Source organism: Meles meles, chromosome 13 (genome assembly GCF_922984935.1).
Source record: "Meles meles chromosome 13, mMelMel3.1 paternal haplotype, whole genome shotgun sequence".
In the NCBI taxonomy this organism is placed as follows: Eukaryota; Metazoa; Chordata; class Mammalia; order Carnivora; family Mustelidae; genus Meles; species Meles meles.
The window spans coordinates 48,470,664-48,542,752 of NC_060078.1; the positions used below are offsets into that span (position 1 = coordinate 48,470,664).

Sequence of the window (72,089 nt, forward strand, 5' to 3'; positions counted from 1 at the left end):
CCATCATTTCCTTCTGAATCACAGCATAATATACAACCTTCTATTATTTTAATTATCTAAATGCTTTTTGTCAAATCATTATTAATTCTGTCCAGTCATATCATTGGTTTGAAAGAAGTGAAATAAAAAGTATATAAATAACTAAATTTTGGAAATTAAGTGTACATGGTTTAATCAGAGGGAAGAATACCAACAGTAAAGGATTTTGCAATGAATCATTGTCATCCAAAAGTGGAAAATTTACGGAGAAGACAACTATGCAGACCAAACTAAAATGAGACCTTGAGAAACAGATGTCCATTTTGCTAAAATGTGTTGATCAAGTGTGACTGTCAGAGACACTGATTAACTCTTTGGACTGCTATATTGTCCAGAATGAAGACAAATGTTTTTCTGAAGACTTCCACACCAAGGTCATGTGTTTTTTTTTTTTTATTATTTTAATTCTTTTTGCACATCGTCTCCCTCAGAGCCCGGTGGACCTGCTTGTTCCACAGAGTGTAGATGACAGGGTTCAGCCGTGGGGTCACCACCATGTTCACAAGGGCTGCCTCCCTGTTGGAGTCCAGCCTGTTTGTTTGCTTTGGTTTCACATATATGAACACACAGCTGCCATACATCGAGAGAGGACAAGGAGGTGAGAGGAGCAGGTGGAGAAAACTTTCTGTTTCTCCTTGGCTGAGGGAAGTTGCAGGATTTTGACTACTATGTTGCTGTATGCAATGACAGTTATGATAAGGGATATCAACAAGATAAAGGAAGTGAGAACAAAGGCCAAAATTTCAACAGACCTGGTGTCAGAACAGGAGAGGTGAATCAGGGAGCCAATGTCACAGAAAAAGTGGGGGATGACATGGGGTCCACAGAAGGATAACTGGGAGACTTTTACTAGCAGACCAGTGATGAGAGGGAAGGCCAAAGCGAAGCAGGCAGTGACCAGAAGGAAGCAAGTCTTCAGGTTCATGATGGTCGGGTAATGCAGAGGCTTGCAAATGGCCACATACCGATCCAGAGACATCACTGCTATGAGAAGGAATCCTGCTGCTCCCAGAAATAAAGAGACAAATGCTTGTATGAAACAGGCAGGAAAGGAAATGGTTTGCTTGCCTGAGAGAAAGATGACAAGCAACTTAGGAATAATAGTACTTATGAAACAACACTCCAAGAAGGAGAAAATGCTGAGGAACAAGTACATAGGTGTGTGGAGCCGGGAGTCAGCACAGGTGATGGTGACTATGACCGCATTGCCTGCAATGGACGCCAGGTACACCAGCAGGTGCACCAGGAAGAAGACCTTTCCCAGGTGCTAGATGGCAGGAAACCCCTCCAAGGTGAATTCTTGGACAGCTGTCCCATTCCCCATTTCCATGGACATCTCTTTCCAGAATCATCAATGCTGGTCTAACCTACAATAAAGACATCAACAAGCACAATGGTTTAAGAGGAGCAGGATTAAGCTATTTGTCCATGAAGCTGACTAGCCCAATAGCTAATTGGTTTAGTCAGCGGATTCTTGAATCAGTAGGACCTGAGCTCAGTACTAGTTAAATACTGAGTTCTAACTCCTGAGAGATGGGTCATCTTTAGAAAGGTAGTTAATCTTTGTGAACTTCGCTTTCACTCTCTGTAGAATGTAGATGATAGGATCTTTCCGTTCATGTTCTTGTGAGAAGTAAGATAAAGCAGGAAACTCACTTGTTATATGATGCCAATGTTTCTTTGTTTCTCAAATTCTAAGTATAATATTATGATCATTAATATAGTGTAAATAGAGCATCAATAGGCAGAGTTATTGACATTTCATAGTTATAATGCATTGTAATTATTTATTCATTTTATTAGTTTTTAATAAAATTTTTATTTATTTATTTATTGAAGAGAGAGAGTGAGAGAGAGAAAACACAAGAACAGGGAGGGTCAAAGGGATAAACAGATGCCCCACTGAGCAAGGAACCCAATGGAGGACTCCATCCCAGGACCCTGGGATCATGACCTGAGCTGAACGTAGACACTTAAACAACTGAGCCACCCAGATGCCCAACATTTTTTAAATAATATTAATTTGTAAGTAAACATAATAATATTAGTGATACTGCCCTTGAATGTTTAAAAATATGCAACATATTTTGTGGTCCAAGTTTTTATCATCATCATCATCATATGTTCAAGATTTATGTTTTCTATGCTGGTCACTGAAACTGTTAGCTCTATTCCTCTTCACAATAACCATGAACCCCCGGGCGCCTGGGTGGCTCAGTGGGTTAAGCCTCTGCCTTCGGCTCAGGCCATGATCCCAGGGTCCTAGGATCAAGCCCTGCATCGGGCTCTCTGCTCAGCGGGGAGCCTGCTTCCTTCTCTCTCTCTGCCTGCCTCTCTGCCTACTTGTGATCTCGGTCTGTCAAATAAATAAATAAAATCTTTTTTAAAAAAATGAAAAAAAAATAACCATGAACCCCTTCTTTTACAGAGGCAGAAACTGAGGCTTAGAGAGTTCCAGAGAGCTTAGGTCACATAGTTGGGACTTTCGCCAGAATGCCAGAATCTGGAGTATCTGCTATTTCCAAATACAGTGACAGAATGTTTTAAAACATGAACAAATCTATTGTTGATGCTCTCTCAACCTTAAGTGAAAGATTAGCTTTATTATCTTAATTGTATCTCTCCTTAGATAGTATCTCCGATGTGTTATTGACCTATGAAATAACATGGTGCATAGAGAAGATCTGTTTAAGCAGAAGAGACTGGAGACCAGAAAAATTAGGGGTTTGCTCAACAATATGAGGTAAATTGTAAAATTAGGTTCCACCCACCCCCACCCTGAGGGTTCCTGCTGTCCTGTGATGGAGGTGGGAATGACAGAAGTTCAGAGAGGTATGCTGGGCACCTAACACTCATGTACTCACCCTTCCATCCAAGCTCAGTGAACATTCTTCCTTCTCCAGTCCTCTCAATCAGTAATTTGTCTCAGGATGGTGTTTGACTCTAGCATATCAATACAGGCTAAAGGTTGGCAGTGTGAAAGTATCACTCTCACTAATGCACTGTGAGCAAAGTCCTCTGAAGTTCAGATCATGAAATCAAACTGCTCAGCCCAGTGACACAGCCTAAAGGAGCCTCTCCTTCTGTTCCTGTTGACCCCAGTAAATTCACTAAGTCACCAGGGTCCCTGAGACCAGGCATAAACAGAGGTCACCTCATGAGGGGGCAGGGCTGCCTCCTCTTGCAGCTATTGTCTTCCAAAAAATCAAGAGTTTGCTGTGGGCTGAGGGGAAAGGAGAGGAGAAGGAAACTCAGTTGTCATAGTCTGTTGTCCCACAGTGGGGTGAATATGCATCCCACGCTGTCGGTGTTCTGAATGACAAAGCCGTGTATCCATAGCCCAGAACATTTCACAGCACAAGTCTACATGGTAGCCTGGACCACTGAAACTTCACAAAGGAGCAGACAGACTAAACCAACAATTCACTGCCCTCAATTCTGGGCTAGAGCTGGACTCCCAGACTACTTATGGTTCTGATGAAAGGTCTGGCTCTGCCTCCCCCAGTGTGTAGAAGTCCACCTCCCATGCAACTTTGCTGTCACTTCCTATGTTGTCACCTCCTACGGCAGCTACTGGGAGCAGCACCTTCTAAGTTTTTCCCTGGGTGCTGCTGAGACAAGGACCCTTCTGCGGCAGTGCTCCATGTTATGGGTGCACCTGCTCCAAGACCTTCTCTTCCACTATGCTCCTCCATCATATCCTCACCTTTCCTTGTGGAGAAGCATCCTTGCTTTATTCTGTCGACACTGAGGTGCTGACAGGAAAGCTTGAAGCCTGTGATATTTTTGCCACAGCATTGCTTGTTCTCCAAGAAGAATGGACCCAGTTAGTGAGCAGAGAGTGCAGGCCCTCATAACTTATTAGATGCTGAAGAGAGTCAGGGGCAGAAAGTAAAGGCATGGCTGGTGCCTGGGGACACCTAATAAATTAGACAATGTTGAGAACAAGAATTACTGGGGCAATCCTGATATTTGTCCTCCCATCGTTGTTGGTGAAGCTGAATCCCAGAATCTGCACTGTTCTCTGCCAAGAATTTTGAAGGAAATTATGTGACAATTTCCCAGGGGTTTTTAAAATCCCAAGGTGAATATTGCTACTACTTTGTGGTAGAAGTCCAGACTACAGTTTTCTACTGTAATGTATGCCCTGAAACCAGAGCATAGGTGTTAAAAGAACAGACTTTATGGTGAGAAACAGTGGGATCACACCCTGCCTTTCATGAGGTTTTTGGGAAGATACTGGGGAATGCCACCTTTCTTAGTCAATCATTCTTCATGTTTCTACCAGTGTTATGATTCTTTTCATTGCATATTCTCATCTGAAGAATACTTTCATTGTGGTCCTTATATCCTTGAAAAATGAAAGCACGCATTTTTTCCTCTTCAGGGAAGAAAAGTGTATACTGGGTGATTCCTGTAACATCTCTAATTTGGCAGGCCCTCTCTCTTTTTTTTTTTTTTAAGATTTTATTTATTTTGACAGAGAGAGATCACAGGTAGATAGAGAGGCAGGCAGAGAGAGAGAGAGGGAAGCAGGCTCCCTGCCGAGCAGAGAGCCCGATGCGGGACTCGATCCCAGGACCTGAGATCATGACCTGAGCCGAAGGCAGTGGCTTAACCCACTGAGCCACCCAGGTGCCCAGGCCCTCTCTTTTTAAACGTATCTGGGATGTGGTGGAGGTATCAGTTAAGTGTCTAACTCTTGGTTTTGGCTCAGGTCATAATCTCATGGGTAAAGGATTCAAGCCCTGCATCTAGCTCCACGCTCAGTAGGGAGTCTGAAGATTCTCTTCCTCTGCCCCTCCCCCTAGTGGTGTGCTTTTTCTCTTTCTCTCAAAATAAATAAATAAATCTTTAAAAAAAAGTATCTGGGATGTGGATCCCCAGATTCTTTCTAGATGCAGAACAGGAAGAGATATAAGCCTGAGGGTGGAGAAGGTGTATCCATATCAGTTCTGGATTGGATATCTGCTTCTTCTCCTGGGTATCTCAGCTAGACAGTTGCAAAAGTGACCCATTTTCTGGAGCCTCTGGTTTCCCATCCCAAGCCAGATAAGGGGACTGACCTTACAAAGTGTATTTGCTGGCAACCCTGGGGCATATGGTAGCTGTTTGGAAATTTGTTCTGCCTGAATCTGCCCTCATCATAATTGCTCTTACAAGGTCAAGGCAACTGTTATAGAAACTTTCATGAGTATTCATGTGAGTCTCACCTTCCCACAAACAGACAAAATCATTTTTATAGCATCTGTCCATCTACACACTTCTACTTTCCCTTCAGGCTAAACTTGGACCCCATGGTTATTTTCTCAGTTGGAAGTGAAGGAAAATAAAGAATAATGGGAAAAGAGTTACAGAAGTGAGGGCAAAGTGAGACTATATATTTTAATGCTAAGGTAAATTCTTATTTATATGGGATTCTAATTTCATTCAGTGCCAGCTTCATGGTGCAGAAATACCTGTCACACCTGAGCAAGTCCCATTGTCAACATGATGGTGGGAAGGGAGTAGGAGAGCGCCTGGTATGTAGTTTGATTGAAAGGCTTACAAAGTGGACAGTCAAAGAAATGGGGTGAACTAACTCTACATTGCATCTAGCATAAGAGGTGGTGAACTGGTACCAAGAAATGTTTCAAATTGTCCTTAGTGTAGTTTCTCTTTTCTGAGTAGTGTGTTCATAGCAGTCCAACACCCAACATATTTTAATGTTTTAAATGCTAACCTTGTGATCTCACTTCTCTGGGCTATTTTTCAGCATTTCTTGTGCTTTGAGTGTTTATCCAGTTAGAGTAAGTGAAGGAATAGTTCTTAAGATTGTATTTCTGGTTATCAAACGGTGGAGGGATAAAGCAAATATCAGCTTGTGGATTCTCCTTAGCAAAATATTGTTATGTTTACCATTCTGTCCCTTGGCTACTCTTGAAAAATCAGGCTACACCTCTACCCAGGATGTGGACAGTAGGAATATTTTGGCTTATAGTGTATCTGGTTAATATGGTCTATTCCTAGAATGGCTCCAATTTCTAATATTGTATCCCTAAGGAAGAAAGCTAAGTTAAGGCCTGAGGAAAGGTAAATCCTTTCAGAGATCAAACGTATCCTAAATATCATCTATAATATTGTGGGAGAGGGTGTAGGGGATGCTAATTTGAAGAGGAAGTGGGGGATGGAGAGTAGCACTCAGGCATTGGGTGGAGCTGTTGGGTAACTAATAATACTTTGAGAACCATTGTCCCTCATGGAATTTCCATAAAAATAAGGCTACAATGGCATCTGAGATCCAGAACACATCAATTCTGATCTAGAAGTTCAGTAATATCACATCAATACCCATCTGTCCATGTAAGGAAAAGCATGGTAGTGTTAAACTTCCAACTTTGGACAAGAAGAAGCTGAAGGCATAGGGTAATTTATTTTTTGGGGTGTCTTTGTATCTTTTTTATTCTTGCATTGGAAAAAGAAACCTTTTCTGTGTATATATACAAACACACACACATGTTTTATATATATTATAATATAAATGTGATATATATCACATTTAATATAATATATTATATATTAATATATATTATATATAATATATAATAATATAATATATTATATATTAATATTAATATATATCACATTTAATATAATATAATATAAATGTGATATATATCACACCTTATATATTGACCCATTGATGGACAGTTGAACTCTTTCCATAATTTGGATATTGTAGATAATACTGCATGTACCATTTGAATTAGTAGTTTTGTATTCTTTTTGTAGATACTTAGTAGTGCAATTGCTGGATAATAGGGTAGTCTATTTTTCACTTTTTGAGGAAATTCCATACTGTTTTCCCGAGTGGCTGAACCAGTTTGTATTCCCTCAAACAGTGTAAGAAGGTTCTCTTTTCTCCGAACTTCCTCACCAACACCTGTAGTTTCCTGTGTTGTTGATTTTAGCTATTCTGACTGGCATGAGGGGATATGCCATTGTAGTTTTGATTTTTATTTGATGATGAGGAATGTTGAACATCTGTTCTTGTGTCTCTTGATCGTCTGTGTGTTTTCTTTGGAGAAATGGTTATTCATGTCTTCTGCCCATTCTTTAACTGGATTTTTTATTTTTTGAGTGTTTAGTTTTACATTTTGTATATTTTGGATAGTAACCCATTATCATATATATGACCATATAGTTGTGGGCTCATTTCTGGGTTTTCTATTCTGTTCCATTCATCTATGTGTTTGTTTTTGTGTCATTACCATGCTGCTTTGATCACTATAGCTTTGTAATATAACTTGAAGTCTGGAATTGTGGTGCCTCCAGCTTTGCTTTTCTTTTTCATGGCTGCTTTGGCTATTTGGGACCTTTTGTGGTTCCATACATATTTTAGGATAGTTTGTTCTTCTAGCTCTTTGAAAAATACTGTTGGTGGGGTGGCCGGAATACCTCAGTTGGGAGAGCGTCAGACTGAAAAATACTGTTGGTGTTTTGGGAGGGATTGTATTAAATGTGTAAATTGCTTTGGGTAATATAGACATTTTAACAATATTTGTTCTTCCAATCCTCGAACGTGGAATGTCTTTTCATTTGTTTATGTCATCTTCAGTTTCTTTGGAGTATTTTATAGTTTTAAGAGTATAGGTTTTTAACCTCTGTGGTTAGGTTTACTCTTAGGCATGCTCTTATTTTTTGGTGCAGTTGTAAATAGATTGATTCCTTAATTTCTCTTTTTGCTGCTTCATTATTGGTATATAGAGATGCAACAGATTTCTGTATATTAATTTTGTATCCTGTGAATATGAATTTGTGTATCAGTTCTAGCAATTTTTTGGTGGAGTCTTTCCTGTTTTCTGTATAGAGTATCAAGTCATATGTAAATAGTCAAATTTTGAATTCTTCCTTGCCAATTTGGAAAACTTTTTTTTCTTTTTGTCATATGATTGCTGTGACTAGGACTTCCAGTATTATGTTAAATAATAGTAGTGAGTGTGCACATCCCTCTCTTGTACCTGACCATAGAGGTAAGTTCTCTTTTCCCCCAATGACAATGATAATAACTGTGCATTTATCATATATGGCCTTTATTATATAGGGGTATGTTTCCTCTAAACTTACTTTGCTGAGGGTTTTTGTCAGGAATGGATGCTCTGACTTGTCAAATGATTTTTCTGCATCTATTAAAAGGATCATATGGTTTTTATCCATTTTTAATTAATATGTTGTATCACATTGACTGATTTGTGGATTAATCCCCTCTGCTCAGTTTCCCCTCACTGTATTTCCTCACTTTCAATCTGAAGGTGTGTTTAGGTCTAAGTGGAGTCTCCTGTAGGCAGCAGATAGATGGGTTTTGCTTTTTTGTCCATTCTGACACCCTATGCCTTTTGATTGGAGCATTTAGTTGATTTACATTCTGCGTAATTAAAGATAGATATGTATTTAATGACATTTAATTACTTGTCATCATTGTTTCTGGAGATCCTTTCTTGTCTTATTCAATTTTAGTGTTTCATTATGCTTTAAGAGTCCCCTTTAATATTTCTTGAAGGGCTGATTTAGTGGTCACAAACTCCTATAGTTTTGGTTTGTCTAGGAAATTCTCTATCTCTCCTTGTATTCTGAAAGACAGTCTTGCTGGATAAAGTATTTTTGGCTTCTTCTTTTTCTCATTTAGCAACTGAGCCACTTTCTTTTTACTTGCCAAGTTTCCATTGAAAAATCTGCAACTAGACTTACGGGTCTTCCCTTGAGAGTTAAGGACTTCTTTTGTGTTGTTGCTTATAAGATTTTTTTCTTTATAACTGTAGTTTGCAAATTTAATTATAATATGTCTTGATTTTGGCCTGCTCTTGTGATTTTGTTATGAGTTCTTTGTGCCTCCTGGGACTGGGTGTCTCTTTCTTCTCCCAGATTAGGGAACTTTTCAGCTATTATTTCCTCAAATAGTTATCCCCACCACCACCATCACATCGCTTCTGGGACCCTACATTATGACTATTTTACCTTTTCACAGAGTTCCTTATGTCTATTCTGGTGTTTTATAATTCTTTTTTCTCTCTTTTGTTTAGCTTTTTAATTTTCTATTATTTTTTCTTCATTTTTAAAACATTTTTAAAAATTTGTTTGTCAGAGAGATCATAAATAGGCAGAGAGGCAGGCAGAGAGAGAGGGGGAAGAAGGCTCCCCACTGAGCAGACAGCCTAATGCAGGGCTTGATCCCAGGACACTAAGATCATGACCTGAGCTGAAGGCAGAGGCTTAACCCACTGAGCTACCCAGGTGCCCCCATTATTTTGTCTTTCAATTGACTAATTCATTCTCTGCTTCTTCCAGCCTGCTATTTGTTCCATTAATCCTGTTTCCAATCTCATTTATGGCACTCTTTGTTTCTGACTGATAATTTTTCAGCTTTTTTTTTCTCTGTGGTCAAAGTCTCCCTGAAGTCTTCCATTCCTTTGTCAAGTCCAGCAAGCATTCTTACCATCATTGCTTTACATTCTCCATCAGGCATATTGCCTCGCTTAGATCTCTGGCTGTGGCCTTATCTTGTTCTTTCAATTCAGATGAATTCCTTTGTGTTGGGACTTTGTCTAAGTTTCTGCTTTCTTCTCTGTTTTAGAAAAGCCAGCTATGTTTCCTCCTCCTGAGAGTAATGGCAATGAAGAATAGGTCATGTAGTGTCCAGGGCCTAGCACTTCAAGGAGTGTCTGTGATGTGTGCTGTGTGTTTGGTTAGTTGCAGAGGCTCTCCTTGCCTATGGGGGGAAGCATTTTTTCCTTAGCCAGAATGTGTTGAGTTTCAACTTGGTGTGCTCTGGTCTGCTGTGAAATGAGACATGATTTGCTTCTACTAGAACTGGAGCCCTGCAAAACTGTCTGGCTGGGAAACATGGTGTGAGCTAAGGCTTGGGCTGGTCTTCTGGGGAGAGGTCTGCCAAGCTGAATCTGGGACAAGCTTCACTGAGAAGGGCAGTCCCACCAGAGTGCAGGGACATGGGACTTAATGTAAGCTAGTTAGGCAGCCATTGCCAGTGCTTTGGTGCTTCCTGTAGGTGGCTCTGTGTTTGTGCGGGGATATGGGATGGGAAATGGCACTGGCCAACTCCACGGTTTCCAGAGAAGTGTCTCTGGGAATGTTGCCTCTCAGGGATGTGCTCTAAAAGAGTGAATAATTCCCTTCTATGTGTCCCAGGCATTCTTCACACTGCAATTTCCACACCCTTACCCCCTAGGCTATTTAGGGGTTCTGCCTTCTGTCCAGGAGTAAGGCAGTGCCATGTGGGATCTATCTTAGCCAAGCCTACTCTCCCTTAAAACCTCAGGCTTTAAGCCCCACTGGATGCAAGAACTCATGAAAATCAAACCTGCTTATTCCCCCCATCAATAACTTTGGAATATGTTCTCCTTGTGCATTCCCCTCATTTGTTCTACACTCCTTTGTCCTTCTCCATGACTATGGCTCCCTCCCCTCAGCAGCACATGCAATCATTTCTCCACTTAAGCACACTTCCTACTTTCTTTGATGTGGTCTCTTCTGTGTCCTTTGTTGTGGAGTTTGTTCTTTCAGGGTTCAGGATGATTTCTGGGTATTTAGGATGATTTGATAGTTAAGTAGTTGTGTTTGTGAGACAAGAGGAACCTAGGGTACACCTACTCCCCCACTATCTTTTCACCTCGCCACCCACCCCCATCCAGGATATTTAAATTTAAAGAGGGAAGACCTGGGGGAAAAGGGGCTATTCCAACATGGTGGAACAGGAAGTCCTTAATGAGCTCCTTGAAATCAAATTTTTTTTGGATGAAACGCATTTCTTTGTGAAAACATTCCTCATATGGCAGCCCATGAAAATTGAGATAAGGATGAATTCACAGAAAAGTCTTCATATGATTACTCTGTATATAATTTTCACAGAAGTTGTGAATTTCTGGAGAAATATAAGTAACAGAAGAAAACTCAATGTCTTAGTTTGAGTTGCCGCAGAAGCAAACCCAGAGGCAAGGGATTTAAGATAAGTAGTTTATTGAAGAGTTGGTTCCAGGAAGACCAGTAAGGAGGAGGGAACATGATATAGTAAAAAGAATTGTGTATTATCGGGGAGCCTGGGTGGCTTAGTGGGTTAAAGCTTCTGCCTTCAACTCAGGTCATGATCCTAGGGTCCTGGGATCGAGCCCCACATTGGGCTCTCTGCTCAGCCAGGAGCCTGTTTCCTCCTCTCTCTCTCTCTGCCTGCCTCTCTGCCTACTTGTGATCTCTGTCTGTCAAATAAATAAATAAATAATCTTTAAGAATTGTGTATTATCAAGCCAGTTACCCTTCTGGGAAATTGGAGCCCAGTGTCACTGGGAATTCTGTATACCCATGTAGAACACTCTTCAAAGTTATTCAAACCCAGAAAGAAAGAGGATGGGGTGTGTGTATAACAATTCTCCACCCATCATTCACTGTGGATTGCTTGTGGGAAGGTTCATTCCTAGAACTTCTGGCATATCTTGTGCATGGAAAAATGTGCTCCTAGGTCCAGAAAGTAGTTCTCTGCCAGAGTTTTCAGTAAACACTCTCCAGGTTGCTTGACAAGTTGAATACCAAGGTAATGTGCATGGGGTCTAGCAGTGTCTTTTTCAATCTACCCTTTAAACTAATTAGAATTACTTGCCCACCATGTTAAGTTCACGCTGTGCTATTACTCAACCTTCAGTTTAGTGGTTGGTCAGGTTTTATAAGGTTAAAAAACCCGACATACAACAAAAGGGTAAGTGGGTGAGCTATAGTCCCTGCTGCTGCTATTGGCCCCACATTCTAAGAAACTAATATGATTCTTGGCAAACCATTGCTTTCTATGTATAAATGTGCCTGTTCTTAGTACCACATGATGCCAAAACCCTTACCACTTTGTTGACATTCTGTGGCTTTTCCACCATTCATCTTTGCAATTGATTTTGAGTCTTTTTTTTTTCCCCTTTTTATTTTATTTTTTTTTTCAGCGTAACAGTATTCATTCTTTTTGCACAACACCCAGTGCTCCATGCAAAACGTGCCCTCCCCATCACCCACCACCTGTTCCCCCAACCTCCCACCCCTGACCCTTCAAAACCCTCAGGTTGTTTTTCAGAGTCCATAGTCTCTTATGGTTCGCCTCCCCTCCCCAATGTCCATAGCCCGCTCCCCCTCTCCCAATCCCACCTCCCCCCAGCAACCCCCAGTTTGTTTTGTGAGATTAAGAGTCATTTATGGTTTGTCTCCCTCCCAATCCCAAGAAGCAACATGGGGGGGTAGGGGGATAGGAGAAGATTTTGAGTCTTTTTTGCATGTAATTTGTTTTCATGTCATATTGAGTTTATTACATATAGTAATATTTCTCACATAAACATTGGTGGCAAATTTTACTGATAGATATGTTCTCTGGAGTGTAAATACTAATACCAGGGGATTTTGTTCCTGAATAATGTTCTGCAGTGTAGATATGGAAGTTTGGCTTAATAGATGTATGTTCACACCTGTCATTACAACCACTTCACTTATTGGATTGGGTTCTCTGTTAATTAGCACATATTTCTTCTATGGTATGTTTTTATCCATCAGAGACTGCCTCAGTAACATTCGGCAAATAACATGGAAGGAAATATCCAGAAAAAATGTAGAGGAAAATTTACATTTCTACAGACACTGATCAGATGAAACCACAGAGACTTTTAAAAAAGGAAGTCTTTACCCTCTGAGGAGAAGCCTGTTTGCTTGCATTTGCCCATGGTCCACATTACAGAATAAAGAAGATATCAATAATGTAAAAATAACTTTTAAATTAGATATTGTAGAGTTCATATTCTTTATTCAAAATGTACAAGAACAAGAAATCAATAGTACTTTTATAAACAATACTTTGTGTGGCAATTAAAAACCTTCCTATAGGGGAGGAGTCAAGATGGCGGAAAAGTAGCAGCCTGAGACTACATCAGGTAACAGGAGATCAGCTCGATAGCTTATCTAAACATAGCAAACACCTACAAATCCAACGGGAGAGCGAAGAGAAGAAGAACAGCAACTCTAGAAACAGAAAATCAACCACTTTCTGAAAGGTAGGACTGGCGGAGAAGTGAATCTAAAACGACGGGAAGATAGACCGCGGGGGGAGGGGCCGGCTCCCGGCAAGTGGCGGAGGAACGGAGCACAAAATCAGGACTTTTAAAAGTCTGTTCCACTGAGGGACATTGCTCCAGGGGCTAAACCGGGGTGAAGCCCACGCGGGGCCAGCGTGGCCCCAGGCCCCGCAAGGTCACAGAAGGGTGTCAGAGTGTCGGAGAGCTCGCAGGTATTAGAACAGAGAAACCAGCTGCAAAGACAGAGCCGAGGACTGAACTCTCAGCTCGGGGTTACCTTGAACTGGTCGCGGGCTGGGTGAGCTCGGAGCGCGGCTAGAGGCTGGGGATACGGGAGTGATTGGGTGCTGTCCTCTGGGGGCGCACTGAGGAGTGGGGCCCCAGGCTCTCGGCTCCTCCGGGCCGGAGAATGGGAGGCCGCCATTTTCATTCCCGTCCTCCGGAACTCTACGGAAAGCGTTCAGGGAACAGAAGCTCCCAAAAGCGAACCCGAGCCGATTACTTAGTCCAGCCGCCGGTAAGGGCGGTGCAATCCCGCCTCGGGCAAAGACACTTGAGAGTCACTACAACAGGCCCCTCCCCCAGAAGATCAACAAAATATCCAGCCAGGACGAAGTTCATCTATCAAGGAGAAAGCAGATTCAATTCCTAAGACAGCAGAGCAATTCCAGAGGAGAAGAAAGCAAAGCACGGAACTCATGGCTTTCTCCCCATGATTCTTTAGTCTTGCGGCTACTTCAATTTTTTTTTCTTTTTTCAATTTTTTATTTTTTTTTTCTTTTTTCAATTTTTTTTTCTTTTTTCTTTTTTCTTCTTCTGCTAAATTTTTTTAAAAACTTTTACCCTTTTCTTTTTTAACGTTTTTTGACTAGTTCATCTAAATATATATATTTTTTCTTTCTTTTTTATATTTTTTTATTTGTTTTATTTTTTAAATTTTTTTCTTTTTTTTTTTTTTCTTTTTTTTTCAGAACCTGTTTTTAATCCCCTTCCCCCACGCCCCACAATTTGGGGTCTCTTCTGATTTGGTTACAGCGCATTTTTCCGGGGTCTTTGCCACCCTATTAGTAGTTTATTTGCTCCTTCATATCCTCTTATCTGGACAAAATGACAAGGCAGAAAAAATCACCACAAACAAAAGAACAAGAGACAGTACCGAAGGCTAGGGACCTAATCAACACAGACATTGGTACTATGTCAGATCAAGAGTTCAGAATGACGATTCTGAACATTCTAGCCGGGCTCGAAAAAGGCATGGAAGATATTAGAGAAACCCTCTCTGGAGATATTAAAGCCCTTTCTGGAGAAATTAAAGAACTAAAGTCTAACCAAGTTGAAATCAAAAAAGCTATTAATGAGGTGCAATCAAAAATGGAGGCTCTCACTGCTAGGATCAATGAGGCAGAAGAAAGAATTAGTGATATAGAAGACCAAATGACAGAGAATAAGGAAGCCGAGCAAAAGAGGGACAAACAGCTACTGGACCATGAGGGGAGAATTCGAGAGATAAGTGACACCATAAGACGAAACAACATTACAATAATTGGGATTCCAGAAGAAGAAGAAACAGAGAGGGGAGCAGAGGGTCTATTGGAGAGAATCATTGGAGAGAATTTCCCTAATATGGCAAAGGGAACAAGCATTAAAATCCAGGAGATGCAGAGAACCCCTCTCGAAGTCAACAAGAATAGGTCCACACCCCGTCACCTAATAGTAAAATTTACAAGTCTTAGTGACAAAGAGAAAATCCTGAAAGCAGCCCGAGAAAAGAAATCAGTAACATACAATGGTAAAAATATTAGATTGGCGGCAGACTTATCCACAGAGACCTGGCAGGCCAGAAAGAGCTGGCATGATATATTCAGAGCACTAAACGAGAAAAACGTGCAGCCAAGAATACTCTATCCAGCTAGGCTATCATTGAAAATAGAAGGAGAGATCAAAAGCTTCCAGGACAAACAAAAACTGAAAGAATTTGCAAACACCAAACCAGCTCTCCAGGAAATATTGAAAGGGGTCCTCTAAGCAAAGAGAGAGCCTAAAAGTAGTAGATCAGAAAGGTACAGAGACAATATACAGTAACAGTCACCTTACAGGCTAATAATGGCACTAAATTCATATCTCTCAATAGTTACCCTGAATGTTAATGGGCTAAATGCCCCAATCAAAAGACACAGGGTATCAGAATGGATAAAAAAACAAAACCCATCAGTATGTTGCCTACAAGAAACTCATTTTAGACGCGAAGACACCTCCAGATTTAAAGTGAGGGGGTGGAAAACAATTTACCATGCTAATGGGCATCGGAAGAAAGCTGGGGTGGCAGTCCTTATATCAGATCAATTAGATTTTAAGCCAAAGACTATAATAAGAGATGAGGAAGGACACTATATCCTACTCAAAGGGTCTGTCCAACAAGAAGATCTAACAATTTTCAATATCTATGCCCCTAACGTGGGAGCAGCCAACTATATCAACCAATTAATAACAAAATCAAAGAAACACATCAATAATAATACAATAATAGTAGGGGACTTTAACACTCCCCTCACTGAAATGGACAGATCATCCAAGCCAAAGATCAACAAGGAAATAAAGGCCTTAAATGACACACTGGACCAGATGGACATCACAGATATATTCAGAACATTTCATCCCAAAGCAACAGAATACACATTCTTCTCTAGTGCACATGGAACCTTCTCCAGAATAGATCACATCCTGGGTCACAAATCAGGTCTCAACCGGTATCAAAAGATTAGGATTATTCCCTGCATATTTTCAGACCACAATGCTCTGAAGCTAGAACTCAATCACAAGACGAAAGCTGGAAAGAACCCAAATACATGGAGACTAAACAGCATCCTTCTAAAGAATGAATGGGTCAACCAGGAAATTAAAGAAGAATTGAAAAAATTCATGGAAACAAATGATAATGAAAACACAACAGTTCAAAATCTGTGGGACACAGCAAAGGCAGTCCTGAGAGGAAAATATATAGCGGTACAAGCCTTTCTCAAGAAACAAGAAAGGTCTCAAGTACACAACCTAACCCTACGCGTAAAGGAGCTGGAGAAAGAACAAGAAAGAAACCCTAAACCCAGCAGGAGAAGAGAAATCATAAAGATCAGAGCAGAAATCAATGAAATAGAAACCAAAAAAACAATAGAAAAAATCAATGAAACTAGGAGCTGGTTCTTTGAAAGAATCAATAGGATTGATAAACCCCTGGCCAGACTCATCAAAAAGAAAAGAGAAAGGACCCAAATCAATAAAATCATGAATGAAAGAGGAGAGATCACAACTAACACCAAAGAAATACAGAGAATTATAAGAACATACTATGAGCAACTCTACGCCAACAAATTGGACAATCTGGAAGAAATGGATGCATTCCTAGAGACATATAAACTACCACAACTGAACCAGGAAGAAATAGAAAACCTGAAGAGGCCCATAACCAGTAAGGAGATTGAAACAGTCATCAAAAATCTCCCAACAAACAAAAGCCCAGGGCCAGACGGCTTCCCAGGGGAATTCTACCAAACATTTAAAGAAGAACTGATTCCTATTCTCCTGAAACTGTTCCAAAAAATAGAAATGGAAGGAAAACTTCCAAACTCATTTTATGAGGCCAGCATCACCTTGATCCCAAAACCAGACAAGGATCCCACCAAAAAAGAGAACTACAGACCAATATCCTTGATGAACACAGACGCAAAAATTCTCGCCAAAATACTAGCCAATAGGATTCAACAGTACATTAAAAGGATTATTCACCACGATCAAGTGGGATTTATTCCAGGGCTGCAGGATTGGTTCAACATCCGCAAATCAATCAATGTGATAGAACACATTAATAAAAGAAAGAACAAGAACCATATGATACTCTCAATAGATGCTGAAAAAGCATTTGACAAAGTACAGCATCCCTTCCTGATCAAAACTCTTCAAAGTGTAGGGATAGAGGGCACATACCTCAATATTATCAAAGCCATCTATGAAAAACCCACCGCAAATATCATTCTCAATGGAGAAAAACTGAAAGCTTTTCCATTAAGGTCAGGAACACGGCAGGGATGTCCATTATCACCACTGCTATTCAACATAGTACTAGAAGTCCTAGCCTCAGCAATCAGACAACAAAAAGAAATTAAAGGCATCCAAATTGGTAAAGAAGAAGTCAAACTATCACTCTTTGCAGATGATATGATACTATATGTGGAAAACCCAAAAGACTCCACTCCAAAACTGCTAGAACTTGTACAGGAATTCAGTAAAGTGTCAGGATATAAAATCAATACACAGAAATCCGTTGCTTTTCTGTACACCAACAAGACTGAAGAAAGAGAAATTAAGGAGTCAATCCCATTCACAATTGTACCCAAAACTATAAGATACCTAGGAATAAACCTAACCAAAGAGACTAAGAATCTATACACAGAAAATTATAAAGTACTCATGAAAGAAATTGAGGAAGACACAAAAAAATGGAAAAATGTTCCATGCTCCTGGATTGGAAGAATAAATATTGTGAAAATGTCTATGCTACCTAAAGCAATCTACACATTTAATGCAATCCCTATCAAAATACCATCCATTTTTTTCAAAGAAATGGAACAAATCATCCTCAAATTTATATGGAACCAGAAAAGACCTCGAATAGCCAAAGGAATATTGAAGAACAAAGCCAAAGTTGGTGGCATCACAATTCCGGACTTCAAGCTCTATTACAAAGCTGTCATCATCAAGACAGCATGGTACTGGCACAAAAACAGACACATAGACCAGTGGAACAGAATAGAGAGCCCAGAAATCGACCCTCAACTCTATGGTCAACTAATCTTCGACAAAGCAGGAAAGAATGTCCAATGGAAAAAAGACAGCCTCTTCAATAAATGGTGCTGGGAAAATTGGACAGCCACATGCAGAAAAATGAAATTGGACCACTTCCTTACACCACACACGAAAATAGACTCCAAATGGATGAAGGACCTCAATGTGAGAAAGGAATCCATCAAAATCCTTGAGGAGAATGCAGGCAGCAACCTCTTTGACCTCAGCCGTAGCAACATCTTCCTAGGAACAACGGCAAAGGCAAGGGAAGCAAGGGCGAAAATGAACTATTGGGATTTCATCAAGATCAAAAGCTTTTGCACAGCAAAGGAAACAGTTAACAAAACCAAAAGACAGCTGACAGAATGGGAGAAGATATTTGCAAATGACATATCAGATAAAGGGCTAGTATCCCAAATCTATAAGGAACTTAGCAAACTCAACACCCAAAGAACAAACAATCCAATCAAGAAATGGGCAGAGGACATGAACAGACATTTCTGCAAAGAAGACATCCAGATGGCCAACAGACACATGAAAAAGTGCTCCACGTCACTCGGCATCAGGGAAATACAAATCAAAACCACAATGAGATATCACCTCACACCAGTCAGAATGGCTAAAATTAACAAGTCAGGAAATGACAGATGCTGGAGAGGATGTGGAGAAAGGGGAACCCTCCTCCACTGTTGGTGGGAATGCAAGCTGGTGCAACCACTCTGGAAAACAGCATGGAGGTTCCTCAAAATGTTGAAAATAGAACTACCCTATGACCCAGCAATTGCACTACTGGGTATTTACCCTAAAGATACAAACATAGTGATCCGAAGGGGCACGTGTACCCGAATGTTTATAGCAGCAATGTCTACAATAGCCAGACTATGGAAAGAACCTAGATGTCCATCAACAGATGAATGGATCAAGAAGATGTGGTATATATACACAATGGAATACTATGCAGCCATCAAAAGAAATGAAATCTTGCCATTTGCGACGACGTGGATGGAACTAGAGCGTATCATGCTTAGTGAAATAAGTCAATCGGAGAAAGACAACTATCATATGATCTCCCTGATATGAGGACATGGAGAAGCAACATGGGGGGGTAGGGGGATAGGAGAAGAATAAATGAAACAAGATGGGATTGGGAGGGAGACAAACCATAAATGACTCTTAATCTCACAAAACAAACTGGGGGTTGCTGGGGGGAGGTGGGATTGGGAGAGGGGGAGCGGGCTATGGACATTGGGGAGGGGAGGCGAACCATAAGAGACTATGGACTCTGAAAAACAACCTGAGGGTTTTGAAGGGTCAGGGGTGGGAGGTTGGGGGAACAGGTGGTGGGTGATGGGGAGGGCACGTTTTGCATGGAGCACTGGGTGTTGTGCAAAAAGAATGAATACTGTTACGCTGGAAAAATTAATAAAAAGGAAAAAAAAAACAACCTTTCTATATTACATCAAAGAGCTACTGAAGTCACCACTATAGAATATGAAACAATTAAATTTAACCAGGATTTAACCTCCTGGAATTTTTTTTTTTTTTTAATATTTGACAGAGAGAGAGATCACAAGTAGACAGAGAAGCAGGCAGAGAGAGAGAGAGAGGGAAGCAGGCTCGCTGCTGAGCAGAGAGCCTGATGTGGGACTCGATCCAAGGACCCTGAGATCATGACCTGAGCGGAAGGCAGCGGCTTAACCCACTGAGCCACCCAGGCGCCCCTAACCTCTTGGAATTTTTAATAACCCTCCGCTTTCTTTCTTTCTTTCTTTCTTTCTTTCTTTCTTTCTTTCTTTCTTTCTTTCTTTCTTTCTTTCTTTCTTTCTTTCTTTCTTTTCAGCATAACAGTATTTATTGCTTTTGCACAACACCCAGTGCTCCATGCAATACGTGCCCTCCCTATTACCCACCACCTGGTTCCCCAACCTCCCAACCTCCGCCCCTTCAAAACCCTCAGGTTGTTTTTCAGAGTCCCTAGTCTCTCATGGTTCATCTCCCCTTCCAATTTCCCTCAACTCCCTTCTCTCCATCTCCCAATATCCTCCATGTCATTTGTTATGCTCCACAAATAAGTGAAACCATATGTTACTTGACTCTCTCTGCTTGACTTATTTCACTCAGCATAATCTCTTCCAGTCCCGTCCATGTTGCTACAAAAGTTGGGTATTCATCCTTTCTGATGGAGGCATAATACTCCATCGTGTATATGGACCACATCTTCCTTAGCCATTCATCCATTGAAGGGCATCTTGGTTCTTTCCACAGTTTGGCGACTGTGGCCATTGCTGCTATAAACATTGGGGTACAGATGGCCCTTCTTTTCAGTACATCTGTATCTTTGGGGTAAATACCCAGTAGTGCAATTGCAGGGTCATAGGGAAGCTCTATTTTTAATTTCTTGAGGAATCTCCACACAGTTCTCCAGAGTGGCTGCACCAACTTGCATTCCCACCAACAGTGTAAAAGGGTTCCCCTTTCCCCACATCCTCTCCAACACATGTTGTTTCCTGTCTTGCTAATTTTGGCCATTCTAACTGGTTTCAGGTGGTATCTCAATGTGGTTTTAATTTGAATCTCCCTGACGGCTAGTGATGATGAACATTTTTTCATGTGTCTGATAGCCATTTGTATGTTTTCATTGGAAAAGTGTCTGTTCATATCTTCTGCCCCCCCTTTTTTTGATATGATTATCTGTTTTGGGTGTGTTAAGTTTGAGGAGTTCTTTATAGATCCTGGATATCAACCTTTTGTCTGTACTGTCATTTGCAAATATCTTCTCCCATTCCATGGGTTGCCTTTTTGTTTTGTTCACTGTTTCCTTTGTTGTGCAGAAGCTTTCGATCTTGATGAAGTCCCAAAAATTCACTGTCGCTTTTGTTTCCTTTGCCTTTGGGCACATATCTTAAAAGAAGTTCCTGTGGCTGATATTGAAGGGGTTACTTCTTATGTTCTCCTCTATAATTCTAATGGATTCCTGCCTCATGTTGAGGTATTTTATCCACTTCAAGTTTATCTTTGTGTATGATGTAAGAGAATGGTTGAGTTTCATTCTTCTACATGTAGCCGTCCAATTTTCCCAGCATCATTTATTGAAGAGACTGACTTTTTTCCACTGTATATTTTTTCCTGCTTTGTCGAAGTTTTTTGTTGTGTTATAGAGTTATAGAGTTGAGGGTCCATATCTGGGCTTTCTACTCTATTCCACTGGTCTTTGTGTCTGCTTTTATGCCAGTACTATGCTGTCTTGGTGATCACAGCTATGTAGTAAAGCTTGAAATCAGGCAACGTGATGCCCCAGTTTTGTTTTTCTTTTCAACATCTCCTTAGCAATTCAGGGTCTCTTCTGATTCCATACAAATTTTAGGATTATTTCCTCCAGCTCTTTGAAAAATGCCAGTGGAATTTTGATAGGAATGGCACTGAAAGTATAGATTTCTCTAGGCAGTATAGACATTTTAACAACGTTTATTTTTCCAATCCATGAGCATGGAATAGTCTTCCATCTTTTTGTGTCTTCTTCAAGTTCTTTCATGAGTGTTCTACAGTTCCTTGAGTACAGATCCTTTACCTATTTGGTTAGGTTTATTCCCAGGTATCTTATGGTTCCTGGTGCTATAGTAAATGGAATTGATTCTCTAATTTCCCTTTCTGTATTTTCATTGTTAGTGTATAAGAAAGCAACTGATTTCTGTACCTTGACTTTGTACCCTGCCACATTACTGAATTGCTGCATGAGGTCTAGTAGTTTAGGGGTGGAGTCTTTTGGGTTTTCCATATAAAGTATCATGTCATCTGCAAAAAGAGAGAGTTTGACTTCTTCATTGCCAATTTGAATACCTTTTCTTTCTATTATTGTCTGCTTGCTGTTGCTAGGACTTCTAATACTATGTTGAACAAGAGTGGCGAGAGTGGGCCTCCTTGTCATGTTCCTGATGTCAAAGGGAAGGCTGTCAGCTTTTCCCATTGGGGATGACATTCACTGTGGGTTTTTCATAGATAGATTTTATGAAGTTGAGGACTGTTCCCTCTAGCCCTATAGTTTGAAGTGTTTTAATCAGGAATGGGTGCTGGATTTTGTCAAATGCTTTTTCTGCATCAATTGAGAGGACTTGGTTCTTCTCTCTTCTCTTATTTATTTGTTCTAGCACATTGATTGATTTGTGAATATTGAACCACCCTTGCAACCCAGGGATGAATCCCACCTGGTCATGGTAGATAATCTTTTTAATGTGCTCTTGGATCCTATTAGCTGGGATCTTGTTGAGAATCTTAACATCCATATTCATCAGGGATATTGGTCTGAAATTCTCCTTTTTGGTGGGGTCTTTGCCTGGTTTGGGGATCAGGGTAATGCTGGCTTCATAAAAAGAGTCTGGAAGTTTTCCATCTGCTTCAAATTTTTGAAACAGCTTCAGGGGAATAGGCATTATTTCTTTTTTGAAAGTTTGGTAGAATTCCCCTGGGAATCCATCAGATTCTAGGCTCTTGTTTTTTGGGAGGTTTTTGATCACTGCTTCAATCTCATTACTAGATATCAGTCTATTCAGGATGTCAATTTCTTCCTGGTTCAATTTTGACATTTATAGTTTTCCAGGAATGCATCCATTCTATCTAGGTTGCTTAACTTATGGCATATAACTGTTGATAATAATTTCTGATGATTGTTTCTATTTCCTTGGTGTTAGTTGTGATCTCTCCCTTTTCATTCATAATTTTATTAATTTAGACCTTCTCTGTTTTATTTTGGATTAGTTTAGCCAATGATTTATCGATCTTATTGATTCTTTCAAAAAACCAGCTTCTAGTTTCATTGATGTGTTCTACTGTATCTATAATTTCTATCTCATTGATCTCTGCTCTAACCTTGATTATTTCCCTTCTTGTGTGTGGAGATGGCTTAATTTGGTGCTGATTCTCCAGTTCTTTAAGATGTGAAGACAGCTGATGTATTCTGGATTTTTCAATTTTTTTTTGTGGGAGGCTTGGATAACTATGTATTTCCCCCTTAGGACTGCCTTTGCTGTATCCCATAGGTTTTGGACTGATGCGTCTTAATTCTCATTGATTTCCATGAATTGTTAGTTCTTCTTCGATTCCTGGTTGGTCCAAGCATTCTTAAGCAAGGTGGTCTTTAGCTTCCAGGTTTTTGAATTTCTTCCAAAATTTTCCTTGTCCTCGAGCTCCAGTTTCAAAGCATTGTGATCTGAGAATACACAGGGAATGATCTCAACCTTTTAGTATCGGTTGAGCCCTGATTTGTGACCCAGTATGTGGTCTATTCTGGAGAAGTTTCCCTGTGCACTCGAGAAGAATGAGTATTCTGTTGTTTTAGGGTGGAATGTTCTGTATATATCTATGAGGTCCATCTGGTCCAATGTGTGATTCAATGCTCTTGTATCTTTATTGACTTTCTGCTTGGATGATCTGTCTATTATTGAGAGTGGCGTGTTAAGATCTCCTACTATTAATGTATTCATATCAATATGACTCTTATTTTGATTAACAGTTTTCTTACATAATTGGCCACTCCCATATTGCGGACATAAATATTTACAATTGTTAGATCTTCTTGGTAGATGGCCCCTTTAAGAATGATGTAGTGTCCTTCTGTATCTCTGACTACAGTCCTTAGTTTAAAATCTAATTTATTTGATATGAGAATCCCTACCCCAGCCTTCTTTTGAGGCCCATTGGCATGAAAGATGCTTCTCCATCCCTTCACTTTCAGTCTGGATATATCCTTAGGTTTAAAAATGGGTCTCTTATAGACAACATAGGGATGGGTCCTGTCTTTTTATCCAATCAGCAACCCTGTGCTATTTTATGGGCACATTGAGGCCATTCACATTGAGAGTGATTATTGAGAGATACGTTTTTATTGACATCGTGTTAACTGTGAAGTCTTTGTTTCTATAGATTGTCTCCATATATTTCTGTTCATGATATTCTTGGTTTTTTTTCCCTCTTTTAAAGAACCCTCCTCAATATTTCTTGCAGTGCTGGCTTGTGGTCACATACTCTTTTAGTCTTTGTTGGTCTTGGAAGCTCTTTATCTCTCCATCCATTTTGAATGTCAGTCTTGCTGGATAAAGTATTATTGGCTGCATGTTCTTTTCATTTAGTGCCCTGAATACATCTTGCCAGCCCTTTCTGGCTTTCCAGGTTTCTGTGGACAGGTCTGACATTATTCTGATGGGCTTTCCTCTGTATGTGAGGAATCTCTTCCCCCTAGCTGCTTTCAAGACCTCCTGTCTAAAATTATGATTCATTACTTTCACAATCAGGTGTCTTGAGGTCTTTCTAGAATCTATGATCTTGGGGGCAGGGAGACCTCTCTGCCTCTAGTACATGAATGCTGCTTCCATTTGACAGATTGGAAAATTTTTCATGGAGATTTTGTCTAACTATATCCTCTAGTCTTCTTTCTTTCTCCTCCCCCTCAGGGATTCCAATAATTCTGACACTGGAATATTTCATGGCATCATTTATTTCCCTAATTCTGTTTTCATGGCTTCTAAGCTGTTTGTTCTAGGCTTCCTCCTGATCCTTTTTTCTATCAGTTTGTCCTCCAGGTCACTAATTTTATCTTCTGCCTCAGTTACACTAGCTTTTAGAGAATTTAGAATAGATTGGAACTCATTGAGAGCATTGTTAATATCATCTCTGGTGGCTTTCACTTCTGCCCTAATCAATTCCATTTTGTCATCAAAGGCTTTCTCCAACCTAATTATTATCTGGATAATTGTTAGCCTGGACTCCCTTTCTGACATTACTGTTTATATCCATATCTAATAGCTCTGATGGAGAGGGCTCAGTCTCTGAATTTTTCCTCTGTTGGCCATTCCTCCTCCTGGTGATTTTGGTGAGAGATGGTCAAACAGATGTGTAGGTGAGTATCAACAATGGTAAAGGCAAGGTGCACTCTGGAACGCTTCTGAACAATTGAGAGTCCCCACCAAAAAGAACAAAAAAAGAAAAAAAAAAGAAAAAAGAGAGAGAGACAGGATAAAAAATAAAGAAATATAAAAGAGAAGGCCCAGCCCAAATGGGCTCCAAAGGTTAGATTTATAAAGTATACAAACCAAAACAGACAAACAAAAAGACTGACAAAAGTAGATGACAATAAAAATAAGTAAATAAATAAATAAAAAGAACCCAGCCAAAATGAACCCCAAGTATAAGATTTATATACTATCAGAACAAAAGCAATTACACAGACGCACTGACAGAAGAAAAAGATGGGAGGGTGGTTATAAATTCTCAGAGTGGGCGAGGAAGTTTATTTTGATTCTTCCTGGATGTATCTTGATATCTTTGTTAAAGGACTCAAATTTCCTGAGATAAAGGGTGATTAAAACTCATTTATATATGGGGTAGCATTGATTGGGGAAAGAGGATTACCTTTAAGCTTATCTCTATATGAATATTAAAAACTAAACTAAACTAATAAAAAAATTGAAAAGCAAAGAAAAACACAGGTATATGTATTAAAAAATTTCAAGTTAAAAGGTTATTATGGAATTTGATGTACTGAACATGTCGTTGTGATGGTAAATAGGTTAAAAAGTTACATATAAAAAAAGAAAAGAACGAGAATAGTGTGAAAGAATTAGAAATGAAAGTTGTGTTATGATGTAGTGGTGGTTGTCCTCTTATTTTTGTTTGTTTGTTTGTTTTTGGCTGGCTTTCTTGGAGAGGGCCCTGCTGCGTTGGTTTTCAGGGAGTCTTGCTAGAGTCCTCCTATCCCCATCAAGGGGCTGGGCTCTGAGGAAACCAGTTTTTCAGGCTTTTGTTCTCTGGATGTCTTTTTGTTTGTTTGTTTTTTCTCCCTTGGTGGCTTTTGGACATTCTTTGGATGTTTAGAGGAAAGCAAACTGCACCCAGACTTCCATCTCAGAGAGAAGCCTCGGTCTGTTCCCTCTGGGTGCTCCAGAGTACATAAACTCCCCCTCTGCCACTGGCAGAGCACATCCCTAGTCATGGTCTCTGGGGCCACAGGAACTCCCACTTGTACCCCAAAACCTTGGTTGCTTTTGGACATTCTTTGGATGTTTAGAGGAAAGCAAACTGCACCCAGACTTCCATCTCAGAGAGAAGCCTCGGTCTGTTCCCTCTGGGTGCTCCAGAGTACATAAACTCCCCCTCTGCCACTGGCAGAGCACATCCCTAGTCATGGTCTCTGGGGCCACAGGAACTCCCACTTGTACCCCAAAACCATGAGAAATACTAGCCGCGGCTGTCTGGGCAGATCCAGACCACCAGAGAGGTTCCAACCACAGATAGCACACTGAGATTTTCATGCTGACCAGGGCTGAGAGTGTTCAGAATCTCCTGATCCTAGAGAGCACCAGCTAGTGACTGCACGGACCTCTCTCAGGGGAGGGTGTGGAGTGCAACTCAGACCCTCGTCATGAAGCGCGTGTGCAGAGTGCAAAAGATTGTGGTTCTAGAGAGCACCAGCTGTCATCCACACCAGACTCCCTCATGGGCATCGCCACCCAGATACTCTCAGGCATGCCAGTGGCTCAGGGACCAAGAACTGGCTTCTTTGTTGCACCCTATGGTTCAGCACCAGTGGTTCAGCACCCATCCTGGGTCCCTGGGTTTAAGTCCCTGTCCCTAACCGCTCAATTCCACCAATTTCCCCTTAAGATCTTTTGCTCTTTTTGAGTACTTTTGAGCAGACTCCAAGTTAATGCTGGTCCCCAATCAGAGTACACTCTCATATTGAGGTATTACCTCAAGGGGTAATATTTCCAATGGGTCACTCTCTTTTTTTAATCTCCCCCTTTTGTTTATCTCCCAATATCAGTTGGATGTTCCCACTCCACTTTACCTGTCCACTGGCATCTTATGCCCCCATAGAGATCCAGAATGTATAATTCTAATCTCAGGCTGATTTCGTGGGTGATCAGAGTTCTTTGGTAGATAATCAGCTCACTTTAGGGGACCAGTTGAAACAGCACCTCCTACTTCTCCACCATCTTGTCTCCTGGGTCTTTCTTTTTATCCAGTCTGGTACCCTGCGGTTTTTTATTGGAGCAGTTAGGTCATTTATATTCAGAGTAACTATTGAAAGATAATAATTTAGTGCATTGTATTACCTGTAATGTCCCTGTTTCTGTAGATTGTTGTTGCTTCTTTCTGGTCTTTTGGGCTCTCTCTTTGCTTACAGGATCCTCTTTAATTAGAGAACACAATTCTTTTAGTTTCTGTTTGTCCTGGAAGCTCTTTATCTGTCCTTCAATTCTGAATGACAGCCTTATTGGAGAGAGTACTCTTGGCTTTGTGTTTTTTTCACTTAGTGCCCTGAATATTATGCCAGCCATTTCTGGCCTGCAAAGCCTCTATGAATAGGTCTGCTGGCTGCCTAATGTTTCTACATCTCCAGGTTAAGAACCTCTTGTCTCAAGCTGATTTCAGGATTTTCTCTTTATCTCTGAAATTGGCAAGCTTCACTTTCTTTGTGTATTTAATAATTTATTCCCCTCTTTTTTTTTTCTCTGTTCTTTCTTCCAAATACCCAACAAACAGAATTTTGACATTCTGGACCAAATTATTTTCCCCACAAATTTTCTACCTTTTTTTCTGTCTATATTTTACTTTCTGAAACTTCTCCATAACTCATCTGCCAACAGTCCTGATGATCTCTATATTTCCACTATTGCTGAATTTATAGTTTTATAAAATGTTGTTATAAAGCTTTTTTTTTCTTTTGTTTACCTGTTATTTATTAAAATTTAATGATGTTTTACTTAAAACGTAATGGTTTTTCACTCAGCATACTCTCCTCCAGTCCTGTCCATGTTGATACAAAAGTTGGGTATTCATCTTTTCTGATGGAGGCATAATACTCCATTGTATATATGGGCTATATCTTCTTTACCCATTCATCTGTTGAAGGGCATCTTGGTTCTTTCTACTGTTTTGTGACTGTGGCCATTGAAGCTATGAACATTGGGGTACAGATGGCCATTCTTTTCACAAAGATACATCTGTATCTTTGGGGTAAATACCCAGTAGTGCCATTGCAGGGTCATAGGGAAGCTCTATTTTTAATTTCTTAAGGAATCGCCACAGTATTTTCCAAAGTGGCTGCACCAACTTGCATTCCCACCAACAGTGTAAGAGGGTTCCCCTTTCTCCACATCCTCTCCAACACCGGTTGTTTACTGTCTTGTTAATTTTGGCCATTCTGACAGGTATAAGGTGGTATCTCAATGTGGTTTTGATTTTAATCTCCCTGAAGGCTAATAATGAAAATTTTTTCATGTGTCTGTTAGCCATTTTTATATCAACCATTTACCAACGAAATAGTTTAAAAATTATGATTGGAAGTATCTTCAACATAGAATTAGCTTAGGAGATTTATCTCAATGAAACATTTTAGAGCATCAGAATCTAGTGCATTAGTCTCTACATTAGGTTTGTCCTTCACTGGGTACCATCTACGGATGGTAACCATTAGCCTGGATTTAGAGACTCAGTTTTGGATTTCTGGTCTTCATCTTTGTGTTTATCAAATTCACTCTTCAATCATAGTCTATCTCAAGGTAATATAAATGCATTAATTAGTTTAAGTATAAAATTATTATCCGGTCCTGACTAAAATGATGGGGAGGCTCACACTCTTTTCAGTAGTTTGGCCACAATTCTTTGATTTACTCCTACATTACTGAACCTCAACCACTTCACAACACTCTTCTTTAGAACAACTCAGGGTGGCACATTTCCATGTTCTTGCAACATCTTGTTGTTATGTCCATGAATATTTTCAAGTGGACCCTAGAGATTATCTGGCTCAATCTCCATATTTTATGAAGAAGGTGATTTGTGTGTTCTTGGAAGCTGATCATTTAGTTGAAGGCAACAGCAGGCTTGTCTAGTGCAAATGATTCAGTGTCTACTCTGATCCCTTTGTATTCCATTTCCACTACCACTTCCCTAAGCTTCATTCTCTTTCTTCCAATTCCTGTAACAGTGTCTGTAGCCAGTTTCCTACTCTGGGCTTGGCTTTTCCAAGCTCTTTTTTATACAATCCATACAGAGAACTATCTCTGACTTTTTAGGGGATGCTCAATTCTACTTCATTTTCAATCAGATGAAGTCTGAACTTTGAAATAGGGACATCAAAAGCAAATAGTATCTAATCATGGTGTATAACATCTTCCATACAATGTATTTGAGATAATCTAGTCTCTGGGTTTGGGCTAAAGAGAAAGAAAATAAAAAATCATCTTAATCATTTTAGAAATATTTCTTCAGATGAAAAAATAGACACATCCTAGCTAACAAATAGGTGTGAAAATTATACAAAGTTTAAAGAATGAGAGCATGGAAATGGGTTTTAAAGTAGGTTATCAATGAAAAGATAACCTTGTAATTGACAGCACTAGTCCACCAGAAAAATGTTTAATTTTTTTCATTAATAATGAATTAAAGAAGCAAATAAATTCTACCAACTTGAATCTTTGGAAGAATTTATAGAAATACGAAATAAGTGTACCCTTCTCTTCTACTGATCTATACAAGCATTCTGTGGTCACAGCTTTTAACATAAATATGTTATGCATGTCTGAGGGGCTAGGGCTAGAATAAATAACTTAAGAAAGAGTATCTGGTCAGCCTTGGGTTGCTGGGATTATTCTTTCTCCTTAAAAAAATGGTCTAAGCCTGAGAATAATTCTCTTTTTCTCTAGCATGAGATTGATGAATACATATATAGCTATACTAAGCACCAACAGCATATAAGAGCACACCTAATGCAAAGTATATATATTCCATTGTGAAGGGTACCATTACCATTATTTCCTTGCACTAGTCTTGGAGGCAATGTAGACCCAAGAATTGGTACTATTTCCATCCCTTCCTTCTGAACAATAACATAATATACCTTCATCTATCATTTGAATTATCTAAATGCTTTTTGGTAAGTCATTATTAATTCTGCTGAGCCATGTTTATTGCTAAAGAGAAGTGAAATAAAAAGTGTGTAAAGTATTAAATTTAGGAAACTTCAAGCACAAAAAATAAATTGTCATTCAAATGTGGAAAATTTGGAAGAAGATAATTATGCACATCAAGGTAAAATGTAGCCTTGAAAAGTAGATTTCTGTTTTGCTAGGGATGTGCAGAGGTCATGTATGGTGGCCAGAGATAAGCACCAGAACTCTGTGGACTGCTACGTTGGCCAGAATGAGGACACAGAGTTCTCCAGGCCTTCCACTCTAAGGCCATGTGATTATTTTTTTATCTTGATATTTTTCTGCAAATTGTTTCCCTCAGAGCCTGGTGGACCTGCTTATTCCGCAGAGTGTAGATGACAGGGTTCAGCAGTGGGGTCACCACCGTGTTCACAATGGCAGCCTCCCTGTTGGAGTCCAGCGTGTTTGTTTGCTTTGGTTTCACATATATAAACACACAGCTGCCATACATCAGAGAGAGGACTACGAGGTGAGAGGAGCAAGTGGAGAAAGCTTTCTTTTTCTCCTTGGCTGAGGGAAGTTGCATGATTGTGACTACTATGTTGCTGTATGCAATGATAGTTATGATAATGGGTGTGAAAATGATAAACAAAGCAAGGATTAAGGCCAACATTTCAACTGGTGTCAGAACAGGAGAGATAAATCAAGGGGCCAAGTTCACAGAAAAAGTGGGGGATGACATGGGGTCCGCAGAAGGATAACAGGGAGACTTTTACTAGCAGACCAGTGATGAGAGGGAAGGCCAAAGCGAAGCAGGCAGTAACCGGGAGGAAGCAAGTCTTTGGGTTCATGATGGTCGGGTAATGCAGAGGCTTGCAAAAGGCCACATACCGATCCAGAGACATCACTGCTACGAGGAAGAAAGCTGCCACTCCCAGAAATAAAAAGACAAAAGCTTATATGAAACAGGCAGGAAAGGAAATGGTTTGCCTGCCTAAGAGGAAGATGATCAGCAACTTAGGAATAACAGCACTTATGACACCACACTCCACAAAGGAGAAAATGCTGAGGGACAAGTACATAGGTGTGTGGAGCCGGGAGTCGGCACAGGTGATGGTGATGGCATTGCCTACAGTGGACGCCAGTTATGCCAGCAGGTGCACCAGAAAGAGGACCTTTCCCAGGTGCTGGATGGTAGGGAACCCCTCCAGCGTGAATTCTTGGACAGTTGTTCTAGTCTCCATTTCCATAAGCATCTCTCCGTAGTAGTGTCACTGCTGATCTAACCCACAGTAAAGACATTGGGAACCCAATTGTTGTAGTGGAGCATATGATTAAGTTGTTTGCCTATCTAAGAAGGTGGTTAGGCTGATAGCAAAGTGGTTTAGGCAGTTGGTTCTTGAGTCAGAAAGGCCAGATTTCAATACTAGTTCATTAATGAGTTTCAACTCCTGAGAGATGAATCATATTTGGAAAGGTAGTTAAGCTTTGTAGACTTCACTTTCAACCTCTGTAGGACAGAGATAATAGGATCTACGTATTCATGTTCTTGTGAGAATTAAGATAAAGCATATAACTCACTTGGCATATGCCAACATTTTCTGTGTTTTCCTCTAGGTCTAATTGCAATCATTATTAACAGAATGCTTAAATAGAACATCATAAGTAGGCAGAGGTATCGACACTTCCATCGTTATACCATTTTATTGTTTTTAATGATATTATCAATTTTAAGTAAACATAACCATAAGTTTAGTAATATTCCCTTTGAATATCCCCTTAATACTGTAACACATTCTATGGTCCATGTTGTCATCATCATGATGTGTTGACAGCTTGAGCTTATTCTATGCTGGTCACTGAAATTCAGTATTTCTGTTACTCCTCACAATAATCAGGAGGCCCTACTATGGAAGCAGAAACTGAGGCTTACAGAGTTCCAGGAGCTTAGGTCACATAGCTGGCTTTAGCCTGATTGCCAGATCCAGAACCGCTGGTGCTTCGAAATGCAGTGTCAAAACATTTTAAATTGCACCAAATCTATTGTTGTTGTTCTTTCAACCTTAAGAGAAAGATTCGTTTTATTTATCTTAATTGTTTCTATCCTTAGGTAGTATCACTGGTGAGTTTTTGACCTGTGGAATGACATGGGGCTTAGAGAGGATCTGTGTTAGTACAGGCATTTTATGGAAGAGACTGGAGACCAGAGATATTGAGGACTGCTCATCTAGGATTTACCACCCAGCTTCCAGTTTTCTGTTGGCCAGTGATGGAGGTGGGAGTGCTAATACTTCCTGGATTAACCCACTTGGGTGGATATGCTGGGCACCTGGCGCTCTTACATTCTCTCTTACATCAAAGCCCAGTGTTGTTTCCCCCCCCCCCCCCTTCAGTCATCCCAATCAGTAACTTCTCTCAGGTTGGTTTGTCTCTAGCATTTCAATACTGGGCTAAAGGTTGTGAGGAATGTGTCTCTCTTATTAACCCACCATGGATCAGGTCCTCTGAAAGGCTGCTCATGAAAGCAAACTGCTCATCCCTGAGTGGTACAGTCTAAAGGAGCCTCTCCTTTTGTTCCTGTTGACCCCAGTAAGCCCACCAAGTTACCAGGATGCCTGAGGCCAGGCACATGCAGAAGAGTCACCATGTGGGAGGCAGGGCTTCCTTCCTTCACAGCTATTATCTTCTAAGAAATCAAGAGCTTGCTCTGGGCTGAGGGGAAAGAGAAGGAAACTTATTTGTCACAGCCTGTTGTTCCAGAGTGGGTATGAATATGCATGCCTGCTGCCAGTGTTCTGAATGACAAAGCCCTGTTTCAGTAGCCCAGAGGTTTCATAGCACAATAAGTCTACATGGTGGCCTGAGCCACTGAAACCCCGGAAAGGAGCAGACAGATAAAACAATCACATTTCATAGCCCCCAATTCTGGCTAGAGCTGAACTTCCACTAGTTAAGATTCTGATGAATTGTCTGGCTCTGCTTGCCCTAGTGGGGCAAGCCACATCCCTGTCACCTCCTATACCGATTATACACAACAGGCAGCTTATCGGCTTAGCCCTGGGTGTTGCTGAGACAAGGGTCTTTCTGTGACAGTGCTCCACGTTATGGGCACACCTGCTCCAAACACCTTCTCTTACATTATGCTCCTACATCTTATCGTTACCTTTCCTTGTGAGTAGCATCCTTGTTTTACTGCATCAACAGTGAAAATGTGCTGACAAGCAAATCTGAGGCTCTATGATATTTTCCTAATGAGACTGTAGAGTCACCAAGCAGGATGGACCCAGCCAGTATGCAGAGAGTACATGCTCCCAAACCTTATTAGATGCTGAAGAGACAGGGCAGAAAGTAAAGGGGTAGCAGGTGTCCTGGGAGTAACTAATTGGTCACTGTTGAGAACAAGTTCCTGGTGATGACCCTTAATTTATCTTTCCATTGTGGTGATGCTAACTCCCAGATGTCTGCGTTGTTCTCTACCAAGATTTTTCAAGGAAATTATATGACAATTTCTCAAGGGTTTCTAAAATCCCAAGTTGAACATTACTCCTGATTTGAGGTAATAGTTCAAATGACAATTTTCTACATGTGATGTGGTGCCCTGAGGCCAGAGTATTGCTAAAATAATAGATTTTTATGGTGAGAAAGAGCTGGTTCACACCCTAGCTATCATCAACCTTTTAGGAAGATAATGGGGAAATCCACCTCTCTTGGTCAATCATTTGCCATGCTTCCAGCAACGTTTTGATTTGTTTCATTGCATATTTTCATCTGTAGAATATTTTTGTTGTGCTCTCCAGTCTCCTTGAAAATGAAAACAAACACTTCTTCCTCTTCAGGGAAGAAGGGGGAAGACTAGGTGGTTTCTGTAACATCTCTAACCTGGCAGGCCTCCCTCTCTTTAAAAGAATCTGGAGTATAGATCCTCAGATTTTTTCTAGATGCAGAAGAGGAAGAGATGTGAGCCTGAAGGTGGAGAAGCTATACCCATAGCAACCACTGGGTTGGGGAGGTGCTCCTTCTCCTGGGTATCTCAGCTGGGCTTCAGTGGCAGGAGTGACCCATTTTTCTGTGGTCTTTGGCTTCCCATTAACCTCAGAGAAGGGGACTAAACTACCAAGGTGAATTTGTAGGCAACCCTGGGTAATATGGTAGCAAGTGGAAATTTGTTCTACCTGACTCTGTCTTCATTAGTATTGATCTTGGTAGGTCAAGGGAAATATAGGAAATTTCACAAGTATTCATGTGGGTTGCACCCTCTCACAAATAGAAAAAAATACTTTTGTAATGTCTGTCCATCTACACACTCTGTTTCAATCCAGGCCAAACTTGGACCTCATGGTTATTTTCTCACTTGGAAGCAAGAAAAAATATAGATAAAGGGAGGAGAATTATAGAAGCTAGAGCAGCATGAGATGATCCATTTTAATGCTCAGGTAAAGGCTCATTTGCTTGGGGTTTTAATTTTACTCAGTGCCAGCTTCATGGTGCAGAAATACCTGTCACACCTGAGTGAGTCCTAATGCCAACATGATGTGGAGATGTGGGAGGTGAGGGCCTGGTATGTGGTTTCATGGATAGGTTTACAAAGGGGATACTCAAAGAAATGGGTTGAACTAAGTATATATTGCATCTAATGGAAGGGATGGTGAGCTAGCATAAGGAAATGTTTCTAATTGTCCTTGGTCTATAGCTTTTTTCTGGATAGTTGTCTTAATGCTCTCCAGTGATCCCCCTCCCACCTCTCTATTTTGATATAGTCCTAATAGTTATTTTTGCTTTTGTTTTACTTGCCTCAGGAGACACAGCTAGAAAGAAGTTGCTATAGCCAATGTCGAAGATGTTACTGCCTGGGCCCTCTTATAGGTTTTTTCTGGTTTCATCTCTCACATTTAGGTCTTTAATCCATTTTCAGTTAATTTTTGTGTATGATGTAAGAATGTGGTCCAGTTTCACTGTTTTGCCTATAGTTGTCCAGTTTTCCCAACACCATTTGTTGAAGAGACTGTCTTTTTCCCTTTTGATATTTTTTCCTCCTTTTCAAAATTAATTGACCATATAGTTGTGTTTCACTTCTGTTTTCTATGTATATTTTTCTGTCAGTACCATACTGTATTGATCACTACAGTTTTGTAATACAACTTGAAGTCTGGAATTATAATGCCTCCAGGTTTGCTTTTCCATCTCAAGAATGCTTTGTCTATTTGGAGTTTTCTGTGGTTCCATAGAAATTTTAGGATTGTTTTTTGTAGCTCTGTGAAAATGCTGTTGGTATTTTGATATGGATTGCATTTAATGTCTAGATTATCTTGGGTAGGATAGCCATTTTAACAGTATCTGTATTTTCACAGTATCTTCTTTTTAACAGTATCTTTTTTTTTTACAGTATCTTCATGTTAACAGTATCTTCTGATCCATGTGCATGGAATGTCTTTCCATTTGTGTCATCGTCAATTTCTTTCACCAGTGTATTATAGCTTTCAGAGTACAGTTCTTTCACTCCTTTGGTTAGGTTTGTTCCTAGGCATCTGATTGTTTTTTGGTGCAGTTATAAATGAGATTATTCCTTGATATCTTTTTCTGCTACCTCATTATTAATATATAGCAATGCACCAGCTCTACCCATTGATAATGTACTCTGAATAAACTGAATTGGTTTATCAGTTCTAGCAAATATTGGTGGAGTGGTTTGACTTTTCTACATAGAGTATTGTGTCATGTGCAGATAGTGAAAGTTTGGCATTTTCCTTGCTGATTTGGACACTTTTTATTTCTTTTTGTTGTGTGATTGCTACGGGATGGACTTCTAGTAATATGCTGAATAAAAGTGGTGAGAGTGGACAGTCTTGTCCTGTTCCTGACCGTAGAGGAAAAGCTTAGGTTTTCCCCATTGAGGATGATATTCACTATGGGTTTTTCATATATGGCCTTTATGATGTTGAGGTACGTTCCCTCTAACCTACATTGTTCAGGAGTTTTATCATGAATGGGGGTTATACTTTGTCAAATGCTTTTTCTACATCTATTGTAAGGTCATATGGCTCTTATCCTTTCTTTTATTAATGTGGTGTATCATGTTGATTGATTTTTGAATATTGATCCACACTTGCAGCCCAAGAATCACTGCCCCTTCATCATGGTGAATGATTCATGGTGAGTGTACTCTTGGATTTGGTTTGTTAGTATTTTGTTGAGAATTTTTGTGCCCATGTTCATCACGAATTTTGGCCTATAGTTCTCTTTTATTGGGGTCTTTGTCTGCTTTTGGTGTTAGGGTAATGCTGTCTTCATGGAATGAATTTGGAAACTTTCCTTCTCTTTTTGGGAACAGTTTCAGAAGAATAAGTATTACCTCTTCTTTAAATGTTTGGTAGAATTCGTCTATGAATCCATCTGGCCTTGGACTTTGGTTTGATGAGAATTTTTTTTATTCCTGATTCTATTTCTTTGCTGGTTATCAGTCTGTTCAAGTTTTCTATTTCTTTTGTTTCAATTTTGGTAGTTTCTATGTTTCTAGACAATTTTCCTTTTCTTCCAGGTTGTCTAATTTTTGGCAAATATTTATTCATAATATTCTCTTACAATTGCTTGTATTTTTGTGGTATTGGTTGTTATTTCTCCTCTCTCATTTTTTTGGTTTTACATATTTGGGTCCTTTCTCTTTTCTTTTTGATAAGTGTGGCTAGAGTTTACAATTTTATTAATTTTTTCAAAGAATCATCTCCTGGTTTCTTTGATTTGTTCTATTATTTATTTTTAGTTTCTACATCACTTATTTTTGCTCTAATCTTTATCATTTTCTTCTTTCTACTGTTTTTAGGGTTTATGTATTGTTCTTTTTCTAACTTCTATAGGCATAATATTAGGTTATTTATTTGAGAGTTTTCTTGCTTCTTGAGGTAGGCTTGTGTTCCTATATACGTCCCTCTGGAGACTGCTTTTGCATGGAGCACTGGGTGTGGTGCATAAACAATGAATTCTGGAACACGAAAAGAAAAAAAAAAACTGCTATTGCTGCATCCCAAAGGTTTTTTGTTTTTAAATTTTTAAAATTTTTATTTTATTTTTTCACTGTTTCAAGATTCATTGTTTATGCACCAAATCCTGTGCTCCACTTAATATGTGCCCTCCTTAATACTAAACACCAGGCTCACCCATCCACCCACATCCCTCCCTTCCAAAACCTCAATTTGTTTCTCAGACTCCACAGTGTCTCATGCTTCCTTTCCCACTTTGATTTCCCCCAATTCACTTTTCCTTTCCTTCTCCTAATGCCCTTCATGTTTTGATGTGGTGTTCCGTGATTCATTAGTTGTGTATAACACTGAGTGTTCATTACAATCTGTGCCTTTTTTTTTTTTTTTAATCTGATCTTGGTTTTCTCCCTAAGACTGCTGGAATTCTTTTCCTGCTTTAGGTCTTAAAATTTTTAGGGACAACATCACCATCATTACCATCATCATCATTATCCCCATCACAATAAATATGTAGATCGCACAGCTAAATCCATCTCAGACATTAAGTTGCATTATTTATATTAATTTACTTAGTCTTAATCTTGTTTCACAGATAAGAAAACAAAGTTGCAGTTTTTACTTTTTCTGAAGGTAGAGATCATTTGGTTATTTCATGGGAACAAATTGTCAAGAATTTAAGTAGAAGATGGTGCATGAAAAGCAAATTTTATAACTCCTTGCTGTTCACTAAGTGTTTATAATTCAACATTTTGTCAATAGCTGAATGGTCAAAGATTCTGCACTGAAAATCATTCACCCAAAGCCTAAAAGCCTCAACCTACTTTCTCCTAATATCAAAAGTTGTGACAGAAGTTGATATATGGAATTCTGTGGTCTTTTGCAGAAGGGGTATTGTTATTTATTTTTTAATCTGGAAAGATTTTAAGATTTCTTTATATTTGTTGTAGGTTGTATCATGCATGTCTAGATATCAACATTTTAATTTTTAAGCTATTCATACAAGCAATTTGGAATTTGTCTTGACTGTTTATGTAGTAATTTATTTCCCTTTTTTTCTGTGTTCTCTATGCCAATATCCCTAATAGACAGAATTTGGATATTTTGGGCCAAATTACTCTCCCTACAAATTTTCTACCTCCTTCTCTGTCTGTATTTTACTTTCTGAAATATCTCCTTTTGCTTATTTGCCAACAATCCTAATGATTCTTTTCTTTCAGCTATTACACTTTTAATTTATAAAAGCTTTTTCTTTTGTTAATAGTTGACCTCAAAACTTATAGTGTTTTAAGGATGCAATATTATCTTGGAGCAACTTGTGCTGAATTTTGTTTTTCATTTTCTTTTTTGATGGGTTTGGAGGGAAGAGGTAGCAGCAGTTGTTTCCACCCAGCTCTACCTTACCCTCTAGATCACAGCAGATGTCACTCATTTTAGAGAATCCATTGCCAGCAATGATCCAGATTGAATCCCACTAGTGAAAAGCATAGTGTGATGGCTGGAAGGTAGAAGGAAGAAGAGCCATTATTGTTCCCTTAAGAGTGGTGTTTGCATGGGCTACAAAGAAAATGGTATCAAGGAATTGAAGGCTGGAGAACACAGTGTGGTTGTGGAAAACATTTAATAAATTGCAGACTCTAGTTACTCTTTTTTTTTCTTTTTTCTCTTTTTTTAAGTTTATTTTTTCAGCGTAACAGTATTCATTGTTTTTGCACAACACCCAGTGCTCCATGCAAAACGTGCCCTCCCTATTACCCACCACCTGTTCCCCCAACCTCCCACCCCTGACCCTTCAAAACCCTCAGGTTGTTTTTCAGAGTCCATAGTCTCTTATGGTTAGCCTCCCCTTCCAGTTTTTTTTTTTAATAAACATATAATGTATTTTTATCCCCAGGGGTACAGGTCTGTGAGTCGCCAGGTTTACACACTTCACAGCACTCACGATAGCACATACCCTCCCCAATGTCCATAACCCCCTCCCCCTCTCCCAACTCCACCTCCCCCCAGCAACCCCCAGGTTGTTTTGTGAGATTAAGAGTCATTTATGGTTTGTCTCCCTCCCAATCCCATCTTGTTTCATTTATTCTTCTCCTATCCCCCTAACCCCCCATGTTGCATCTCCATGTTCTCATATCGGGGAGATCATATGATAGTTGTCTTTCTCCGATTGACTTATTTCACTAAGCATGATACCCTCTAGTTCCATCCACGTCGTCGCAAATGGCAAGATTTCATTTCTTTTGATGGCTGCATAGTATTCCATTGTGTATATATACCACTTCTTGATCCATTCATCTGTTGATGGACATCTAGGTTCTTTCCATAGTTTGGCTATTGTAGACATTGCTGCTATAAACATTCGGGTGCACGTGCCCCTTCGGATCACTATGTTTGTATCTTTAGGGTAAATACCCAGTAGTGCAATTGCTGGGTCATAGGGTAGTTCTATTTTCAACATTTTGAGGAACCTCCATGCTGTTTTCCAGAGTGGTTACACCAGCTTGCATTCCCACCAACAGTGTAGGAGGGTTCCCCTTTCTCCGCATCCTCGCCAGCATCTGTCATTTCCTGACTTGTTATTTTAGCCATTCTGACTGGTGTGAGGTGATATCTCATTGTGGTTTTGATTTGTATTTCCCTGATGCCGAGTGACGTGGAGCACTTTTTCATATGTCTGTTGGCCATCTGGATATCTTCTTTGCAGAAATGTCTGTTCATGTCCTCTGCCCATTTCTTGATTGGATTGTTTGTTCTTTGGGTGTTGAGTTTGCTAAGTTCCTTATAGATTTTGGACACTAGCCCTTTATCTGATGTGTCGTTTGCAAATATCTTCTCCCATTCTGTCAGTTGTCTTTTGGTTTTGTTAACTGTTTCCTTTGCTGTGCAAAAGCTTTTGATCTTGATGAAATCCCAATAGTTCATTTTTGCCCTTGCTTCCCTTGCCTTTGCCATTGTTCCTAGGAAGATGTTGCTGCAGCTGAGGTCGAAGAGGTTGCTGCCTGCATTCTCCTCAAGGATTTTGATGGATTCCTTTCTCACATTGAGGTCCTTCATCCATTTGGAGTCTATTTTCGTGTGTGGTGTAAGGAAGTGGTCCAATTTCATTTTTCTGCATGTGGCTGTCCAATTTTCCCAGCACCATTTATTGAAGAGACTGTCTTTTTTCCATTGGACATTCTTTCCTACTTTGTCGAAGATTAGTTGACCATAGAGTTGAGGGTCTATTTCTGGGCTCTCTATTCTGTTCCATTGATCTATGTGTCTGTTTTTGTGCAGGTACCATACTGTCTTGATGATGACAGCTTTGTAATAGAGCTTGAAGTCCGGAATTGTGATGCCACCAACTTTGGCTTTCTTTTTCAATATTCCTTTGGCTATTCGAGGTCTTTTCTGGTTCCATATAAATTTTAGGATTATTTGTTCCATTTCTTTGAAAAAAATGGATGGTATTTTGATAGGGATTGCATTAAATGTGTAGATTGCTTTAGGTAGCATGGACATTTTCACAATATTTATTCTTCCAATCCAGGAGCATGGAACATTTTCCCATTTCTTTGACTCTAGTTACTCTTAAAACAACTCACATCCCCACTGAAGCCATAATGACCTTACTAATGCAAATCTGACCTAGCTTACCAGGGTTTCAACCCTAATGAATCCCCTGTTGCCCTCAGATATGCTAAAATCATTATCCACAAGTCTTCCTATTTTGGTTCCTGAATGTCTATTTCCATTCAACTACTGAAAAACTCTCTTCTTGCATGTGGTATTTGACATCACTTATAGTTTAGACTTTACCTATGCCTTCAGCTCATCTTGTTCTATTTGTTTTCCATCTCACCATCCATGTAAGCGTATGGAAACATGATTTTATGGAGACATGCTTCACAAATGCTGTTGATCCTCTTGAATTGTTGATCCTCCATTTTATTACCAAAATGGAAAATTTCTTGTGTCTTCTAAGACACAAAATTTCTTATGTCTTCCTTATGTTCTGACTTTAATTTACTGTGGTATCCCATAACAAAGACTAAACTTAGCCAAGACACAATGACAAGGTGATCATTGCATTATTATGTCCCCGATCTGATGGATCTATACATATACAAAATGAATGCTTTTGGTGATAGTGTATGTGTAGGCATGTGTTATTGATGAATGTCTTTCTGCTTTAAAACATATGCATTGGTATACAATTTGTTTTTTTTTAAGTTTTTTTATTAATTATTTTTATTAACATATAATGTATTATTTGTCCCAGGGGTACAGGTCTGTGAATCGTCAGGCTTGCATATTTCACAGCACTCACCATATCACATACCCTCCCAAATGTCCATTATATAATTTGTTTTTACCATTACATGGCCCTACAACTGCTTTGAAGCTATAATCAGGGTATACAGTGGGAATCAGATTATTGGATATTAGAACTCAATGAAATCATTCCACCTATTCTTCCTTCTGGTACTTCCATAACTCAACATGTGAGATGGGTTGAATCTGTCTTGTTTTTGAAGAAATTATCAAGAAAGATCTACTTAATAGAGAGAGCAGAGAGTAGCTTTTAGCTCTCAGATAAACCATGTATATAACAATCAAAATAACCTTTTGATTGTCTTCAAAACATATAGAGTACCTTCTCCCATTCTGTGGGTTGCCTCTTTGTTTTATTGACTGTTTCTTTTGCTGTGCAGAAGCTTTTTATCTTGATGAAGTCCCACAAGTTGATTTCACTTTTGTTTCCTTTGCCTTTGGAGACATGTCTTGAAAGAAGTTGCTGTGGCCCATGTCAAAGAGGTTACTGCCTATACCCTCCTCCCACCCCCAGGATCCCAACAGATTCCTGCCTCACATTGAGGTCTTTTATCCACTTCGAGTTTCTCTTTGTGTATGGTGTTAAATAATGATCGAATTTCATTCTTCTATGTATAGCTGCCCAATTTTCTCAGCACCATTTATTGAAGAGACTGTCTTTTTCCCGCAGTATATATTTTTTTAATTAATTTATTTATTTTTTCAGCGTAACAGTATTCATTGTTTTTGCACAACACCCAGTGCTCCATGCAATATGTGCGCTCCGTATTACCCACCACTTGGTTCCCCCAACCTCCCACCCTCTGCCCCTTCAAAACCCTCAGGCTGTTTTTCAGAGTCCACAGTCTCTTATGGTTCACCTCCCTTCTCCTCTCCATCTCCCAATATCCTCCATGTCATTTGTTATGCTCCACAAATAAGTGAAACCATATGCTACTTGACTCTCTCTGCTTGACTTATTTCACTCAGCACAATCACTTCCAGTCCCGTCCATGTTGCTACAAAAGTTGGGTATTCATCCTTTCTTTTTCTTTTTTTTAAATAAACATATAATGTATTTTTATCCCCCTAGGAACATCGGCAAAGGCAAGGGAAGCAAGGGCAAAAATGAACTATTGGGATTTCATCAAGATCAAAAGCTTTTGCACAGCAAAGGAAATAGTTAACAAAACCGAAGGACAACTGATAGAATGGGAGACGATATTTGCAAATGACATATCAGATAAAGGGCTAGTATCCAAAATCTATAAGGAACTAGCAAACTCAGCACCCAAAGAACAAACAATCCAATCAAGAAATGGGCAGAGGACATGAACAGACATTTCTGCAAAGAAGACATCCAGATGACCAACAGATACACGAAAAAGTGCTCCACGTCACTCAGCATCAGGGAAATACAAATCAAAACCACAATGAGATATCACCTCACACCAGTCAGAATGGCTAAAATTAACAAGTCAGGAAATGACAGATGCTGGCGAGGATGCGGAGAAAGGGGAACCCTCCTACACTGTTGGTGGGAATGCAAGCTGGTGCAACCACTCTGGAAAACAGCATGGAGGTTCCTCAAAATGTTGAAAATAGAACTACCCTATGATCCAGCAATTGCACTACTGGGTATTTACCCTAAAGATACAAACATAGTGATCCGAAGGGGCACGTGCACCCGAATGTTTATAGCAGCAATGTCTACAATAGCCAAACTATGGAAAGAACCTAGATGTCCATCAACAGATGAATGGATCAAGAAGTGGTATATATACACAATGGAATACTATGCAGCCATCAAAAGAAATGAAATCTTGCCATTTGCGACGACGTGGATGGAACTAGAGGGTATCATGCTTAGTGAAATAAGTCAGTCGGAGAAAGACAACTATCATATGATCTCCCCGATATGAGAACATGGAGATGCAACATGGGGGGTTAGAGGGATAGGAGAAGAATAAATGAACAAGATGGGATTGGGAGGGAGACAAACCATAAATGACTCTTAATCCCGCAGTATATTTTTTTTCCTGCTTTGTTGAAGATTATTTAACCATAGAGTTGTGGGTCCATATCTGAACTCTCTACTCTGTTCCACTGGTCTATGTCTGTTTCCGAACTCTCTAATCTGTTCCACTGGTCTATGTCTGTTTTTGTGCCAGTACCATGCTGTCTTGCTGATCACAGCTTTGTAGCTAAGCGTGAAATCAAAGCTGATATCCATGATCTATAAAGAACTCCTCAAACTCAACACACATAAAACCGATAATCACGTCAAAAAATGGGCAGAAGACTTGAACAGACGCTTCTCCAAAGAAGACATACAAATTACTAACAGACACATGAAAAAATGTTCATCATCATCAGTCATCAGGGAGATTCAAATTAAAACCACATTGAGATACCAACGGAGAGGATGTGGAGAAAGGGGAACCCTCTTACACTGTTGGTGGGAATGCAAGTTGGTGCAGCCACTTTGGAAAACAGTGTGGAGATTCCTTAAGAAATTAAAAATAGAGCTACCTTATGACCCTGCAATTACACTATTGGAAATTTACCCCAAAGATATAGATATAGTGAAAAGAAGGGCCATCTGTACCCCAATGTTCGTAGCAGCAATGGCCAGAATTGCCAAACTGTGGAAAGAGCCAAGATGCTCTTCAATAGATGAATGGGTAAAGAAGATATGGCCCATATATATGATGGAGTCTTACGCCTCCATCAGAAAGGATGAATACTCTACTTTTGTATCAACATGGACAAGACTGAAGGAGATTATGCTGAGTGAAATAGGTCAAGCAGAGAGAGTCAATTTTCATATGGTTTCACTTACTTGTGGAGCATAAGGAATAACATGGAGGACATTAGGAAAAGGAAAGGAAAAGTGAATTGGGGGAAATCAAAGGGGGAGACTGTGGACTCTGAGAAACAAACTGAGGGTTTTGTAGGGGAGGGGGTGGGGGGATGGGTGAGCCTGGTGGTGGGTATTAAGGAGGGCACGTATTGCATGGAGTACTAGGTGTGTTGCATAAACAATGAATCTCGGAACACTGAAAAAATTAAATTAAATTTAAAGAACCATATAAATAGACAAGAAAACAAACTATTAAAGAAAATGGACTAACAAACTGAATAGACACTATTCCAAAGAGGACAAACAAATGGCTCACAGGTACATGAAAAGATGCTCACCACTACTAATGGAAATGCAAACGTCACTAAAGGAAAAATACAAGTAAGACCACAATGAGATATCACTTCACACTTCTTTAGATAGCTTTTACCAAAAATCCCCACAAAGGATAAGAAGAGTTAGGAAGGATGTGAAGAAAAAGGGACGCTTGTACACTGTTGATGAAAATGTAAGTTGGTGAAGCCTCTCTGGTAAACAATATGGTATTTTCTGAAACATTTCAAAATAGAATTACAATTTGATCCAGCAATCCCACCTCTGGGTATATAGCTAAAGGAATTAAAATATGGATCTCAAAGAGATATCTGTACTCTGTGTTCACTGCAGCAGGTTTCACAATAGCTACAATGTGCAAATAACCTTAAAGTCCACATAAAGAAGAATGGATAAATAAAATGCAGTATATATACATTATGGAATATCATTAAACCTTTGCAAAGAAGGAGATCTTGCCACTTGTAACCACATGGATATACATGGAGGACACTATTCTAAGGGAAAATGCTGGCAACAGAAAGACAAACATTGCATGATTTCACTTATATGTGGAATCTAAACAAATACCTGCAAGTAGAGTGTGGAATGGTGATTGCCAGGGGCTGAGGGAGAGTGAAATAAGAAGGTATTGATCACGTTTCAGTTATACATAAGTTCTGTAGCTCTGTATAGCATAGGTCCTATGACTAAGAATAGTTTATTGCCTACTTAAGATTTTGCTAAGAGGTTTAGATCTTTAATTAACTGCTTTTACCCACCATGTAAGGGCAAAAATTCAACAACAAAAGGGTCAGGAAGAAATTTTTGAAAGTGACAGATAGATGAATGGCATTGATAGTAAAGATGGTTTTAAGGGTGTATACTTATTTCTGAACACATGAAATTATAAACATGATATCTACAGCTTTTTGAATGTCAATCATAAATCAGTGAAGTGGTTTAATTTTTATATTTGGAAAGGTCATGAATACAGAATTAGCTTAGGGAACTTGTCTCAATAAAATGTTTTGAGGATCACAATTTAGTGCATTAATCTCCAAATTAGGGTTTGTCCTTCATGGGGGACCATATATGGCTGGCAACAACCATCCTGGATTTATAGACTCAGTTTTGGATTTCTGGTCTTCATTTTTCTATTTGTCAAGCTCAGTCTTCAATGATAGTCTCTCTCAAGGTTATATGAAGTGCATTTAGTTACTTTAAGTATAATAAATTATTATCAAATCCTGGCTAACACCTTGGGGAGATTCACAGTGTTTTCAGTAGTTTGAACATAATTCCTTGATTTATTGCTAAATTATTGAAACTTATCTACTTCCATACACTCTTCAGGAGTTCAAATCTCAGGGTGGAACATTATTTCCATATTCCTGCAGCATCTTTTTGCTGTATCCATGAATATTTTCAAGTGGACCCTAGAGATTATCTGGCTCAATCTTTGTATTTTATGAAGAAGAAGACTTACATATTTTTGGAAGTTGACCAGTTGAAGGCAGCACCAGGCTTGTCCACTGCAAATGATTCAGAGTCTACTTTGGCCCCTTTGTATTCCATTCCCACTGCCACTTCCCTAAGCCATTATTCTTTTTCTTGGGAAAGAGAATGGGTACAGTGTCTGTACCCATTTTTGTACTCTGATTTTGGCTTTTACAACCTCTGTTCAATACAATGTTTACAGTCATTTGTGAATTTTTAGGGCATCTTTGATATTTCTTCATTCTCCATCAGGTGAAATCTAAACTTTGTAATGGAACCATCAAGGTCAAATAGAATCTAATATTGGTGTAGAATATGTTTCATGAAAGGTATTTGAGATTATCTAACCTCGGGGTCTGGTTTAAAAATAAAATAAAAATTGTGTTAATCTTTGTAGAGATGCTTCCTCTGAAGAAAATATAGATACATCCTAGTTGGAAAGTAAGTGTGAAAGGTACAAAATTTAAGGATTGAGTTCATGGAAATGTTGGTTCTAATGTGGGTTATTTACTAATAACCCACATTATTATTATTCACAAGGTTCTTCACAAGATAACCTTATGGTTGACAACACAAGTCAAGCAAGAAAACTATTTAATTCGTTTCTTTTCATTAGCACTATGAAGTATGTAAGCAAATAACTTAGGTTCCCTCATCCTGAAACTTTAGAAGAAATTTTGGAAGTATGAGATAAGTGCTCCCTTCCACAGATATACACAAGTACTCTGTGATATCAGCTTTAGGAGAGGAATCAATCATAAGTATACATTATGCATCTGAGGGGTTGGAGCTCCTTAGGAAATAGGAGCTGGTCAGCTGTGGGATGATGTAGTCATTCCTTTTTTCCTGGACAGTGGTCTAAGCTTGAAAAGACTTCTGTTTCTCTCCAGCATGAGATGATGCATACATATGTACCTAAGCTAACAGCATTTCAGAGCATACCTGAATCAAACCAAATATATTCCAAGGTGCCAGAATGCAGACAAATGGTTCTCTGAAGCCTTCTACTCCAAGACCATGTCATTCTTTTTTTTCATCTTCATCTTTTCATTCTGCACATCATCTCTCTCAGAGCCCGGTGGACCTGCTTGTTCCACAGAGTGTAGATGACAGGGTTCAGCAGTGGGGTCACCACTGTGTTCACAAGGGCAGCCTCTCTGTTGGAGTCCAACCTGTTCTTTTGCCTTGGTTTGACATATATAAAGACACTACTTCCATACATCAGAGAGAGGACTATGAGGTGAGAGGAGCAGGTGGAGAAAGCTTTCTGTTTCTCCTTGGCTGATGGGAGTCGTACAATTGTGACAACTATGTTGCTGTATGCAATAACGGTTATGATACGGGATGTCAACAAAATAAATAAGGCAAGGAAAAAAGCCAACATTTGGATAAACCTTGTGTCAGAACAGGAGAGATGAATCAGGGGGCCTATGTTGCAGAAGAAGTGGGGGATGACATGGGGACCACAGAAGGATAACTGGGAAATCTTCACTAGTGGACCAGTGATAAGAGTGAAGGGCAATGTGAAGCAGGTAGCAACCAGGATAAAGCAAGTCTTCAGTTTCATGATAGTCGGGTAATGCAGAGGTTTGCAAATGGCCACATACCGATCCAGAGACATCACTGCTATGAGGAGGAAACCTGTTGCTCCCAGAAATACAATAAGAAAGGCTTGTATGAAACAGGCAGGAAAGGAAATAGTTTTCCTGCCTAAAAGAAAGATGAGCAACAACTTAGGGATAACAGCATTTATGAAACAACACTCCAAAAAGGAAAAGATGCGGGGGAGGAGTCAAGATGGCGGAGAAGTAGCAGCCTGAGACTACATCAGGTAGCAGGAGATCAGCTCGATAGCTTATCTAAACATTGCAAACACCTACAAATCCAACGGGAGAGTGAAGAGAAGAAGAACAGCAACTCTAGAAACAGAAAATCAACCACTTTCTGAAAGGTAGGACTGGCGGAGAAGTGAATCTAAAACGACGGGAAGATAGACCGCGGGGGGAGGGGCCGGCTCCCGGCAAGCGGCGGAGGAACGGAGCACAAAATCAGGACTTTTAAAAGTCTGTTCCACTGAGGGACATTGCTCCAGGGGCTAAACCGGGGTGAAGCCCACGCGGGGCCAGCGTGGCTCCAGGCCCCGCAGGGTCACAGAAGGATCGGGGGTGTCGGAGTGTCGGAGAGCTCGCAGCTATTAGAACGGAGAAGCCGGCTGCCAAGACAGAGCCGAGGACTGAACTCTCAGCTCGGGGTTACCTTGAACTGGTCGCGGGCTGGGTGAGCTCCGAGCGCGGCTAGAGGCTGGGGATACGGGAGTGATTGGGTGCTGTCCTCTGGGGGCGCACTGAGGAGTGGGGCCCCAGGCTCTCGGCTCCTCCGGGCCGGAGACTGGGAGGCCGCCATTTTCATTCCCGTCCTCCGGAACTCTACGGAAAGCGTTCAGGGAACAGAAGCTCCCAAAAGCGAACCCGAGCCGATTACTTAGTCCGGCCGCCGGTAAGGGCGGTGCAATCCCGCCTCGGGCAAAGACACTTGAGAGTCACTACAACAGGCCCCTCCCCCAGAAGATCAACAAAATATCCAGCCAGGACGAAGTTCATCTATCAAGGAGAAAGCAGATTCAATTCCTAAGACAGCAGAGCAATTCCAGAGGAGGAGAAAGCAAAGCACGGAACTCATGGCTTTCTCCCCATGATTCTTTAGTCTTGCGGCTACTTCAATTTTTTTTTCTTTTTTCAATTTTTTTTTCTTTTTTCAATTTTTTTTCTTTTTTCTTTTTTCTTCTTCTGCTAAATTTTTTAAAACTTTTACCCTTTTCTTTTTTAACATTTTTTGACTAGTTCATCTAAATATATATATTTTTTCTTTCTTTTTTGTATTTTTTTATTTGTTTTATTTTTTAAATTTTTTTCTTTCTTTTTTTTTTTTTTCTTTTTTTTTCAGAAGCTGTTTTATCCCCTTTCTCCCCCCCACAATTTGGGGTCTCTTCTCATTTGGTTACAGCGCATTTTTCCGGGGTCTTTGCCACCCTTTTAGTAGTTTATTTGCTCCTTCATATCCTCTTATCTGGACAAAATGACAAGGCGGAAAAAATCACCACAAACAAAAGAACAAGAGACAGTACCGAAGGATAGGGACCTAATCAACACAGACATGGGTAATATGTCAGATCAAGAGTTCAGAATGACGATTCTGAACATTCTAGCCGGGCTCGAAAAAGGCATGGAAGATATTAGAGAAACCCTCTCTGGAGATATTAAAGCCCTTTCTGGAGAAATTAAAGAACTAAAATCTAACCAAGTTGAAATCAAAAAAGCTATTAATGAGGTGCAATCAAAAATGGAGGCTCTCACTGCTAGGATAAATGAGGCAGAAGAAAGAATTAGTGATATAGAAGACCAAATGACAGAGAATAAGGAAGCCGAGCAAAAGAGGGACAAACAGCTACTGGACCATGAGGGGAGAATTCGAGAGATAAGTGACACCATAAGACGAAACAACATTAGAATAATTGGGATTCCAGAAGAAGAAGAAACAGAGAGGGGAGCAGAAGGTCTATTGGAGAGAATCATTGGAGAGAATTTCCCTAATATGGCAAAGGGAACAAGCATCAAAATCCAGGAGATGCAGAGAACCCCCCTCAAAGTCAACAAGAATAGGTCCACACCCCGTCACCTAATAGTAAAATTTACAAGTCTTAGTGACAAAGAGAAAATCCTGAAAGCAGCCCGAGAAAAGAAGTCTGTAACATACAATGGTAAAAATATTAGATTGGCGGCAGACTTATCCACAGAGACCTGGCAGGCCAGAAAGAGCTGGCATGATATATTCAGAGCACTCAACGAGAAAAACATGCAGCCAAGAATACTCTATCCAGCTAGGCTATCATTGAAAATAGAAGGAGAGATCAAAAGCTTCCAGGACAAACAAAAACTGAAAGAATTTGCAAACACCAAACCAGCTCTACAGGAAATATTGAAAGGGGTCCTCTAAGCAAAGAGAGAGCCTAAAAGTAGTAGATCAGAAAGGTACAGAGACAATATACAGTAACAGTCACCTTACAGGCTAATAATGGCACTAAATTCATATCTCTCAATAGTTACCCTGAATGTTAATGGGCTAAATGCCCCAATCAAAAGACACAGGGTATCAGAATGGATAAAAAAACAAAACCCATCAGTATGTTGCCTACAAGAAACTCATTTTAGACGCGAAGACACCTCCAGATTTAAAGTGAGGGGGTGGAAAACAATTTACCATGCTAATGGGCATCAGAAGAAAGCTGGAGTGGCAATCCTTATATCAGATCAATTAGATTTTAAGCCAAAGACTATAATAAGAGATGAGGAAGGACACTATATCCTACTCAAAGGGTCTGTCCAACAAGAAGATCTAACCATTTTAAATATCTATGCCCCTAACGTGGGAGCAGCCAACTATATCAACCAATTAATAACAAAATCAAAGAAACACATCAATAATAATACAATAATAGTAGGGGACTTGAACACTCCCCTCACTGAAATGGACAGATCATCCAAGCAAAAGATCAACAAGGAAATAAAGGCCTTAAATGACACACTGGACCAGATGGACATCACAGATATATTCAGAACATTTCATCCCAAAGCAACAGAATACACATTCTTCTCTAGTGCACATGGAACCTTCTCCAGAATAGATCACATCCTGGGTCACAAATCAGGTCTCAACCGGTATCAAAAGATTAGGATCATTCCCTGCATATTTTCAGACCACAATGCTCTGAAGCTAGAACTCAATCACAAGAGGAAAGCTGGAAAGAACCCAAATACATGGAGACTAAACAGCATCCTTCTAAAGAATGAATGGGTTAACCAGGAAATTAAAGAAGAATTGAAAAAATTCATGGAAACAAATGATAATGAAAACACAACAGTTCAAAATCTTTGGGACACAGCAAAGGCAGTCCTGAGAGGAAAATATATAGCGGTACAAGCCTTTCTCAAGAAACAAGAAAGGTCTCAAGTACACAACCTAACCCGACGCGTAAAGGAGCTGGAGAAAGAACAAGAAAGAAACCCTAAACCCAGCAGGAGAAGAGAAATCATAAAGATCAGAGCAGAAATCAATGAAATAGAAACCAAAAAAACAATAGAAAAAATCAATGAAACTAGGAGCTGGTTCTTTGAAAGAATCAATAAGATTGATAAACCCCTGGCCAGACTCATCAAAAAGAAAAGAGAAAGGACCCAAATCAATAAAACCATGAATGAAAGAGGAGAGATCACAACTAACACCAAAGAAATACAGACAATTATAAGAACATACTATGAGCAACTTTACGCCAACAAATTGGACAATCTGGAAGAAATGGATGCATTCCTAGAGACATATAAACTACCACAACTGAACCAGGAAGAAATAGAAAACCTGAAGAGGCCCATAACCAGTAAGGAGATTGAAACAGTCATCAAAAATCTCCCAACAAACAAAAGCCCAGGGCCAGACGGCTTCCCAGGGGAATTCTACCAAACATTTAAAGAAGAACTCATTCCTATTCTCCTGAAACTGTTCCAAAAAATAGAAATGGAAGGAAAACTTCCAAACTCATTTTATGAGGCCAGCATCACCTTGATCCCAAAACCAGACAAGGATCCCACCAAAAAAGAGAACTACAGACCAATATCCTTGATGAACACAGACGCAAAAATTCTCGCCAAAATACTAGCCAATAGGATTCAACAGTACATTAAAAGGATTATTCACCACGATCAAGTGGGATTTATTCCAGGGCTGCAGGGTTGGTTCAACATCCGCAAATCAATCAATGTGATAGAACACATTAATAAAAGAAAGAACAAGAACCATATGATACTCTCCATAGATGCTGAAAAAGCATTTGACAAAGTACAGCATCCCTTCCTGATCAAAACTCTTCAAAGTGTAGGGATAGAGGGCACATACCTCAATATTATCAAAGCCATCTATGAAAAACCCACCGCAAATATCATTCTCAATGGAGAAAAACTGAAAGCTTTTCCGTTAAGGTCAGGAACACGGCAGGGATGTCCATTATCACCACTGCTATTCAACATAGTACTAGAAGTCCTAGCCTCAGCAATCAGACAACAAAAAGAAATTAAAGGCATCCAAATTGGTAAAGAAGAAGTCAAACTATCACTCTTCGCAGATGATATGATACTATATGTGGAAAACCCAAAAGACTCCACTCCAAAACTGCTAGAACTTGTTCAGGAATTCAGTAAAGTGTCAGGATATAAAATCAATGCCCAGAAATCAGTTGCATTTCTGTACACCAACAACAAGACAGAAGAAAGAGAAATTAAGGAGTCAATCCCATTTACAATTGTACCCAAAACTATAAGATACCTAGGAATAAACCTAACCAAAGAGGCTAAGAATCTATACACAGAAAATTATAAAGTACTCATGAAAGAAATTGAGGAAGACACAAAAAAATGGAAAAATGTTCCATGCTCCTGGATTGGAAGAATAAATATTGTGAAAATGTCTATGCTACCTAAAGCAATCTACACATTTAATGCAATCCCTATCAAAATACCATCCATTTTTTTCAAAGAAATGGAACAAATAATCCTAAAATTTATATGGAACCAGAAAAGACCTCGAATAGCCAAAGGAGTATTGAAGAACAAAGCCAAAGTTGGTGGCATCACAATTCCGGACTTCAAGCTCTATTACAAAGCTGTCATCATCAAGACAGCATGGTACTGGCACAAAAACAGACACATAGATCAGTGGAACAGAATAGAGAGCCCAGAAATCGACCCTCAACTCTATGGTCAACTAATCTTCGACAAAGCAGGAAAGAATGTCCAATGGAAAAAAGACAGCCTCTTCAATAAATGGTGCTGGGAAAATTGGACAGCCACATGCAGAAAAATGAAATTGGACCACTTCCTTACACCACACACGAAAATAGACTCCAAATGGATGAAGGACCTCAATGTGAGAAAGGAATCCATCCAAATCCTTGAGGAGAATGCAGGCAGCAACCTCTTCGACCTCAGCTGTAGCAACATCTTCCTAGGAACAACGGCAAAGGCAAGGGAAGCAAGGGCAAAAATGAACTGTTGGGATTTCATCAAGATCAAAAGCTTTTGCACAGCAAAGGAAACAGTTAACAAAACCAAAAGACAACTGACAGAATGGGAGAAGATATTTGCAAACGACATATCAGATAAAGGGCTAGTATCCAAAATCTATAAGGAACTTAGCAAACTCAACACCCAAAGAACAAACAATCCAATCAAGAAATGGGCAGAGGACATGAACAGACATTTCTGCAAAGAAGACATCCAGATGGCCAACAGACACATGAAAAAGTGCTCCACGTCACTCGCCATCAGGGAAATACAAATCAAAACCACAATGAGATATCACCTCACACCAGTCAGAATGGCTAAAATGAACAAGTCAGGAAATGACAGATGCTGGAGAGGATGTGGAGAAAGGGGAACCCTCCTTCACTGTTGGTGGGAATGCAAGCTGGTGCAACCACTCTGGAAAACAGCATGGAGGTTCCTCAAAATGTTGAAAATAGAACTACCCTATGACCCAGCAATTGCACTACTGGGTATTTACCCTAAAGATACAAACATAGTGATCCGAAGGGGCACGTGTACCCAAATGTTTATAGCAGCAATGTCTACAATAGCCAGACTATGGAAAGAACCTAGATGTCCATCAACAGATGAATGGATAAAGAAGATGTGGTATATATACACAATGGAATACTATGCAGCCATCAAAAGAAATGAAATCTTGCCATTTGCGATGACGTGGATGGAACTAGAGCGTATCATGCTTAGTGAAATAAGTCAATCGGAGAAAGACAACTATCATATGATCTCCCTGATATGAAGACATGGAGAAGCAACATGGGGGGGTAGGAGATAGAAGAATAAATGAAACAAGATGGGATTGGGAGGGAGACAAACCATAAATGACTCTTAATCTCACAAAACAAACTGGGGGTTGCTGCGGGGAGGTGGGATTGGGGGAGGGGGAGCGGGCTATGGACATTGGGGAGGGGAAGCGAACCATAAGAGACTATGGACTCTGAAAAACAACCTGAGGGTTTTGAAGGGTCAGGGGTGGGAGGTTGGGGGAACAGGTGGTGGGTAATGGAGAGGGCACGTTTTGCATGGAGCACTGGGTGTTGTGCAAAAAGAATGAATACTGTTACGCTGAAAAAAATAAAATGAGAAAAACACTAATACTATGATACTGGGAAAAAAAAAAAAAAAAAAAAAAAGGAAAAGATGCTCAGGAAAAAGTACATAGGTGTGTGGAGCTGGGAATCGACACAGGTGATGGTGGTTATGACTGCATTTCCTACAGTGGATGCCAGGTATGCCAGCAGGTGTACAAAGAAGAGGACCTTTCCTAGGTGTTGGATGGCAGGAAATCCCTCCAAGGTGAATTCCTGGACAGTTGTCCCATTCCTCATTTCCATGGACACCTTCTTCTATAGCAGCATCCCTGCTGGTCTTATCCTTCAATAGAGACATCAGGGAGCACAAATGTTTTAGAGGAGCATATGATTAAGTTATCTGCCTATCCAAAAAGGTGACTAGGCTGATAGCAAAGTAGTTTAGGCAGTTGGTCCTTGAATCAGAAGGACCTGAGTTCAATACTAGTTCCATACTGAGTTTTTTTTTCCATATTATTTATTTTTTCAGCGTAACAGTATTCATTCTTTTTGCACAACACCCAGTGCTCCATGCAAAACGTGCCCTCCCCATTACCCACCACCTGTTCCCCCAAACTCCCAGCCCTGACCCTTCAAAACCCTCAGGTTGTTTTTCAGAGTCCATAGTCTCTTATGGTTGGCCTCCCCTTCCAAATTTTTTTTCTTTTTTAATAAACATATAATGTATTTTTATCCCCAGGGGTACAGGTCTGTGAATCGCCAGGTTTGCACACTTCACAACACTCACGATAGCACTTACCCTCCCCAATGTCCATAGCCCCCTCCCCCTCTCCCAAACCCACCTCCCCTCAGCAATCCCCAGTTTGTTTTGTGAGATTAAGAGTCATTTATGGTTTGTCTCCCTCACAATCCCATCTTGTTTCATTTATTCTTCTCCTATCACCCTACCCCCCATGTTGCTTCTCCATGTCCTCATATCAGGGAGATCATATGATAGTTGTCTTTCTCCGATTGACTTATTTCACTAAGCATTATATGCTCTAGTTCCATCCACGTCATCGCAAATGGCAAGATTTCATTTCTTTTGATGGCTGCATAGTATTCCATTGTGTATATATACCACATCTTCTTTATCCATTCATCTGTTGATGGACATCTAGGTTCTTTCCATAGTTTGGCTATTGTAGACATTGCTGCTATAAACATTCGGGTGCACGTGCCCCTTCGGATCACTACGTTTGTATCTTTAGGGTAAATACCAAGTAGTGCAATTGCTGGATCATAGGGTAGTTCTATTTTCAACATTTTGAGGAACCTCCATGCTGTTTTCCAGAGTGGTTGCACCAGCTTGCATTCCCACCAACAGTGTAGGAGGGTTCCCCTTTCTCCGCATCCTCGCCAGCATCTGTCATTTCCTGACTTGTTCATTTTAGCCATTCTGACTGGTGTGAGGTGATATCTCATTGTGGTTTTGATTTGTATTTCCCTGATGGCGAGTGACGTGGAGCACTTTTTCATGTGTCTGTTGGCCATCTGGATGTCTTCTTTGCAGAAATGTCTGTTCATGTCCTCTGCCCATTTCTTGATTGGATTGTTTGTTCTTTGGGTGTTGAGTTTGCTAAGTTCCTTATAGATTTTGGATACTAGCCCTTTATCTGATATGTCGTTTGCAAATATCTTCTCCCATTCTCTCAGTTGTCTTTTGGTTTTGTGAACTGTTTCCTTTGCTGTGCAAAACCTTTTGATCTTGATGAAATCCCAATAGTTCATTTTTGCCCTTGCTTCCCTTGCCTTTGCCGTTGTTCCTAGGAAGATGTTGCTACAGCTGAGGTCGAAGAGGTTGCTGCCTGCATTCTCCTCAAGGATTTTGATGGATTCCTTTCTCACATTGAGGTCCTTCATCCATTTGGAGTCTATTTTCGTGTGTGGTGTAAGGAAATGGTCCAATTTCATTTTTCTGCATGTGGCTGTCCAATTTTCCCAGCACCATTTATTGAAGAGGCTGTCTTTTTTCCATTGGACGTTCTTTCCTGCTTTGTCGAAGATTAGTTGACCATAGAGTTGAGGGTCGATTTCTGGGCTCTCTATTCTGTTCCACTGATCTATGTGTCTGTTTTTGTGCCAGTACCATGCTGTCTTGATGATGACAGCTTTGTAATAGAGCTTGAAGTCCGGAATTGTGATGCCACCAACTTTGGCTTTCTTTTTCAATACTCCTTTGGCTATTCGAGGTCTTTTCTGGTTCCATATAAATTTTAGGATTATTTGTTCCATTTCTTTGAAAAAAAAATGGATGGTATTTTGATAGGGATTGCATTAAATGTGTAGATTGCTTTAGGTAGCATGGCCATTATCACAATATTTATTCTTCCAATCCAGGAGCATGGAACATTTTTCCATTTCTTTGTGTCTTCCTCAATTTCTTTCATGAGTACTTTATAATTTTCTGTGTATAGATTCTTAGCCTCTTTGGTTAGGTTTATTCCTAGGTATCTTATAGTTTTGGGTGCAATTGTAAATGGGATTGACTCTGTAATTTCTCTTTCTTCTGTCTTGTTGTTGGTGTACAGAAATGCAACTGATTTCTGTTCATTGATTTTATATCCTGACACTTTACTATATTCCTGTACAAGTTCTAGCAGTTTTGGAGTGGAGTCTTTTGGGTTTTCCACATATAGTATCATATCATCTGCAAAGAGTGATAGTTTGACTTCTTCTTTACCAATTTGGATGCCTTTAATTTCTTTTTGTTGTCTGATTGCTGTGGCTAGGACTTCTAGTACTATGTTGAATAGCAGTGGTGATAATGGACATCCCTGCCGTGTTCCTGACCTTAGCAGAAAAGCTTTCAGTTTTTCTCCATTGAGAATGATATTTGCGGTGGGTTTTTCATAGATGGCTTTGATAATATTGAGGTATGTGCCTCTATCCCTACACTTTGAAGAGTTTTAATCAGGAAGGGATGCCTTACTTTGTCAATTGCTTTTTCAGCATCTATGGAGAGTATCATATGGTTCTTGTTCTTTCTTTTATTAATGTGTTCTATCACATTGATTGATTTGCGGATGTTGAACCAATCCTGCAGCCCTGGAATAAATCCCACTTGATCGTGGTGAATAATCCTTTTAATGTACTGTTGAATCCTATTGGCTAGTATTTTGGCGAGAATTTTTGCGTCTGTGTTCATCAAGGATATTGGTCTGTAGTTCTCTTTTTTGGTGGGATCCTTGTCTGGTTTTGGGATCAAGGTGATGCTGGCCTCATAGAATGAGTTTGGAAGTTTTCCTTCCATTTCTATTTTTTGGAACAGTTTCAGGAGAATAGGAATGAGTTCTTCTTTAAATGTTTGGTAGAATTCCCCTGGGAAGCCGTCTGGCCCTGGGCTTTTGTTTGTTGGGAGATTTTTGATGACTGTTTCAATCTCCTTACTGGTTATGGGCCTGTTCAGGTTTTCTATTTCTTCCTGGTTCAGTTGTGTTAGTTTATATGTCTCTAGGAATGCATCCATTTCTTCCAGATTGTCAGATTTGTTGGCGTAGAGTTGCTCATAGTATGTTCTTATAATTGTCTGTATTTCTTTGGTGTTAGTTGTGATCTCTCCTCTTTCATTCATGATTTTATTGATTTGGGTCCTTTCTCTTTTCTTTTTGATGAGTCTGGCCAGGGGTTTATCAATCTTATTGATTCTTTCAAAGAACCAGCTCATAGTTTCATTGATTTTTTCTATTGTTTTTTTTTGTTTCTATTTCATTGATTTCTGCTCTGATCTTTATGATTTCTCTTCTCCTGCTGGGTTTAGGGTTTCTTTCTCGTTCTTTCTCCAGTTCCTTTACGTGTAGGGTTAGGTTGTGTACTTGAGACCTTTCTTGTTTCTTGAGAAAGGCTTGTTCCGCTATATATTTTCCTCTCAGGACTGCCTTTGCTGTGTCCCAAAGATTTTGAACCGTTGTGTTTTCATTATCATTTGTTTCCATGAATTTTTTCAGTTCTTCTTTAATTTCCTGGTTGACCCATTCATTCTTTAGAAGGATGCTCTTTAGTCTCTATGTATTTGGGTTCATTCCAGCTTTCTTCTTGTGATTGAGTTCTAGCTTCAGAGCATTGTGGTCTGAAAATATGCAGGGAATGATCCCAATCTTTTGATACCAGTTGAGACCTGATTTGTGACCCAGGATGTGATCTATTCTGGAGAAGGTTCCATGTGCACTAGAGAAGAATGTGTATTCTGTTGCTTTGGGATGAAATGTTCTGAATATATCTGTGATGTCCATCTGGTCCAGTGTGTCATTTAAGGCCTTTATTTCCTTGTTGATCTTTTGCTTGGATGATCTGTCCATTTCAGTGAGGGGAGTGTTCAAGTCCCCTCCTATTAGTGTATTATTGGTGATGTGTTTCTTTGATTTTGTTATTAATTGGTTGATATAGTTGGCTGCTCCCACGTTAGGGGCATAGATATTGAAAATTGTTAGATCTTCTTGTTGGACAGACCCTTTGAGTAGGATATAGTGTCCTTCCTCATCTCTTATTATAGTCTTTGGCTTAAAATCTAATTGATCTGATATAAGGATTGCCACCCCAGCTTTCTTCTGATGCCCATTAGCATGGTAAATTGTTTTCCACCCCCTCACTTTAAATCTGGAGGTGTCTTCGCGTCTAAAATGAGTTTCTTGTAGGCAACATACTGATGGGTTTTGTTTTTTTATCCATTCTGATACCCTGTGTCTTTTGATTGGGGCATTTAGCCCATTAACATTCAGGGTAACTATTGAGAGATATGAATTTAGTGCCATTATTGCCTGTAAGGTGACTGTTACTGTATATTGTCTCTGTACCTTTCTTATCTACTACTTTTAGGCTCTCTCTTTGCTTAGAGGACCCCTTTCAATATTTCCTGTAGAGCTGGTTTGGTGTTTGCAAATTCTTTCAGTTTTTGTTTGTCCTGGAAGCTTTTTATCTCTCCTTCTATTTTCAAATGATAGCCTAGCTGGATAGAGTATTCTTGGCTGCATGTTTTTCTCGTTGAGTGCTCTGAATATATCATGCCAGCTCTTTCTGGCCTGCCAGGTCTTTGTGGATAAGTCTGCCGCCAATCTAATATTTTTACCATTGTATGTTACAGACTTCTTTTCTCGGGCTGCTTTCAGGATTTTCTCTTTGTCACTAAGACTTGTAAATTTTACTATTAGGTGACGGGGTGTGGACCTATTCTTGTTGACTTTGAGGGGGGTTCTCTGCATCTCCTGGATTTTGATGCTTGTTCCCTTTGCCATATTAGGGAAATTCTCTCCAATGATTCTCTCCAATAGACCTTCTGCTCCCCTCTCTGTTTCTTCTTCTTCTGGAATCCCAATTATTCTAATGTTGTTTCGTCTTATGGTATCACTTATCTCTCGAATTCTCCCCTCATGGTCCAGTAGCTGTTTGTCCCTCTTTTGCTCGGCGTCCTTATTCTCTGTCATTTGGTCTTCTATATCACTAATTCTTTTTTCTGCCTCATTTATCCTAGCAGTGAGAGCCTCCATTTTTGATTGCACCTCATTAATAGCTTTTTTGATTTCAACTTGGTTAGATTTTAGTTCTTTAATTTCTCCAGAAAGGGCTTTAATATCTCCAGAGAGGGTTTCTCTAATATCTTCCATGCCTTTTTCGAGCCCGGCTAGAATGTTCAGAATCGTCATTCTGAACTCTTGATCTGACATATTACCAATGTCTGTGTTGATTAGGTCCCTAGCCTTCGGTACTGTCTCTTGTTCTTTTGTTTGTGGTGATTTTTTCCGCCTTGTCATTTTGTCCAGATAAGAGGATATGAAGGAGCAAAAAAACTACTAAAAGGGTGGCAAAGACCCCAGAAAAATGCACTGTAACCAAATCAGAAGAGACCCCTAATTGTGGGGGGGAGAAAGGGGATAAAAACAGGTTCTGAAAAAAAAAGGAAAAAAAAGGAAAAAAAAGAAAATAATTTAAAAAATAAAACAAATAAAAAAATATAAAAAAGAAAGAAAAAATATATATATTTAGATGAACTAGTCAAAAAATGTTAAAAAAGAAAAGGGTAAAAGTTTTAAAAAATTTAGCAGAAGAAGAAAAAAGAAAAAAGAAAAAAAATTGAAAAAAGAAAAAAAAATTGAAGTAGCCGCAAGACTAAAGAATCATGGGGAGAAAGCCATGAGTTCCGTGCTTTGCTTTCTCCTCCTCTGGAATTACTCTGCTGTCTTAGGAATTGAACCTGCTTTCTCCTTGATAGATGAACTTCGTCCTGGCTGGATATTTTGTTGATCTTCTGGGGGAGGGGCCTGTTGTAGTGACTCTCAAGTGTCTTTGCCCGAGGCGGGATTGCACCGCCCTTACCGGGGGCCAGACTAAGTAATCTGCTCGGGTTCGCTTTTGGGAGCATCTGTTCCCTGAACGCTTTCCGTAGAGTTCCGGAGGACGGGAATGAAAATGGCGGCCTCCTAGTCTCCGGCCCGGAGGAGCCGAGAGCCTGGGGCCCCACTCCTCAGTGCGCCCCCAGAGGACAGCACCCAATCACTCCCGTATCCCCAGCCTCTAGCCGCGCTCCAAGCTCACCCAGCCCGCGACCAGTTCAAGGTAACCCCGAGCTAAGAGTTCAGTCCTCGGCTCTGTCTCTGCAGCCGGCTTCTCCGTTCTAATACCTGTGAGCTCTCCGACACTCTGACACCCCTGATCCTTCTGTGACCCTGCGGGGCCTGGGGCCATGCTGACCCCGCATGGGCTTCACCCTGGTTTAGCCTCTGGAGCAATGTCCCTCAGTGGAACAGACTTTTAAAAGTCCTGATTCTGTGCTCCGTTGCTCCGCCGCTTGCCGGGAGCCGGCCCCTCCCCCCCGCGGTCTATCTTCCCGTCGTTTTAGATTCACTTCTCCGCCAGTCCTACCTTTCAGAAAGTGGTTGATTTTCTGTTTCTAGAGTTGCTGTTCTTCTTCTCTTCGCTCTCCCGTTGGATTTGTAGGTGTTTGCAATGTTTAGATAAGCTATCGAGCTGATCTCCTGCTACCTGATGTAGTCTCAGGCTGCTACTTCCTCCATACTGAGTTTTAACTCCTGAGGGATGGGTCTCCTTTGGAAAGGATGTTAAGATTTGTGAACTTCACTTTCAGTCTCTTAGAATAAAGATGATAGGAATGACCTGTTCATGTTCTTGTGAGAATTAATTAAGATAAAGCATGTAACTCACTTGGCATATGATGCTAATGTTTCCTTTGTGTTGCTCAAAGTCTAATTGTAATGTTATGGTCATTAATATAATGCTTAAATAGAACATCATTAGTAGGCAGGGGTTGGGATTTTAGTAATTATACTACATTTTATTGTTTTTAATAATATTATCAATTTGTAAGTAAGCATAGCAGTGATATTAGTAATATTCTTTTGAATATCTGCTTTAATAATGTGATACATTTTATAGTCCAAGTTGTTAGATCATCATCATTTGTTGAGGATTTATGCATGGTATTATGCTGATCAGTGATATTCAGTATTTTTATTTTTCTTCAAAATAACCGTGAGCCCCTTCCTTTCCAGAAGCAGAAACTTAGGCTGAGAGAGTTCCAGAGAGCTTAGGTCACAAAGTTTGTTCTTGAGCTGGAACTGCCAGATCTTAGAGCCCCTCCTGTTTTTAACTACAGTGTTAAAATATTTTAAAACAGAAACAAATGTATTGCTGATGAAATATTTGCTTTATTTATCTTGTTTCTATCCTTAGAGTCACTGATGAGTTACTGACCTGTGGAATGACAAGGGGCTTACAGATGATCTACATTAACACAAGCATTTTATAGAAGAGACTGGAGACTAGAGACATTATGGGCCACTCAGTGGCATGACATAAAGTAGAAATCCAGGATTTAACACCACCCCTGCCCAGGGGTCATGCTGGGTTTTGGTGGAGGTGGGAGTGACAGTAGGTCATAGGATTAACCCACTTAGGTGAATATGCTGGACACCTGGTATTCATATTCTCACTCTTACATCAAAGATCAGGAACATCTTCTCTCTCCAGTCCTCTCAGTGACTTCTCTAAGGATGGTTTTTGGCTCCTGCATATCAGTACTTGGGTAAAGGGTGGCAGTGTGGTATGTGTCACTCTCACTTACCAACTGTGGGCTTGGTCCTCTGAAGGGCTGGTCTTGAAACCGAACTCTTCACCCCTGAGTGGCACAGCATCAAGGAACCCCTGCTTCTGTTCCTCTTGACCCCATTAAGTCCATCAAGTCACCAGGACCCTGAGACCAGGTGCACACACAAGTCACCAAATGGGGTGCAGGGCTTCCTCCTCTTGCAGCTGTTGTATTCCAAGAAATCAAGAGCTTGCTCTAGGTTGAGGGGAAAGGAGAGGGAAGGAATCTCATTTGTTACAGCCTGTTGTCCTTGAGGGGGGTGAATATGCATCCCATGCTGTCAGGGTCTGGCTGACAAAGCCCTGTTTCCATAGCCCAGAATGTGTCATAGCACAAGTCTGCAGGGCAGCCTTGACCTCTGAAATCCTAGAAAGGATCAGAGAGATTAAAACAACCACATTTCACTGCTTCCAATTCAGGTCTGGAGCTTGACTCCCAGACTACTTAGGGTTCTGATGAAAGGTCTGGCCTTGCCTCCCTCGGTGGGTTGAAACCCACCAAACATGCAGCATTACTGCCCACCTCCCATACTCTTCAGCAGGAGCTGGCATCTTCTATGTTAAGCTCTGCGTGTTACCAAGACAAGACTCCCTCTACTTCAGTGCTCCTCATAATGGGTTCCACTCTTCCAAGACACCTTCTAAGTCACAAAGCTCCTCCACCAAATGCTCACCTTTCCAAGGGAGAAGCAGCCTTATTTTACTATATTCTAATGAGACGCTGCTGACAGGCAAGTCTGAGGCTCTGTGATATTTTTGCCACAAGACCGGTCACCAATCAGGATAGACCCAGGCAGTGAACAGCGAGTAAAGGCCCCAAACCTTATGAGATGCTGAAAAGACAGGTGAAGAAAGGAAAGACATGACTAGTGTCCTGGGCGCAGCTAATTGGTCACTGTTGAGGACAGCAGTTGCTGATGCAACCCTTATATTTTTCTTTCTATTGTCTGTGGTGATGCCGACTCCCAGATGTCTGCATTGTTCTCTGCCAAGATTTTTCAAGGAAATTATATGAAAATTTCCCATGGGTTTCTAAAACCCCAAGTTGAATATTGCTACTGCTAGGAAGCAAAAGTCCAGACTACAATTTTCTACATGTGCTGTATGCACTGTGGCCAGAACACTGTTTTTAACAGAATAGATTTTATGGTGAATAGCTGGTTTATACCTGGATTTAATCAGACTTTTGGGAAGATACTGGGCAAGTCCTTCTGAGTGTTGGGATCCTCTTTCCTCTACTCTCCCGTTAACCCTCAAGCCACATTCTTCATGTCTGTAACTTTATGGCCTTCCACTAAATGGTCTTCTCTACACTTTTAATTTCTATTCCTCTGTATCTCAAGACCCAGGATCCATAGTGACTGTGATACCTTCCTGTTTTGTCTTTTTACATATCAGTGGTTTGTTTAAGGGAGAAACAATACAATTCTTATGGACTCTTTCAAAAGGTATGGAAAGAGTTAATGTAATTTAAAAAAATATAAGTAGAATATTCCCTTTTCCTTCAGCTTTATTACAATCTAATTGACATATAACTGTGTAAGTTTAAGGTGTGCAAAGTGATGATTTGATATACCCATACTTTATGAAATGTTTACCAGTAAGGTTAACTGACACATCCTTCACATCGCATAGTTACCATTTTGTTGTGGTGGTGGTAAGAACATTAAAGTTCTACTCTCACAGCACTTTTCTTGTGTGCAATACAGTATTGTTAACTATAGGCACCGTGCTGTATCTTAGATCATCAGAACTTACTTGTTTCATAACTGAATGTTTGCATCATTTGGCCAATATCTCCTCCTTTCCCCCACTGCTCAGCCCCTGACAACCACCATTTCACTGTCTGTTACTATGAGTTAGATGTTTTTAGTTTTCACACACAAATGAGTTCATACAGTATTTGTGTTTCTCTCTCTGACTTATTTGACTTAGCAATAAAATATACACCAGCAGATATATGACAAAAATGACAGCCTAATACAGTAGAGAAGTGGAGTCCTTCAATAAAGGTAGATGGTGCTGTGTCAAGTGGGTATTCAAATGGAGAAAATACATCTTGACCCTTACTCTTTATCATACCAAAAAAAAATTTTTTTAAGAGAAAAAAAAACCATTGCAGAAGATGTACTGTAGATCTAACTGTAAATGGTATAACACTCATCTAAAAGAAAACATGGCAGAATATCTTATGTGTTTGAGGGAAAACAAAAAAATTTTTTGACTGAGATAAAGAAATTTATCCCAAAAAACAATGATATTAAGTACCTCTATTTATTGCAAGACAATATTAAGGAAATGAAAGTGGAAGTCTTGGAGAAGCTATTTTAATCTGACAAATCTACAGTTCAGTAAGACAAAGACAATGTAACAAAAGAAAACTGGGCAAAATATTTGCAGAGTCCTTTCACAAAAAAAAGACCATACTGATGGCTGGTATTATATTAAAATATTCTGGTTGTTTCATTTCGAGGGAAATACAAAATCAAACCACAATACAATAATATTTCACAGGCACTATCAAGTGTCAGTGAGACTACTGGAACTCCTATTCATGACACTGGAAGGGTAAAATTTGGAACTCTGTTGACGTTGAGCATATTTTACGTATTTGCTACATGATCCAGCAATTTCATATTTATGTGTGTAGAGATTACTTACATATCCTACACAAAAAATATTTAATGATTTTTTAATGATTTAATGATTTTTAATGATTCATTTATTTATTTTGGAGTGAGAGAATGAGTATGAGTTTGGGGAGGGGCACAGGGAGAGAATCTCTAACAGACTCCCTATTGAGTACAGAGCATGACACAGAGCTTGATCCACAACTCTGAGATCATGACCTGAGCTGAAACCAGGAGTCTCCTATGCTCAACCTACTGAGCCACCCAGGTACCCCAGTATACAACAGATTTTTATTTTATTTTATTTTTTAAAAATTTTATCCATTTTTTGACAGAGAGAGAGACAGTGAGAGAGGGAACATAAACAGAGAGAGTAGGAGAGGGAGAAGCAGGTTTCCTGTGCCAAGCAGGGGAGCCCCATGTGGGACTTGATCCCAGGACCCTGAGATCATGACTTGACATGAAGGCAGACGCGTAACCAACTGAGCCACCCAGGCAGTCCTGATTACATTAATTTTAAGCCTGCTTTTTTCTCTTAAACTTTTATTTAACTTTTCACTTTGCAAAAACTTCAGACTTAGCAAAAAATGTTGCAAACAGGGAATTCTCATACACCCTTCATACAATATCCTCCAATATTATCATATAGCCAGAGAGCAATGATCAAAACCAGGAAATGAACATTGAACTTGTAGATCTTATTCATAAGTTGTCAGTTGTCCTACTAAATGTCCTTCGTCTGGTCCAAGATCCAATCTGGTCAATGTGATGCATCTGTGCATAGTTTCTTGTTTCCTAGACCCTCTCTGATCTGGGATAGTTTCTTCTATATTTCTTTGCCTTTCATGACTTTGATACTCCTGAAGATGCTGTTTATTCTATACAGTGATGCTTAATGTGGGTTTGTCTGATTAAAGTTAGCTTGTGCAATTTTGTCAAAAATACGATAGAAATGATATTGTGCCTTTCTCAGGGATATGATGTCACCATATCTTATTATTGGTGATCTTAGTTTACTGTCTGTTATAGATAATCACTTGGTTAAAGTGGTGCCTGTTTAAAATAAGTAAAGTTACTATTTTTCCCATGGTAATTAATATCTTATTAGAAGATGCTTTGAGACTATGTAAATATCCATCCTTACACTTTTGCCCACTCACTTATTATCCAGTGATGATTCCTATCTGAAACAGTTATTACCATCGTATTTTTCAAATTGTGAGATTCTATTTCCATCATTCCATCTACACTTAGAATTCTACTCTAAGGAAGTGGTTTTCCTTCCCCCTTATTTATTTATTCAATTCTTTTTTTTTTTTACTTTTCTTTTCTTTTTTCTTCAATTTAAATTTAACTAGCCGTAATATAGTATGTCATTGGTTTTTGATATAATGTTCAATGACTCAATAGTTCTGTGCAACACCCAGTATTTATTCAATTCTTTACCCATCTCAGCAAGGATGGACCAAGAGTAATTGCTTTGTGTAATGTTCTATGTCTATTAATATCACTGTGCCTGTATTGCTCAAATTGTTCCATAATTGTGGCCACTGTTTCCCTTTCAAGTTAACTTCTGTGCGTTTTGAAATGTTTACATTATTCTGGGGGCACCTGCTAACATCAAAAGGAGCTCCAAGATCATTGTGTTCTTTCTTTCTTTTTTTTAAAAGATTTTATTTATTTATTTATTTATTTATTTATTTGACAGAGACACAGTGAGAGAAGGAACACAACCAGGGGGAGTGAGAGAGGGAGAAGTAGGTTTTCCACCGAGCAGGCAGCTGCTTCCTGGGGCTTGATCCCAGGATCCTGGGATCATGAGTTGAGCCAAGGCAAAAGCTTAAGGATTAAGCCACCCAGGCACCCCTTTGTGTTCTTTCTTGCAGCAACATTGTAATCAGCCATTTTCCAAAGAGCTCTGGTCCTTTTTGGGGATTTACTTGGGATATTTCAGCCCCATCATGATTGATGCATGTCCCCATTAGTCATTGTAGGGGCCTGTTAGCCAGAGGAACTTACTTGTAAACCCTGGATATAGGGGCGGGCCAGGCCAGATAGCTGTATCCAATCAGTGGGGCGCACATATATTAACTGTGGTGAGTTGAAATCTCATTGGCCACCTGTGTGTGGGCTGGGTTCAACCACCTCTATAAAGGTTAGTCTGTGAGACTGGAGGGAGGGAGAAATAGGAGAAGTTAGAATAGCCATTAGAGAAGTAGGAGGAGTTAGAATAGCCGTTCAAATAGCTGTTAGAGTAGCTGTTAAAGTAGCCTTTGGGAGCCATTAGAGTAGCCATTAGGGTACATTTGGGAGCCATTAGGGTAGTCATAGGAGTGATAGGGTCAGGGTCGTCGGGAGCATCGGAGCTTGAGGATCATCAGAGTCGTCGGGAGCAGCATTGCTGGGAGCCGCACCACCCCGAGCAGCAGCACGGCCGTGAGCAGCCTTGCCACCTGTGACCCACCTTGCCGTGGCCCCACTGTGACCGGCCTCGCTGCCCCAAGCCACGGCCTTGCCGGAGCGGCCTCACCTGAGGGGCCTAGCTGGAGTATGTCATTCCAGGGAGTGACCTCTTTGGCGTGCAGCCTCATCGGTGAGCGGCCTGGTCCAGAGCGGCCTCTTCATCATCAGGAGTGGCCTTCATCTAGCGTGTGGTCTCATCCAGAGTGGTCTCGTCTGGGGAACAGCCTTGTTGGAGTGGCGTCATGGGGAGCAGAGTCTGTGTCATTGGGGTTGTCATCCTCATCGTCATTGCCTCTATGTCATTGGGAGCAGCGTCCTCGTCGTCATCGCCTCTACGTAAGAGATGGCCCCGACCGGTCGGTTTGATTTTCGATGCTTGGCATGAAATAAAGCTTTGCTTGATTTTTGCTTTGTGTCAGTCTTGTTCCTTTGATCACGGACCCTAACATTGGGGGCTCATCCGGGATCAAACAACGAGAACTGAGCCAGCATCGGAATTTATGGGAAAAGCCTCCGGAGGTGTTGGGATCTTGTCTGTCTGTCTGGTTGGAACTCCAGGGTATGGCCCACCAGGGAGAAGCTGGATGCAGCCATGCTTCCCAGGGCTGGAGTGGATGCAGGGATGCCCTGTTCCTCTGCTGGTAGATCGTCAGGGGGTTCGAGTCCCCCTGGGTGGTTGGGGGGGGGTTCAAGTCCCCCTAGGCGGTCATTGGGGGTTCGAGTCCCCCTAGACGGTCGGAGGTTTGAGTCCCCCTAGGAAATCCCCACTGGTGGCAGGACCACTGGGCCTGCAGTTGTCTTTGTCTTGTCTTTTTGTTGTTTGCTGTGTTGTTTGCTGTGTTTGGGGGATTGGGAGAGAGTAAGTGGACTCTGACTTTTGTCTCTCTGTTCCTCATAATAGATGTGGGGCTTCTTCCTCACTCATTTCCTGTGTTAAGGGCTATAACTGGAGCCAACTGGGGTTAGTCTAACTTGGGACAGAGACTTTAAGGAATATTCCCAAGCAGCTGCCGAAACTCCCTTTGTTTCAGGGAATTCCTTGCCTTCTCTGGCCTGACGTGGACTGCCTAGCCCCTCCCCTTTGCTGGCGGGAAAGCATGGCGACTGAAGTGGAATGGGCCCGGATGGAACATGAAATCTCTTAGCAAAGAGATGACTGAACTGATAGTTAATTGTCTCTCTCAGGGTTTTAATGGATAGTTTTTAAAGTAACTTTCAGAGTCTTTGGTAACCTGAAGCTTTGAAGTTTTGCTTGGATGACAAATGGGATGAAGTGCTAGGGCCCTGGTTGCTGGAACTAGGTTTGTGCTTTTGAAATCTGTTGGTAAACATGTTTTGTGCTTAACTGCTATTGCAACAGTTGACAATTGGTTAATATTTAGTCTTCACTAGAGATTGAGATGTTTCTAAGAAAATGTAAATGGTTTTCTTTGCCCACGCAGAATTGTAAATGAGATCTCTGACTCATAAGGCTTTTCCCTGATATGCTGAGTTACTCAGGAAGTACTGCTAAATCAATGATAAACCTTGGGTTACATTTGGGTAAATGCTGTAACTACTCCAGTGGTTCTATACATTTCCTAAAGCTTTAATGTTTTGATAAGGGTCATCATTTGATATTTAACCATATCTATTCTGAGTTTTTGTCATTTGTAATTGTTTTAATTCTCTTGTAAGATGAATTCTGCCTTAAAGGAAATTCATATGGGAGACTTTCAGAACAAATACAGGTCTTTGATATGTTGAAATCCTGGAACTGAATTTCCAGAAGTAAAAGTTGCACTCAAACTAAATCAGAATTAGTATGGTGACTCAAGGTAAGAATGAGTCTCCAGGAGCTTTCCTAGAAAGGCTTATTGAAGCCTATAAAATGTATAGCCTGATCGACCCTGAGGCACGCGAAAATCAGGGGGCAGTGAATCTTGCTTTTGCCAGTCATTCAGCCCCAGATATAAGGAGTAAACTTCAGGAAATTGAAGGATTTGAAGGGAAGAATCTGATTGAGTTATTGGGAATAGCAGAAAAGGTGTTTAACAACAGGGATGCACAGGAGGATGAAATACAGACAAAAAGCTGGTTAAGGTTTTGGCATTACATGAAATAGGTAGGGGATAGTAAATGGAAGGAAAAGTAAGCACAGAGAAGGCAGGTGGGAAGACTTAGATTCAGATCAGTGCACTTACTGTAAGGAAAAAGGACACTGGACCAGGGAGTGCCCCAAAAGGAAGATGGCAATGCTGGCCACTAGAGTAAAAATTGAAATGGAGAGGAAATTAATTGATTTTTTTTGGTGGACATGGGAGCCCAGTTTTCATCATTACTTAAACCTATGGGAAAACTATCTGGAGAGGAGGTTTGGGTACAAGGAGCAAATGGCACAGAGAGGCATAAATGGACAACAGAAAGGACTTTAAATTTGGCCTTGGGAGTAGTTAAACATCGATTTTTTGGTCCTCCCTAATGCCCCATATAACTTGATGGGAAGAGATCTCTTCCACAAGTTATGAGCTGGCATTCAGTTTTCAGAAGGAGACATGACTGTAACCTTGAGACAACCCACTGTACAGGTGCTTATGGCAGCAGTAGATGAATACCTCCTTTACGAGCCAGTCTCAAAACCAGAGGAGACAAAGGTGGGGAGCCTTCTCTAAATCCTACAGGTCTAGTTTCCTGAGGTCTGAGCAGAAGGGAAGCCCCCTGGCTTGGCCAGGGGACAACCTCCAGTGGTGGTACAATTAAAGGCGATGGCTATGGCTGTTCACGTTCAGCAGTACCCCCTTCCCCAGGAAGCAAAGGAAGGGATCAGAAAACACATTAACCACCTCCAAGGAGACGGGATCTTAGTTCCTTGCAAATCTCCATGGAACACACCTTTGCTGCCTGTCAAAAAGGCCAAGACTGGAGAGTACTGACCCGTTCAGTGGGAAGTTAATAAACGGGTTGAAGATATCCACCCGACGGTGCCTAACCCCTATACCCTATTCTCCCTCCTGGGCCTGAAAAGAACTATGTATACCATCTTAGATCTCAAGGATGCATTTTTCTGCATATCTTTAGCAAGGGAATCTCAACCGCTTTTGAGTGGTCTGACCCACAGGAAGGGTTCCAAGGCCAGCTCACCTGGACAAGACTTCCCCAAGGATTCAAGAATTCACCCACCATTTTTTTGACAAGACCCTACACGAGTATTTGTGTGAGTACAGAACCTCCAGTCCAGGAGTCACTCTGCTACAGTATGTTGATGACTTGCTAGTAGCCGCTGAGGACTATGAGTCATGTTTGTGGGGGACGAGAGCCCTCTTACAGACTCTGCAGGAAAAAGGGTATTGGGTGTCAGTAAAGAAAGCACAGCTCTGTCAGAGCCATGCCACATATCTAGGCTTTGATCTCCACGAGGGAGTGTGATCACTGTTTGAGTCCAGGAAACAGGTGATCACCCGATATCCCCGCCCCACCACGTCCCAACAAGTGAGGGAGTTTCTTGGATGGTGAGCTACTGTAGGCTGTGGATACTGTGGTGTGCAGAGATTGCCCAACCTCCCTACAAACTGGCAAAAGGGGGGGTTCACTATGATAGAGTGGACAGCTGAGGCAGAAGGAGCATTTCGGGAATTACAAACAGCTGTACTGAGTGCATTGGCCATCCCAGATGTTACCAAGCCCTTCTACTTGTATGTGGATGAAAAAGGAGGGGTGGCCAAAGGAGTTTTGACTCAGACTCTGGGGCCTTGGCAAAGGCCAGTAGCCTATCTTAGCAAGAAACTAGATCCAGTAGCGGCTGGGTTCCCCTCTTGCCTCTGCATGATTGCTGTCATGGCCCTCCTGGTCAAGGATGCAAGTAAATTGAATTTGGGTCAAAATCTCATCTTGACCACCACCCATGCTATTGAGGGCCTTCTCCGGACCCCACCAGACCAATGGATGACAAACGCCTGACTGCAGCATTATTCCGGGGAGCAGTCTTGTTGGCATGTGGCCTCATCATCGAGCGGCCTCCTCCAGAGTGACCTCTTCATCGTTGGGAGCGGCCTTGTCCAGAGCGGCCTCTTCATCATCCGGAGCGGCTTCGTCTGGAGCGGCCTCTTCATGAGCAGTGTCATTCCGGGGAGGAGCCTCATCGGAGAGCAGCCTGGTCTGGAGCGGCCTCTTCATCATCAGGAGCGGCCTCATGCGGTGTGTGACCTCGTCTGAGTGGCCTCCTCTGGGGAGTGGCCTTGTCAGGTGACCTCATGGGGAGCAGAGTCTGTGTCATCGGGGTTGTTGTCCTTATCGTCATCGCCTCTTCGTCATCAGGAGCGGCATCCTCATCATCATTGCTTCTTCATAAGAGATGGCCCTGACCAGCTGGTTTGATTTTCGATGCTTGGCATGAAATAAAGCTTTGCTTGATTTTCGCTTTGTGTCAGTCTCATTCCTTTGATCATGGACCCTAACAGTCATCTGAAGCTTTCAATTCTTGAATAGAGTTTCTACCACTGAATCTAGCTGCCTTTATTTTTGTTTTCCTAGGACTAAGTCCTCATGCACTCCCACATGCTTTATTTGATTACTTAGTTTTTGAAAATAGATAGGAATTTGTGATAGAAACTGTTCTTTGAGGAGAAGTACTCCCTTTCTATACTGCCATTTCCTTTCAGTGTTATTAATGAAGTTCTGAAATTATTTTTCCTTTTTTTTTTTTAGTCTATTTTGTCTGACCATAGCTTCAATGTTAAGAAGGAAACTTTTTAAGGATAGGGCATTGGTAGAGATTTTCTTGCCATTCATCTGGCTTTGGGGACTAATACACATGCTCTTAGGCCAGATTTGTTTTTGTTTATTTTTGGAATAATAAACCTTTCCTCTAAAAAATGCTCAA

At 40.4% G+C, this 72,089-nt stretch overlaps 3 pseudogenes; all 3 read right to left on the minus strand.

Moving 5' to 3' along the window:
- Positions 1-440: 440 nt before the first annotated feature.
- On the minus strand, positions 441-1,378 carry LOC123955052 (annotated as a pseudogene).
- A 28,831-nt stretch (positions 1,379-30,209) lies between these two features.
- On the minus strand, positions 30,210-31,140 carry LOC123955678 (annotated as a pseudogene).
- Positions 31,141-46,862: 15,722 nt separating this feature from the next.
- LOC123955053 lies at positions 46,863-54,329 on the minus strand (annotated as a pseudogene).
- Positions 54,330-72,089: the final 17,760 nt, after the last annotated feature.